The 67,203-nt window shown below is 43.1% G+C and overlaps 2 protein-coding genes across 2 annotated transcripts; both read left to right on the forward strand.

Annotated features, from left to right (window-relative positions):
- Window positions 1-12,717: 12,717 nt before the first annotated feature.
- On the forward strand, window positions 12,718-57,718 carry TACC2 (transforming, acidic coiled-coil containing protein 2; the record flags this gene model as incomplete). The annotated part of the gene is made up of 16 exons (XM_008946485.1): window positions 12,718-12,869; window positions 19,993-21,313; window positions 25,546-25,594; window positions 26,630-26,837; window positions 30,805-30,866; window positions 31,692-31,807; window positions 32,511-32,682; window positions 34,109-34,249; window positions 42,354-42,497; window positions 43,291-43,367; window positions 47,201-47,244; window positions 50,502-50,510; window positions 53,517-53,677; window positions 54,225-54,331; window positions 55,574-55,694; window positions 57,162-57,718. Coding segments are annotated over 16 exons (2,950 nt in total), but the record flags the coding sequence as incomplete, so codon positions are not given.
- Window positions 57,719-59,032: 1,314 nt separating this feature from the next.
- LOC103778868 (ly-6/neurotoxin-like protein 1) lies at window positions 59,033-60,702 on the forward strand. Its single transcript, XM_008946484.1, has 3 exons — window positions 59,033-59,087; window positions 59,865-59,981; window positions 60,497-60,702. The coding sequence occupies exons 1-3, from the start codon at window positions 59,033-59,035 to the stop codon at window positions 60,700-60,702; spliced, it is 378 nt and encodes a 125-aa protein (XP_008944732.1).
- Window positions 60,703-67,203: the final 6,501 nt, after the last annotated feature.

A 67,203-nucleotide genomic window follows, 5' to 3' on the forward strand; every position in this document is an offset into this window, starting at 1 on the left:
CTACAGCACGTTAAAAAGGGGTTCTGTTGTAAACACATTTCTTTTGTTTCAAGTGCTTACACCTACAGAGAGTTTTTGCATTTGCTAATGGCTTAAATACAGTTTCCTTAAGGATCTGGCTATGTAACAAACTTCTTGTTTGGTCCAGGTGAGCAGAAGCTTTGGTGGCAAAAGGCAGAGTTTTAATTATAGCTAGAATTGCAGTGCAGTTTCTTTGAAAAAAATAGGTGTTTGCTGTAAGAAACAAACAAACGTGTATTTTTTGCTATGAAAAAAAGGTCTCATTTCTCTTCAGATCCTTAAATGCTTTGAAGCAACCATCTGAATTTAGTAGGTGACTGTGGCTATCATGTATTATATTCCTGTTAGCACTAAAGAGTCAAGCTGAATGGGAAAAAAATTGAATATATTTCCTTTTTCCACCACAGTCTGAGGTTTACAAAGGTTTCTTTTAAGGCATGTTTTGGCCTGAGAGCCTTCACTGGTGGTGATACTGGACAAGATAGTGAGATGCCTCCTCAGCTCTAGAAACCAAAGTGGGGTTTGCAACCCAGGCTGTAAACATACAACATGTGAACTGAACTTTGGCTTAAGCAGCTCTAGGTATCCCTGAGACAGACCTCAGGGACATTGTAGAGCTCTGTTTTGTTGGTTGCTTCCTCACAGTAGTTTGCTGCAGCTCCTCTGCTACGAGGAGTGGTTAAGGAGGTGACTGGGAGCCTGGGGAGCCTCTTGCTTTCCAGAGGAAGAATTTGGGCCTTTGCTTCTATAGGGATGAAAAGTAAACTTTGGGAAAATCTGGAGTGTTCCATTTCAAGTTTATTTGATTTTGATTAAACAGGATCCTTAGAATGATGTTCAAATTTACAAGATAGAATTTTCCTAAACAAAAGAATCTTGTTTCTAGGGCTAAATATAGACCAGATTGTATCTGAAACCTAGTAGTAGTTAGCAGCATATAAGCTCCTACTTTAGAGTTTTGATTTCCTTCAGCAGATAAACCTGCATTTGCTGATCTTGTTCGTTGCTCTCATTAGGAACAAGTCCAGTGTTGTGCTGAGAAAAGGGTTTGGTTGCTAAAGGAGGGAGAGGATGAGCAAGGAATTTGAATCCTTTGTTTAACTTCCTGAGTGCAGGACTGTCCCCATCCAAAGCTGGATCCTGGGAAGGGGAACGTTTAGTGCCCTGGTTCCTCAGCTGGGAAAGCTGTGGGCAGCAGAGCTGGGTGCCAGCTGGGGAGGTGTCACCCTGGCACATCAGGGCTGGCTCTTCCCAGCAGGCTGCTGTGCTGAGTCAGCATTCCCTGAGCAGGGCCTTCACCCAGCACCCCACAGGAGGGAGGGGTTTATTGTGCCAGAGCTGGAGCAGCACAGAGTGTGCCCACAGGAGAGGTGAAGCTGCAGCTCTGCTGAAGCCAGGGAGAAACCTCCCAGAGCTGCTCCGGGCTGGAGTGGCACCAGAAGGATCACACCCAGCCCTGAGCCTGGAGGTCAAATCATTGTAGCCTGATGAGAGATGTTTTTAATTCTTGGCCATGCTTCTGTCTGTGCAGCTGCTTCATGTGTTGAAGGGGAGGACTAAGTGTTGGTGAGGATCTTGACAAAGGCTGTGCAGGGGTAAAATAGGCACAATATGGGGCAGGCTGGGGGCAGAGGAGCTCTTCTCTCCCCTCTTTGCCTTTTAGCAAAGAGACTCTGCCTGCCTTCTCCACCCTCCATGTAGTCATCGTCTCCTTTCTGAATGGAAAGACCATTTCTGAGTGGTTTTATTTCCACATCTCACTCTTTTCAGGAATCTCCATGCCTCTCAAGAGAAGCTGGTCCCCCAGGGCTTACAGATATCATATATTCATCTTTGCACTCTACAGTTGCTGTTTTGTCCCCACATCTTGCTTTTGAGCAGCGTGGCAGAGCAGAGATGTGGCTCTGGAAAGCCTTGTTGCATTTAAAAGGTAATTCTACTAAACATAGCAATTTCAAACCTCTGGCTCCTGAGGAATTCTTGGTGGTTTTCCCTTGAAGCCATTTCATGGTGCTGTATAGCAGTGGGCACAGGCACCTGGATGCTTTCTGAGGAGAGGCAGCTGGACTGAATGTTGTTTCCTGGCTTAAAACTTCAGAGCTCAGTACTAAAGGAGAAGGAAAAATACTTGCCATGGGTATTAAATACTTAAAACATCAACTAGTGATTCAAATACCAATCCCTAACCTATTAGGGTGAACAAAGTGCAGCACTGACTGGGGTTATCATGTATTAACTGGTTATAACTGTATTTGTGGTAAGCATTTTCTACCTTGGATATTGGGGTATCCAGCATCTTTAGTTTCTTTTTACCTTATAGGAGATTTATGTGTTGAATATTTATCAGCCTCTGGTGATTTAGAGACATATTAGTAGATTTGCTGTTGTGACTTCTGAAGATGAGTGCCTTTAACTAAATGGTGTTTTTCTGTTGTTCCTCTTAGAATGAAGCAGCTGCCTGAAAAGAGCATAGGGATTAAAACAAAATCTTCAGCTCTGAGTCCTGTTTCAGTAACGTTGATGTTTTCATTATTCAGACTGAGGGCAGTAAAAGGGAAAGCAGGCTGGTCAGAAAGGATGACAGTTTGTTTCATTATTCATTTATATCAGTATTGTTGAAAAATACACCCTGTTAGGTCTCAGGAAAAGCAATAAAAAGGAAAAATTCAGCATGATTGAAAGCAATATGGGGAATTTCTTGCTAATCAGTTAGAAAAATGATGTAAGTAGTTTGAAGTGCTGCTGTAAGTGTGCCATGTTATATCCCTGAGTCTTTTTTCCTTCAGATGTGGCTTCCCACAGCTTGAGACATTTCTCCTCTGGTTGCTGTGTGAAAGCAGGAAATGGCTTTTGTCAGGGGAGTGTGAGTTTGGCTTCTGCACAAAATGCTCTCAAAATTGCTGAACAAACAAGCAGAAAAAGCAGGAAAAAATAATTCCTTCTTCCCCTATGGTAGGAAGATTACTTATAATCCAATAGGTTGAAAACTGAAAATCAACATCATTTTTAAGGTGATTATGCCCTTTTAATTCTCTTCCACTGCAGTTCTAATCCTGTTTTCTACATGTGAGGAAAAATTGGCCTTTTTATAGTAAGTGATTAATGTTTAAGGGGTTCTGTAAGTTTCTTTCTGCAATCTGTTCTGGAAGATGTATTTCCAAACTGATCTCTGTGGTTTGGATAACACACTAGGTATTGTTTTCCACTGCTGAAGTCCCACATAATGATCTGAAAAGGGAAGCCATAGTGTTTTATTTCTGTTACCTCACCTATGTAAAAAAAGAAAGTCCAGATTCTTGCAGCTCAGCTCAGGCACTAAGCTGTCCAAGGACTTGACATTGGAGGTTGGGTGTTCTGAGAGCAGTGAAGCTGCTGTAAGTGAGCCATATTTCCCTTTCACACTGCATTTACAGGGCTGGAAACACTTCAGCTGAACCTCCCTGAGGTGTGCTGGGGCAGCAGAGAGCCTTGCACCCATGGGCTCATGGCGTGGAGGAGGAGCAGGAAGCTGCATAGAGCAGGGCAGCATCTCTGGCTGCTTTTGTGCATGCTGTACCATGATCTGCCTCCCTTGTGTCCCTAAATCAAACCTTTTGCCTGCCCTGACACATCACTGGTGGGCCAGGAAGTGTCACCTTTGATGTAGTAGTGATTGTTTTTCTGGAGAGCCATGTTTTCTGTGGGTCTTGTAGGAATAGCCATGCTGAAAGAATATTAAAACCCTTCTCTGGAGAGGAGTGCCTGCCCTGCTTTCTGCACACTTCAGTGTCAATATGAGGTCTTGTGTAATTGCATTGCATAAAGCAGGTCTTTGTCGTTCCAGTGAAATGGGATTTATTTGATAAAAGCTTTATTCCTGAGTGAGAACTGCAAAGGATGCTCCTCTGCTGTGTGGTAGCTCAGGCTGTAACATGAACACGTGACATTTATCCTGCTCTTGTGTTGGGCAGAAGATCTCTGCTGAGGAGGAAACTGTGGATGTTTTTGTGCAGCATTACTTCTGCTGCAGAAACCCCTGAATTTAAAATGTAATTCCTGTCTAAACCTCCCAACTTGGAATGTGTGTGTTCTTTCGCTAAAACCTTTTTAAAAAACCTGCTGGCTTTCTGTCCTACAATATTGTTTTTAGTAGGGTTTTCATGCATCAGAAGGACAGCAGGATAAAGAATGAAGATACCCAGGACATTAACTTCATCCCAGTTCAGGGATTTCTTCTATAAATTTTTTTTCAATTGGTAGGTACAACTCCAGCTTCTTTGATCATATTTTTCATTGAGCTATATTCAGTTTTAAAGTAAAAAATAGAGAATATAGGCCAGCAATGAGGAGTGTTATAAAGTGTAACTAAAATTACTTTCCAGCAGTATTGTTTAAGCTGAAGTAATCCTGTGATGAAATGATGGGTTTGTTTTGATGATCAGACTTGGCAAATGGGAAAGCTATCTATCAAGTATGGTGCTGATGTTGCAATCCAAGCGAGTAGCACAAGGCAGAATTGCCTTTTCTGGTGCTCCTGTGATCCATACTCTATACATATGGCATAGATACATCAGATAGCTGATGAAAGTATTCCCCTATAAGGTGTTGTGCTGGCTTAGCACAGGCTCAGCACCAGCAAGCTGTGAATTCCCACTGACTTCTGGCACAGTCTGGGGCATTTGGCATTTCACTGGAGCAGACCCTCAGACCAATACACTCTGGCTTTCCCCTGGCTGCACTGGAGGTACCAAGCATTACTTGATTTTATTTGCAAGGCTGGATTCTTATCTTGTGTCCACAAATCAGTGGCAACATTCCAGTGGGACGACAGAATTGTGCCAGTAGGAGCAGGGTGTGAGCTGAAGACAAGGTTGGTGATCTGCTTCCCTCTCAGCATCCCCTTCTTGTGACCTGTTACGTGGTTTGTCTCCTCACAGTTAAGGTTTTTTGTGAATTTATTTAATCCTAGGCTAGATGAGCTGGTCACTGAATACCCATACAACAGTGTGAGTCCATTGATAGTTGGTAGAAGGCCATTAATAATTAATGGTCAGAAACATGTCCCTGAAGGAACTGTCTTGTAAATGCAGTCTGGTGACATGTAAGTGACATGTTTATACCTCCCCCAGTTCCTTACTCAATATAAGCATCAGATCCAGCACTGAGAACAATCCCCATGGGGGGGAGAGGCAGCAAGGCAGATGGCTTTTAGTGGTGCCTGAAAAGTCACCCACCCTTGAGCTTTGGCAGGCCAGGCTACTGTCACGGGTTTTGCTCTGCTCTGGGCAAAATGTTTCCAGAGCTTTCTGTACTGTTGGATTCTTTCAAGAAGTTCTGTCATTTCAATGGTGTGTCCTGTTAGAGAGAAGGGAAATATTGTTTGTGAAGGTTTATGGCTATCAGCATTTGTATTTGTGTTGGGTTTTAATTAATTGTACATTTTACAGCTCCTTGGATGCTAGGTTTGATAGGTAGACTAATTCAGACACCAAATATTAATATTTAATATGTAAAATAAATGTACCATTGTATCAAGGTTTTCTGTAAGTTGCTATCCAAATTCAATATTTAAATTTAGAATCTGTGGAGATGCTTTATATTTAAAACATGTAGATGAACAATGGCATAGCTAAAAACCATCATGTTAAAAAGCTAATTATTGTGTAGTGCCATGTTAACTGGAAGTCACTGAGTAGCAAGTGCTGTACAAAGTTGACACATCTTTAATATTTTCCTAACCTAGTGCTGAGATAAAAAAAAAAACCCAACCTTTTGTTGTAGCTGTAGAATATTCTTGGTCCCTGTGAATAGACCCTTGGGTCAGCTCATGGCTGCTGGCCTGAATTTTTAACTTGATCTCCAGGAAAGGAGTCACCATTTGGGCTCTCTTGGTGATTTTGAGTTATGATCCAGAGCTATATTTGTAAGAGTCTGAAGAAAAAAAGAAAGGAATAAGAGAAAGGAAAGACTGTATATATCTCTGTTTTACAGGGTTGTGTAACTGCAGCATGACTGATGCAACAAGATGAAGTGTGAGAGATTGTCAGTTACTGAATTTTATACTAAGAGAAGGAAAAACCCCTCAAATGTGACGTGTACTGAGCAGTCCTCTTCCCCCCTCTGGACTCTGCATGCATTCACAGCAGGAAGCTGCTCGTGCCATGAGGAGGTCCCAGCCTGAGGTGGATGCAGGAGTGAGCTGACCCCAGACCATGTTTGTGCAGCAGCTCAGTGGCAGAGCTGGGAGTAGGACTGATCTTTGAACTGCTGAACATCCTGCCTCAGTGTTCTTTTCTTGGTGGTTGGTTATTCATCTTTGGTGTTTTTTAGGACTGTATGGAAGAATCATTGAAAGTGGTCCTGGGAAATCTGAAGAGGTTTTATCAGTGCTTACAGTGAAAGAGCTTTGACTGAAATCAATGTGCACCTCTGAGTGCCTTGCCTCTCTGGCTTTAGAAACTGAGTACTGAGTCTCTTTTCAAATCTGTGTGGCTCTTGCCAGTGTATAGACCTGCTTCAGTAACTTGCAAACCAGTTGACCTCAGAAGTATACAGCCAGTCCTGCATCCTTGGTTCTGATCTCATCAGTAAACCAGACCTCAGTTATTCCTGCAGGTTTTATGAGGATCATCTCTGAAGATGATTGATGGAGGTGAGACTACAGAATGTATTCTTCCTTTTTATTTGCTGTTCATCTCCCAGTGGGATTTACAGGAATGAAAGACGAAATTCATCTTCAGTACTATATTGATCCTTGTGACAAGCTGTGGGTTTTTAGGTTTTGCTCTGGTTTAGAGTCCTCTCACAGCATAGGATAAATTGCTGAGTAAATATTCACGTGAAACTCATACCTTAACTCTATGATAGAGCAGCTACAGGTGTTTGAGAGGACCAGGTCTGGTGGAATATGCATGTTGCCTTTAGGTGTTGCCAAAAGTAGTGTGAGCACTGCAGTGTTTGCTCATTTGGGTCCTTTCATCACGTGGCTTTGGTCTCCTTGTTCATCTGGGGGTCCTACTAGTACCTCTGGGGCACAGAAATCTCAGTGTGGGAGCCAAGCGTTGCCTCGTGTCCTTCTAGTAGCACGTGTCTTGTGCCCTCTTATTTGTCATCTGATCCTCAAGGCCCAGGGAAACAGATCTGCAGATAACTGGTGTGGTTTTATGTGTCCCAGAGGTGTTGGATGTACTTGGGCAGCCTTTTCCCTCTTCAGCCGCAGCTCTAGCCAGTGGTAAAGAGCATGTGAATCTAAAGGTGAGATGGGAGAAAAAGGAAGGTATCCATTTCTGTCTCATCCCCTGAGGGAGTACAGCTCTATCTCAGGAAAAGCCTCCAGAAGTTACTGCCAGTTAAAATCAATCAGGTGGGAATTGCTTATTGTCCAAGACACTTCTCAATTTCTCTGTACGTTTTCAGACATCTTCTACACTATAATCAGAGTGCAGTCTGTAAACAACAGGTCTCCCATAAAGCTTTGAAGCCCTTGCTTTTGTTTCCTTGCCCTCCTGGCACTCTTGGGTGGCTCTGGAGCACAGTTGGGTTTTGTTGTTGTGGGTGTGTTGTAAGATTAACTGACTTTTTTCCTCTCTCTGTCATGTTGCCAAAATATACCATGAGAATGAAGTTGTCACCTCTGGTTTGATGTTGATAAAAAAGGTACCTACAGATAAAACAACTGGCAGATAGAGAGGTTTTTGGGTACCAGCAAGAAGGATGAGTACTAGCTGGGCCTCAGTGATATCACTGACAGGTATGAGACATCTCAGGTTATCTGGGACTTGTTCCACTAATGAGACAAATTTAACATACTTTTTCCTAAGTGTAAAGCCTGGAAGATAATGTACAGATTTTTAATATAGGTGGATAGAGACTGTTCACCTTAGCTCTGATAGAGCAGGTCCCTCTGAAGCTGGTCTTGATGTTGTCACTGTGGTTCCACAACCCTGGGTGGTGGACAGAAGTTCCTTTGGCTCCATCTCCCTGCTCCCAGCACAGGCAGTGCTTCTCAGTAGTGCAACTCCAGCTCCTGGCTTCAGGGCTTCAAAATACCACACCCCTGTTCCTCTCTAGACTGTCCTTACTGCACAGCAATAGATCAGTGCTCCAGGAAGCAGTTAGGTGTGGGGTTGGTTTTTTTATTTACTTTTTTTTTCTGAAGCAGGCTCTATGCTAAATAAGAATTCTCTGTAGATTTGGCTGTAAGTGAAGTAACTCTACAAAAGCCCACGGACCTCCCTCAGCACATACTAGCTCCAGACTTGCTCCCTTGTGTCCCTCTGTAGGAAGTGATGCTGCTGACCTCAGCCCTTGTCAAAGCCCTGCTTCCAAATAAAACCAGAAATAAAATCAGAGCACACACTTGCATTGGTTGTGCTGCTGCAGCACAAGTACTGGAGGAACCCAAGACAGATGGCAGGGTTCCTGATGTGGCTGAAGGCTCTGCTGCAAACTACTTTTTAATGAGTTGAGTTTCCAAGGGACACCTGGGATGACCTCCTCCAGTGGCTGTTGTGCCTGAAGAGGGCAAACAGTGGGGAGAGGCAGTGGAACAAAGGAATCTCATTCTTGCTTACCGAGGGCTTTCCAGCTACAGTGACAAAAAGGCAATTTTTCATTCTGAAGTTGTGGAGAAGTTGAAATTGTAAGCATCTGTGGCTTACAAAAAAAGATAATGTAACTTATGAGCCTGGATTTCCACGAGGCCAAAGGGGAAGAAGAGAAGTCAACCCTAGTGACTCACTTCAGTATTTCTGCTGGAGATTTATGTCACAGGCTGGGCAAGACCTCAGAGTTTCCAGATGAGAGTGGGAGTGCTCCTGCTCCACCAGCTGATGCAGTGTTACCAGATTTGTAGTCATCTAGCACGAATCTTGCATTTCTCAGTGCTCCCCTGCTTCTCAACTCTGTCTGTGTGTGTTATATTTACTGTTTACTGGCTATCTGTTGAGAAGGAAGATGAAAGAGATGGAATGAAAGAATATTTCCAAGCATTTTGTATTCTGTTACTATCACCTAATCATTTCATAGCTTCTACAGTCTTTTTTGCCTGTTACATACAAACCCCAAAGGGTACAGCTAGAAAGATATGACATGTTACAAAGGCAAGCTCCCACTGATTTCACAGCCTGGCTAAGTGGATGCACAGATCTGTGTTCCTCCATGTAGCTTTTGCTTCACTGCTGCCCCACAGACTAGTCCTGCAGACTCACTCTGCACTTGCACCCCAGCTCCATCACGTTACCAGCTGGGGCCAGCAGGTGAGTTCTCCATCTAAAACCCATACGTCCCACCTCGTCCTGCATCACCCTTGGCTGCTGCTTCAGAAATATCTTCTAGATGATATCAGAGGCTCTTCCTTTCGTGAGAGGCTGCCCACAGCTGGATCCGTGGGGGCTGCTCTGGGTCGGTGCCGAGTCTCACGGCATATCACCACTTGGCAATCTGTGGTGCACCACGAGCTGCACAGCAGCAGTAGTTCTTCTCGTGCCATGTATTCCCTGCATTTCTCAGAGAAAAGACATTGTGAATAGGACTGCCTGAAATATGTAATTTCCTTTTCACAGGAAATCCTGTTGTTCTGGGAAAATCGTTTCTTACGGTTTGAAAGTAGGACTGTAGGCTTTAAAAAAATATCCCAGCAAGAGAGACCATCCGTGTTTTCACTGAGGAAAACTGAACACAGGGTTGAATTTTTCCAGGATATGTGTAATGTCAACCTTGGACTCTAGTCCTGGTGTGTGCTTCCAGGCTTTATCCTCTCTCCCATATCCCAGGCTATCAAAGAACCCTTTTCTAGTATTGAGATTCCCTTCATATTTCTTTGTTAAATACCATATTTTGCCAGCATTATTGCTTCTCCTAGCAAACTTGGCAACATTGGAGTTAAAATGGCTCCTACTGGATTGTACTGTACTGCATGGAGAGACCAACTAAACAAAGGTTGCTCGTTTGGAAGGGAGAAAAACACACACAGGCTTTCCATCCTTTAAATACAGCAAGACACAAAACTGCTCCATCAAGCCAGTTTTAAGAAAGCAGTTACAAATAGTAGTAGGACATGAAAATAGAGATTTTTCCAGTTTCAGGTATATAACATATTTGTATATTTACTGTATGTGTAAGGTGCTATACAGACAGTTTAGAAAAAAGGAGTCTAAACATTATTGTTTCAGTATTGCAGGGCAATGCTGAGTTCAAAACAGAGTGAAACATTAACTAAGTGCTGTATAATCAGGGATGTGAAATCCTGGGAGATCGGAATTGCCTTTCCTATTGTTGGTTTAGATGCTAACTTTGTAGGTTTGTTTTTATGACACAAGAAACATTTCTCTACTGGGGGAATACCACACACCTGTTTCTCTTTTATTCCTCAACTTAAAAGTTTCCTGAACAAGCTCCGTGGAAGGAGAGAGCATTATTTTGTTGGATACCTATGGAACAGCTTTATTTACAGAAGCTCTTTGTTTGCAGCTGATCTTAAGCTTAAAATAGTTTGAACTTAAAAGGTGGTGCATCTTTGAAGGGATATAATTTAAAGTGCTGCAGCCTGCCTCTTCCAGTGTGTCTGCTCTGTGGCCTGATGGAGTGTTTTGAGCCATGTGGTTTAAACCATGACACAAAGAAGGTGTTTTGGGGAGGTGCAGCAGTGGATATAATCGAAAGCCAAGCATGCTATTTTTGAGCAGTTCCTCAGGCAGTGACATAAGTTTGGGCAGAAAAAAATATCTCCAAAAATCTCCAAGTAAGGCAAACATCCCAAACTGTCTCGTAGCAGAAATCCTCTTGCTTTGCTGGGGAGCAGAGGGGACGAGAAGGGGCTGGGCACTGGGCCGTGGTGTGCGCCCCCAGGGCGTGTGGGGAGGGGGCACCTCTCATTGGGATTCTGTGGAGGCAGTGAGGACAATGGGCTCTGCTCTGCCCCTCGGGGTGACAATGGGCTCTGCTCTGCCCCTCGGGGTGACAATGGGCTCTGCTCTGCTCCTCGGGGTGACAATGGGCTCTGCTCTGCTCCTCGGGCTGTCGGGGTGACACCAGGGTCCTTTCTTCCCCGTGGGGAGGGGGCACCTCTCATTGGGATTCTGTGGAGGCAGTGAGGACAATGGGCTCTGCTCTGCTCCTCGGGGTGACAATGGGCTCTGCTCTGCTCCTCGGGCTGTCGGGGTGACACCGGGGTCCTTTCTTCCCCAGCTTGCCAAGGGCTTCCTACTGCGACTGATTTAGGCAAATGTAATCGAATGCAAATCCTGTGCTTGTCCTTCTCCTGACATCGAGCTGCTTAAAATAATCAGGAGCTTTGGGAAGCCAGGCAGAATTTGGCAGCTCAGAGTTGTCTTTTAACCTGAACGAGATGGGAAGAGCTCTCAGTTCAGGCTGGCTTGTAGAGTGCTTCTGGGGGATGAAATAGCTTTTCATTCCATGGCAAATTTTGTCCCCGTGGCACAGGCAGGCATGAAGGGGAGTGGAGACTACAGCTATGCACAGAATTGCTGAAAGTAGGCAAATGTGTCCTGCCCTTTAGGAAACTTGTATTTGATTCACTTTGTTACAGACCAGCAGTAAAAACCTGCATCTGACCAGCAGAAATGCTTATTGAACATATGCTTAGTGCACACTGAATGTGACACCATTATTGGTGCATCCCTTGCTCCTCCTGAAAAATAGACTTCAGAGAGAAATATTTAAAACCAAAATTTGGTCTCAGTTTTGTTTAACAAGTAAGGTCTGTAGCTTTCAGGTCTAGAAGGAATTATTGGTGCATCCCTTGCTCCTCCTGAAAAAAAAAAACTTCAGAGAGAAATATTTAAAACCAAAATTTGATCTCAGTTTTGTTTAACAAGTAAGGTCTGTAGCTTTCAGGTCTAGAAGGACAGCTTTCTAAGGCTGTACTCCTGTAAGAGCAAATGGTGTGTCCTTGTGTGGTGTAGACCTTTACTTAATGTTCAGGTGACACATTGTTTTGTACAGTTGCTGCCTTGTAAGCCTGTGTTTCATTTTAATAGCTCCACTTTGGGTGCTGCTGTGTTCTTGCTGGGCTGGCACCAGTCCATTGTGGCCCCTGTGGTTTTTGTGTCTGTGTGAGCATAATGGTGCTACAAAGGGATTGTTGGCCATACCAGGGCTGGGTGCCTTTTACAGGTTGTCTTACCTTGTGTTACAAAGCCATATGCTTACTGTTTGAAAAGGGCTACAGTAAAATTCTGCCCAAACCAGAACCTTGGAGCAGGATGCCCAAGGATTTGCTGCATCTCAAGTATCTCTGTGCCTGTCTGTAGGAGCAAACACACACAACTCGATGGTATTTTAGGTTTTTTTTGATGAAGATATGAAATCTCTTCAGAAGATCCTTTTAATTTTGTTTTTTAGTTGATTTAGGTACACTTCTGCTGAAGAGAGTTTTAGAAAGTAGCACAGGATGGTCAGTGGTGGTGTCCGTGTGGTTGAGCCTCCTTAACATTGGAAAGCAGGCTTTGCAGGATGGATTGATTTCCAAGTGTGCCTCCACATTTGTAACACAAAGAAGTCTTAAATGACATAACTCCTGTGTGGAGAAGAGCATAGCCTTGCATTCTGCTCTGGAAACCAGACTGCCCTGGGAAATCTCCTGTGGGAGACGCAGAAGTCTGTGCCACCAGCTTAGAAAGCCCTGTGCTTCCAAATAAGACCTGTAAACAACGTGCACCTTCACTTGACTCACTAATCTCTCTTGATTTTCACCAGGAGCTCTGACTCTGAAGAAGCATTTGAGACCCCAGAGTCCACTACACCAGTAAAGGCACCACCTTCACCTCCACAGCCACCCCCCGAGGCAGCGGCCGTAGCAGACCTAGCAGAACAAGAGAAAAAAAACCAGCTGCCCTCGGAAGACACAGGTAATGGGTGTGTGATGGGTGGGGTACTGGGGAAGGTGAAGCTGCAGGGAGGTGTTTCTGTAAGCACAGGTGAGGAATTGCTGCTAATAAAATGTCTTCTTGAAGATTAGTTAGTGCATGCTGAAAAGAAGAACCCTGTTGCCTCTTGGGATGAAGTATTGGAGAACCTGTCCATAATACTTCATAAATATTAAGGAAAAAAAAGAAGCTTTCTAGAAAAAACTTACTTCCTTTTCAATCAGACTTCGTTCTGGAGGATCTTTGCAGAGTCAGATGAGTAGAAAAAGGAGGCAGGAGAAACAGATGCTGGTAGCTCAGGGAGTGCTGTTAACAACTGTGACAATTAACAAAATGTTATTTCCAGTGTATTGTCACCTGAAACAGAAAGTGAACAAAAAGTCCATTAGAACAACAGAAATATTGATATTCACTTTATAGGAGGAGCATGGGAGTATGTGTGAATGTATGTGCCATACACATACATACAGATTGGTACATACCAGGAAAAATAACCTTTAAAAAGGGAATATTATATTTAAAATAAATAAAGAAATTCTTTCCCCCCCAAAAAGTGTTCTTTGTTCTCCAACTGAGTAATGGAATATGAGGGAGTAGAAAGCACTCTATTAGCCCAAAATAGCTTTGTTTGGACTGTCAGATGACAGCTCAACAGTTGAAGACTGAATCCCTCATTATGCTGTCTTTTTTCCCATCCGAAAGTCTAGTCATCTTGATCACCTGGCTAAACTGAATAAAGGTAATTGTACTCTCAGCAGACTAAAGCTCTCTTGTGCTTTGTGTGGAAAGATGTATAGCATGGCCAGGGAGGGCTCAGAGCTTCCATTTCCACTCTAGAAGTGGTGGCTGTGTTTGGCAGTGGGCACAGCAGTGTCCGTGGCTGGTGTGTGTATTACAGGGGCTGTCCAGCAGGAAAGTGACAAATCTTGCAAATGTCTCGAGCCACCTAATGCATTTCTGGGAGTTACACACTAAGGAATGCTCTTTAAGATCATGATTTATTATTCCAGTTTCTAAGAAGCTGGAAAGATGTTTAACATACTGATTCCACAAAATAAAAAAGAAATAGTGAGGCATCCTGATGCTGCTTCTTTTCTGCTGTTACAGTTCCCTCTTCATTGTAGCAAACAACATTACTCGTTCTCCATCTTTCTATTTTCTAATCTTTTGTAATCTAATGATTACAAAATAAGAGCTGAGAGAACAAAAGAACACATATGCTGAACAGGGTTGGAGTGTGGTTTTAATTATTGCAGTAGATTATCTTCAAACCTTTGATTACACATGTGCTTCCCTGGCACATGTGATTCTTTCTCCCTGCATCCCAGATCTCCTCCTCCTTTCTTTCAGACATTTCTGAGGAAAAGTAGGAAACTGAATATGTCTATTCACATCCAGTGTGAAGTATATTGAAGGCCGTTGGATAGCAGAGATGAAAACATTTCATTTGCAAATAAGATTTCTCCTTGGGAGGCAAGTTGCCAACAGTCTGTGTTATACTGAAGTTACACAACAGGGTAATTCACGTGAGGGAAGGGAGATGTGTAATGTGGAAAAGCTTCAAATGTAGGAGGGCAACCCAAAGCATTCATTTCTTTTGGAAATCTTTAGAAGAAATGAACAATAGTCAGACCATAGCTTAGGTGTTTGCATGCTGCTTCTGAAATGCAAGCAGTTAAATGTTTTGTACTTTCTAAACCCCTGGAGTAACAGCTTGTAGTTTGCTTATCTCATGGGTTATACATGTGGCTGCACACAAAATGAATGAGTCCCTTCCTGGGGGATATGGTCAGTTAAAGCAGAGTTCTTCATGGCTGCCATACAGCTAAAGAAATAGGTTTCAGGAGAAGAGGAGTGGGGAATAGGGGCAACCTGGGAGCCTGGCACACACAGGGAGAGGCAGCGACCTGCAGCTGGGTTCCTGGTTCACCAGCTGCATGGCTTTGTCTTCTGCATGAGGCTGGTGACAGAGCCTGTGCTTGCATGGAAGGAGGGAGCACAGTAAGTGTTTAAAGGATTATTTCATCTCTGACAGTCACTCCTGCTGCAGATGGCTGCAGTTGTGCTGCTGCCTGGTGTCATCAGCACAGCAGCTGGACCCCACTGCTGGAGAGCCAAGAAGAAGAGGGTTTAATTAGGTTGACTTCAACACTAACTTAATAAATAGGATGGAAGTGAAATATAGCTGGGCTTGTCCTGGGGTTGTGCCAGCTCCTGGTGGGGTAAAACCTGCTGCATGGCTCCAGTCCATCAGCAGCAGAGCAGAAGAGGGGAGTCAGTCTGCAGGCGAGTCTGGAGGGGAAGGGGAGTAACAGAGCATGTGGAGAAACCACCTCTGAACCCCAGAAAGAGTCACTAATGAGCCCTTCCATTCCTCCATCAGTACTTTGTTTGTTGTGGGGAACATGGGTTGTACTGTCCAGGAAAAAGTCTTTGAGAGTGCTTTTGATTTGTTTTTATTTTGGTAGCATTTCAAGTTATCGTTGCCTGTCTCATCAGCTTCTGAGAGCAGTGTCCCCTTGTCCCTTGCTCCAGCCATCTGAGCCCCAGAGAGTGCCCCAAGATCTTTTTCAGAAATACCCCCTGTTTCTGGCCAGGAATTCCTGCCTGGACGAGGGCATTTCTTCTGTCCCCCCACTGCCTTCCTCAGTGAATGCAGGAACTAGACTCACAGGGAGACGTGAGAGCTGGAGTCCCCTCTGTGCATTACAGCCCACCCATCAGGCTAGGGGAGACCTATATTCAGGTCCTTCTTGTGCCAGGGAAATTGAGGTCAGGCTTTCCAGTAGAGAGATGATGACCCAGACAGAAACAAACCTAATTTTTGCAATGGAAAACATTCTTCTTCAGTTTTCTTTTTTTCCTCTTGAAGCTTGCCTCAGAAAATTGAAAAGAAACTTTGTATCCAAAGTTTTCTCTGAGAATAAATAGCAGAAATATTTTTACAGTAATTTATAAGATAGCATTACTAATTGATTTTGTAACTTCAAAAGCTTCTCATAACAAGCAGGGACTTCAAATAAAGTGTGTTTCATGTTTTCTGGTGTTAGGTAATTCCAATTCCTGTGTCCTATAGGCAAAGTGTTCTTGTCTTCCCAGTTATTTCATTATAATGGAGTACATGAGTGCTGACTGCGTGCGTTTTCCAAGGGTTTCTCTTTGTTTATTTTTCTCTAGAAAACACAACTAGAATTTAATTTCTCCCATATTTGCTTCATTGGAACTGGTTGAGTTTTGTTTCTAAGCCTTTCAAAACAGCACTTCATTCTGTTTCCAGCTCAGCAGTGTTAAGCTCTTCTATTTTCAGCTTATTTGGTTTCCCCTTGTTCTAGAGATATGTCAACAAAGGAAAAATACTCAGCTGGCTAGTGCACAGTGCAGCTCCAACTCTAGAAAAGTTTATTGTACTTTAAACAGAATAATATTTAAAAATACTTAAGAGGTACCTTATGTTCTAACTCCTTAATATGTTTTTGTTATTCATGAAGAAATAGTTCAGGTTTAGGTTCAATAAGCTCATAGGTGGTGCAGATATTTCATTTTCTTCTTTAAAATATTTTTTGAAAACAAATCTGAAGTTCCAAAGCTTTGGAAATGTGTCTTTTTATGACACATCCCTGAAGAGCACACAGGCTGAGCTGTGGTAGGGGCTGCCCTGGGGTGCTGCTTGTACTGCAGTGCTCAGAATCACGGAATGGTTCTGCTTGGAAGAGACCTTTCAGATCATTGTGTCCAGCCCTTCCCCCAGCACTGCCAAGTCCACACTGACCCGTGTCCCTCAGCACCACATCTCCATGGCTTTTCAGTCCCTCCAGGGATGGGGACTCCACCACTGCCCTGGCCTTGACAGACCTTTCAGGGAAGAAATTTTTCCTCATGTCCAACCTAAACTTCCCCTGGTGCAACCTGGGGCCATTTCATCTTGTCCTGTTTCTTGTTACTTGAGAGAAGAGAGTGACCCCCACCTGGCTCTAGTCTCCTTTCAGGAAGAAGGTGTGAAGGTTTTGCTACTGCCATAATAGGTGACAATTGGAAACACCAGGCATTCAATGCCATGCAGCTCTCATTTAGGAGGGGTTCATCACCTGGATACAAGAAGTCAGGGGGAGGGGGCTTCTTGTTGCTTTTGGTTTTAAGGATTGGTTTTGTTTTTCATACTTGATCCAGGCAAAAATTCTCTGATATCAGAAATTCCCTTGTGGGAGGAGCAGAACTTGAATCTTCTTTTTTAATGAATGAAATGGAAGGTTTCTTTTAGGGATTGCCTGTTTTTCATGGCAGAATAAGCTCCCCTGCTATTGCTTATGTTCTTGAAATGCTTTATAAAACTTAATGTCTACCTTTGTGTAATTTGTGGGTGACAGTCAGTGCCTATAAAAATCATAAATCCTATTTTAAACCTTGTGCTGGCCTCTCACTACAGCAAGTCCTGCCTTAATTTCCAAAGCTTCCATTGTAGTGTGTTCCTTTGTGACCAAATTGCATTTTAATAACACACCATAATGAGTAATCCTGGTTTGCTGAATTCTGTGGTGTGAAAGGAGAAATGGCACTGCTCTCTGGATATCCTGTTAGTGGCTGCAGAGCATGCTCTTCATATTTTTTCATAGTAATAAAGATTTGTGATAGTGTTACTGCTCATATCTCCTGCTCTGGGATTTCTGCTGTTCCTAGGACAGAGCCAATTCTGTTGGAATGCCAGAAGAGTCTAACAGCAGCATTTTGACCTACCAAAACCCATGTTTTCTGAGACAGTTTCACATATTGCTTCTTAAGGAAGCAACAAAAATACCCCAGTAGTGAGTTGAGTGACACTCTGCAAAAATCTGTACTCTTAAGTAAAGGATTTGATTAGGAGGAGGTTGTGAAATCGGCAATTAAAGAAGATTAAAGCTCTGCACTAGATGGAGCACAGCAAATGTGAGTGCTGGTTTGCTCTGAGGCTGGAAAGCCTTGTACACTCTCTTTGCAGCTCTGCTGCATCCCCAGCCTCAGCTCTGCCACGCCTGTCATTTACAGTCCCAGCCCTGCAGGGCATTGGCTTTCTGTTATTTTCTTTTATTTTGTTTAAATGCGTGTTTGAGCTGACTTTGAACAAGGGGCCTCAATCCTGTGAGGCCTTTGGCACAGGCTGGAATGCAAACAGCCCCTAATTGCAGACGACTTCTCCTGCAGATGCCCCTTTTATTTCATGCTGACCTACATTTGTACTCAGCTGACGTGCTGGAGCTATGTGAGTGTTTGTTGTAATGCATTCCCCTTAAGTGTCTTTCAGTCCTGTTCCAGTGTAAAACTTGCAGTTCAACCTAATGCTGGAGTTTTGTGGCACTCTTTGAGCCCCCTTTGCAGAATTCCCATCAGTGTCAGAAGGTGACGTGTGTGTGTGAAGTGGGCACCAGCTCAGCTCACAAATCAACTCTAATTAATGACCTCGCAGCCAAGCTGACACCCAGCCCAACCCAGTGGAGGTTAAGGAGAAAAATCTGAAGTGCTGCCACGTTATTAGCATTCATTTATCAGGAAAACACATTGAAATATTATTTTAATTGATGTAACTTAGTCTAAGTAAATTAGTGCAGTTTCCACGGTCTTTAAAGAGGAACCATGTAGCTGTCATTCCTTTGACAATCTCTGGAAATATGTGGTGCCATTCTATGGCACTGCTTTGGGAATTGCATCCAATTTCCTTAAATCTTCTCTGTCATCTACATCCATAAATAATAATTCTTGTTATCTCTATGCAGACATAAAATTTCCTCTGAAACAAAGGAAAAATGTTTTTTTTCTCTTCTTAATCCATTCATAGCTTCTAACTAAAAGTACTTTTTGTTTGTCTGTGTGGCTTCTAGGAACAATGTTAATGAATGTAGCTGAGCAAAGTGGGAATTATTTTGCAAAACTTGTCAGGATTGGGATGAAGAAGATGTGTAGAAATTCCTCTGAAATCATTTAAGGATGAACAAAGCATTCATTTTTGTTTGACTGTTTTTTCTTTATAATTGCACTACTTAAAAAATTGACAACATGAAGAATGCTGCATTGCTTGGCTGGGAAACTCTGGGGTGTTCTGCTCCAGTACATACCAGTGAGAGCTCAGAGCTGAGTTAGCCCAGCTTGAACTGGGAGCTGGAGAGATTCCCCAGGTCTCCAGTCCCCTGACTGGGACACACACACACATAGACAGAGGTGTCTGTGTTACATTCAGGTGGGGAGCAGTACCATGACTGCAGGAACAGACCATATTTTCTGTAAATCACTTTAGTAGTGAACTTCCATGAGCTGGGGGGCAGAAATGACCATCCCCTTAATCCTTTCCTACCTATATATTTTCTTTTTTTTCATGACATAGTGTATTTTTTCCTACTCTTCCCAATATAGTTGTTACGATCCCAAGTCAAGAGACTAGAAATCTTTTTAGTATTCCATTAAATAAGCAAATCTTTAATTACAATGAAAAATGGAAAACTTCTGGGTTTCACAGTTTTAGCATATCAATCTCCCTAGAAAATTCTCATTGAGTTAGAAGTATACTTTCAGAAATCTTTTAAAAATAATTTGTAGGGAGCTTCTAACGGCTTTTCCTGAGGAAGATGTTCAGCTGAGAATATTTGTATGGTATTCTAATTGACTAATTTTCTTACTTTTACCATAATTTATTTCTTATGAAATTCTCAGTGATTCATGTCTAATTACAAGCTTGGAATTAGGAGGTCAGAGTGGAGTGTATTGACTGCTTGGGGCAGACAGAGAAGCAGCACTGATGGGTTGTGGAGAGGAAGCCTTGTTCCTCTGGGAATTGGTAAAAATAGCACATGGGTAACAAAACTTAAGTTCAACATGTAATTGCTGAAGCACCAGTCAATTTACAGGGAACTCACTCTATAAAAGCAGTGACACAATTCAGTGAACTCATTGTATAATAGTAGCAAATGTGAGTAATAAAGTGCTTGATGTTCAGACTTTCTGGTGTTTGGCATACTTAGCATGGTATAGCAATGATTATATTTTTTTTTTTTTAACTTGTAGTAATATAGATTATAGTAAACCTTACTGAGCTCCAGTTTCCAAACTGCATTTACAATTCATTTTCTGTTTCTTCCCCCAGGGCCATGTCCAGAAACTGTACCCGTCACTGATGTGTCACACAGCGAGTCGGCTGAGGAGAGCCCCTTCCGTCCCCCGTCCCATTCCTTCTCCACCGTCTTCGATGAGGACAAGCCCATAGCCAGCAGTGGAACTTACAACTTGGACTTTGATAACATTGAGTTGGTCGATTCTCTCCATGCCTTAGGACCGAGCTCTCCAGAGCTGAAGAGCCGTGACCCCAAAGCGAATGTTCGAAGGAAATCCACGGATTCAGTCCCCGTTTCCAAATCCACCTTGTCTCGATCTCTCAGCCTGCAAGCCAGTGATTTTGATGGGGCATCTTACCTGGGCACCAGTGAGACGTTAGCACCGGCAGCAGATGTGTATGGTACTGGGTCAAGTAGTGCTTCTAGTACCCTTAAAAGAACAAAGAAATCCAGACCGGCTTCCTTAAAAAAGAAGCAGACGGCAAAAAAATCTCTGGATGCTCCACCAGTGAAGGAGACACCACAAGAACCATCTGACCTTGGCCAAGCAGCTTGTGCCCTGGGTGAGGATAAAACAGTATCTGAAGCAAAGGCTGATCCAGTGAAGCCTGAATGTACAGAACCTTCTAAAACCTCTGCTGAGAAACAGGAGGCCCCACCTGTGCCTGAGGGATCCTACCCTTCAGATCCAGACAGTTTTGAAGGGATTAGTGCATTTAGCACTGGAGGCAGCAAAGTGCAAAACTCTCCCCCTGCCACTAAGAAAACACTACCTCTTACCAAGGCACCAGAGGCTGTGGAGGTGACTCCCCCTGACACGGGAGGACAAGAGGACCCCCCGGTCAAAGGCATTGCCGTGAGGCTGGAGTTTGATTATTCTGAAGAAAAAGGGGTGAGTGAAGACCAGCAGGAGAGCACTCCTCCTCCCAAAAAAGCAGGTAAAAAGCCCGGTGCTAAGATGCCACTAAGGAGGCCAAAGACTAAAAAATCAGTGGAAAAGCTTGACAATGCTCCAACCACACCGACCAAGTCACCGCCTGATCCAAACGAAATCCCCATCACAAAAGGCTCTTACACATTTGACATTGACAAGTGGGATGATCCCAATTTTAACCCCTTCTCATCTAGTACAAAAATGCAAGAATCGCCCAAACTGCCTCAACAAACGTACAGTTTTGAGCCAGACATGTGTGAGGACTCTATTGACCCTTTCAAGTCGTCTTCTAAGATAGCCAGCTCACCCTCTAAATCTCCAGCTTCCTTTGAGATACCAGCCAGTGCCAATGAAACAAATGGAACTGAAGGAGACAACCTGAACAAACCTGCCAAAAAGAAGAAGACGCCACTAAAAACGTAAGTTAAAGGGCACACACGTTCCTGCTCTTGAGCACAGTTAAACCCCCTTTATATTGGAACAGAGGAATGAAGATGAGTGTTGGGTGTCCAGCCACACAACTGGACTCATGCTCCTTCTGTTTTTCAGTAGCTTGATGTTTCCAGACCAAAGGGGAGAACCAGAGCTACCTCAAGCCAGATTAGGCCACTAGTCTGAAAATTGGCTTTTTGAAGTCTTGGGGCTCAGTGCAGCTTTGAGTCAGATTAAGTCCAAATTTTATCAGTTATATGCAAAATTTTTCTGTGACCTCATCTTGGGAATTTGGTACTGTTTAAGACAATCAAAGTATTCACATTAGTAAAGTCTATTTTATGAATCAGTTTTTGAGAGTGGGAAGTCAAACAGGAGATTTGTTATTGTCTCGCTGTTAAATGCAGCAGGAAGATGGTTTTATCCAGTGACTTATGGTATTTAAAAGAACCTGAAAGAGAAGAGTGCCATGTTGAAATATATATATTTTTTTTTAAATTCAAGACCAAAAAAGGTGAAAAATTTTCTTTCTCTAAAAAGTTTACAATCCTGCAGACGGGTTTCAGTCTTTAAAAGAAAAGAACCTGAAAGAGAAGAGTGCAATGTTGAAAAATACATATATTTTTTTTAAATTCAAGACCAAAAAAGGTGAAAAATTTCCTTTCTCTAAAAAGTTTACAATCCTGCAGACGGGTTTCAGTCTCCAAGGCATTAAGGAAATATCCAACTTCTAGATGACAAATTGGAGGATATATTTTCTAGCTTGTTGCATTTAGGTTCTTGGTTAAAACCCTGGTTGGTGAGTTGCATTCATTCCATGGTGAACTCGCTGCTGTGCATGTTACCTTATCTGTTCAGACTTGGTTAATTTGGGTTGGTAATCAGTCAGTTTATCCCATTCATCTGAAATCGATATCCTGTGTGGATCTACAAGAAAGTTTCTCAGGGCATGTCCTTTTATGGTTTAAATGTTTCAGCTAGCTAACAAAAACATGGCTAAAAATTTTTAAAAGCCTGGTAATTTGTAGATAACGTTCTGGATGTAGAACAGTACAAATGATGAGCCCCCCTCTTTATGGAGTGAAATGGAGATTATTAATTTTTTTTTCTGAGCAGCCTGCTGCTCTCCAGGTTTCTGATTCACATCTTGTGCCAGATTCGGGGAAGCTTGTGCCATATTTTTTTTCTTTTTAGGGGCACTTCTGACTTATGGAAGGTCTAGACCACTGTATAGTTGAGTTGTTTTTTGAGGGAGGAGCTTGTTTTATCTGATGTTGCTTCTTTTTGAGATATACCTGAAATTTGGTGGAAATGAAGGTGTATGCTAAGCTGCCATGTTTTTCAAGCCTGCAGTCCAAACTGGCTTGACTCAGCATGACTCCTCCATGGGGTCCAGTGCAGGAGAACTCCTGGCTGGGCAGGGAGATGGGGTCTAGGACCCTCCTTGAGAATGCTCCCATGGTGGCACAGGAGAGAGAAGCCAGTGCAGAATGCTTCGACTCCGAGGGGCAGGAAGGGAGGATGTTTGAGTTAGGAAGTAATACCATGATATACCAGGACTTCTAAAACCTAATTAATGGACAATTTTACAAAGCCAGGAGTTTTTATTAGTACTGTTGAGGGGTGCAGAAAGAAAACTATGAACCAGTTTGAAACTGTGTTCCTGAAATGGAATGACAATGATTTCTAGGTTAGACCAGTGGGAGGGGAAGAAGCCAGACATGAGTTTAAGCTATTGCTAAACAAGCACTACTTTGAATCTGGGCTGTATGCTAGGTCTTAGCTGTGCTAAATCAATAAAAATCAGTTTTTATTTTGGAATGAAACCTGCAGCAGTCTAAGTGTTGAGACATCCCTGTGAAGAGATGAGGTTTTGAGAAGAGATGTCAGCTTGATGCAAGTTACTCTGTGATTTTATACCTAAGTGCTTTTTTTTGAGACAGATCATGTTGTTCAGGTGATCCTGAACAAAGAGCAGCTGATGCTTTCCAAGTGCCTCTTTAGAGTGATGAGTAAAAGTAGGTGGCTCTAGAGGCATTGCACTTGAAGCTGTTGGATGGTTGGAGGCTGCGTTTAGAAGCACCAGCTTTCAAGAGCACTGCACAGGAGAAGAGCGGAGCGGAAGCTGCCAACCTTATATGAGTAGATGAAAACTTTTCTTAACTCCAAACTTTTCTGCATTTGGGGCATTTGGTTTGTTCTGTTAGAACACAAAGTGAAATTTGTGTGAGAGGTGAACCAGATGAGATTTACAGAAATGTCGTTTTCTTTCTTGATTTAGGTAAATGGTTTGAAATGGTCAAGCAGCTTTTTCTGTACTGTCGTAACAAATCAGCAGGCATGAAAAACCCTTGTGTAACTGCTCTTTCCTTAAGCTGAGCTGCCACTGAAGAGCAGTTTTACATCCTCTGTGATAACAAATACTGTGTTTTGTAAAGTGAGCGGGTGACTACCACCAGGGGAGGCAAGGATGGTTCGTGTGTTGGAAGGAACTTGGAGGCATCAGCTTTGAAAAATGTTTTGTGAGATGAAAGTGTGTCAGAAGTGTAACACTGAATTTGAAAACATTGAAGGACTTGAATATTTTTTTTTCTCCCCATGTATTTCACAATAAAAAGTAGAGGTTGAGATTGTACAGGTAGAAAATATGCATGATCAGATTGCCTTAACACATTAACATTAACAGATTATTTGTAGGTTTATCTTTTTTGTCAGTTCCTTCTGTCTGTCTCTCTTTTCTTTGTCTTCTTTGTCTTAGGATGGTAGAAGATGTGATGTCTGTATGTTCTCTGTTGTAAGTAATTCTAAGCTAACAATTTCCTCTTTGATTTATGGGCTTTTTAATTTCACTTATTTTGCAGCATGATCAGTTATTGCTCAGCATGAAGCTTTTATGTTAACTAGTTCACTTCACTGGCACGTATGGAAACTATTTAAGATGCTTTGCTGTGAATGAGTTTGAGGAATCTCTTGCCTTATTATCTCTTTGCCTATCAAAGAAAAGTCTCCTTGAAAAATGATACAGATTTTGTATCCTTGAGCTAAAATATGAAAGTTCTACCATGGTACAACAATGTTGTCCAGTCTCTCCTAAATACTGCATGGTGGTTTTCCTTAAAGGAATAGTTATCCTGATTACTTCTAGCACCATAACTAGATAATGAGTAGCACTGAACACAGCAGTATTCAGCTGTACAATTTATTTTCCCCTCTAGATGTGGTATTGATTTACCCTCAAGTGATTGAAACCCACCATTGTAATTGCTGGTGTTGATTGACCAGGGATGAGCTGGTGGGCAGTAATTTTTGCTGCTGCCTCTCAAACATTAAATCTTGAGCAGTGAGTTTGCTGTGATATTCTTCTCCCTCTTTTAGTTAGTAACGTAATTATGTTTGAATAACTGGCAATATGCATCAAGAAAACAGGTAAATAATTGGTTAGAAAATATTTTTAAGCAATCATTAATAAGCATAAAGGCAACATTTGTAATCATACACCAAGACATGGCGTATGCTCTTCATTCCTTTTGCCTGATGGAAACCTGTGGGATTTTGGAGGGCTGCAGTGTCTGTGCTCCCAGTCTGCACCGTGTCAGGGGAACTGGAAGCAGAATTGCCATGTTTGCTGTTGTGCCCAAAGGATCCTCTTTAAAACACATACATCTGTTCTGGCAGAGCTTTGTTCTGGTGTCTTGGGAACAGCATCTGCCTCGGCTGTTTTGTTGTAGATCATCCAAAGCATACCAGGTCTTTTCTTAATGATTTATGGAGCTTAATGATTGGAGCTTACTGCCCAAATTGATCTGTTTTAATTCTCAGGTAAAGATGTGGCTTAGAACTAATTTTCAGATGGGAAATTGAAGCAGGCAGAAGCTAAATAATTTGCTTACGGCCATTGAGGATGTCTGTGGTGAGCAGGGATTTAAACTGCAATAGAGCAGCAACTCTGCTCTAGATGTGTCAGTCCTTAGCATGAAAAATATGGCAATCCTGCTTTTCTCAGCTTCTGGGGACTCGAGGCCAATCCAAGTGCATGACAAGAACACACCTATGGCATGTTTCTCTGTGGTGCTGCTGCCTAATGGATGGGATTTTAAAGCAGAAGGGCTTACAGAGGTTGCATTGTCTGTGGCCATCTATTGCTCAGTGTGAAATGACCTGATTCTTGCTGATATTACCCTATTAACTGCTTTAACTTTCTTTTCAGTGATACATTTAGGGTGAAAAAATCACCAAAAAGATCCCCACTCTCTGATCCTCCTTCTCAGGTAAAGTACTGCCTTATTTTGATGTGTGTTGTTTGTGTTCCTGTAGGGGCAAAAAAGGGAAATTTGATTTTATTTAATTGTAGAATTGTATATTTAGTGACAGAAGAGGTTTCTGTAAAGAATATGAGGATATTGGTGTCTAAGTACAGCACATTGGGCAGTGATCTTAAAGTACTCACTTTTTGGTCTCTAGAAGCATGTATACAGTGTACATTAGAGCTAGTATTTGCTCTGGGAATTCCAGTTAGACTACAAGTAATTTGGAAAGTCCTGTGATACAGTGGAACAGTGATGTGAATAAATATCTTTAATCAGTTGTCTGATAAACTAGACGTAACTATCCACCTGGGAATTTTTAGATTAGAAGGTAAAAAACTAAATGCATCAAATTGGTGGGCTGGAGGGGAAGCAGACATGAAACAAGTGGGCTGATCTACCAGGAGCAAGTGCTTGGAAGGTTTCATTCCTTGTTGTAAACTGCTGGCAGGTGGTTTCCTTGGAAGAGAAGTTAACGAGAGCTGTTCTGCCTACAAAGGCCTAACTGCTTTGACGTGGCACAGCTCTTTCCATGCTGCTGTTCATCTTCCTGGTATCCAGCCCACCCTTTTATTTCTGCTGCTTGACAGCACAGAAGTGAAGAAAGGGTTCATGACCTCGCAGACCTGTGAAGGTTTGTTGCTGTGAGGAAAGCCTAAAAACTCAGTTTTGGTAGTCAATTACTTCAGTCATGGGTGATGTGTGCCACTTATGTCAAGTGCCTCACAGATTTAAATGGCTTCTTTTTTCCTTGCTATCCAGGCAGCTTTGCAGTGTGAGTGTTTATTATCAAAGAGTTTAGCAACACTGGGAAAACCTGCTGCTTGTAGAGCTCTAAATTAAGTACCTCAATATTTTTTGTGAAGTATTTCATAAAGAGCTGCAGCAAAGTGTGCAGAATTAAAAAGATTACTGTGGTCATGCAAACGAATTCAGACAGTTAATTATTCAACATGTTGATGAAAGATAATAGAATTAATTGGCAGTTGTCTTCTGCAGGATCCCACTCCACTGCCTACTCCAGAAACACCTCCTGTCATATCCACAGTGGTTCATGCCACAGATGAGGAGAAACTGGCATCTTCAGTGACCAGCCAGAAATGGACCTGCATGACTGTGGACCTGAACACAGATAAACAGGATTACCCACAACCATCTGACCTGTCTACGTTTGTAAATGAGACTAAGTTCAGCTCTCCTACAGAGGGTATGCTTCAGAAAGGACTGTCTGCTTCCAGCTTATGTTGTGTTTATTGAGAGAGGGGGTTTGGTTTGTTCCAGGATATTGGTGTGCACTTTGCTGAATGCAAACTGTGTTATTTGGGAACTAAAAAATTATACTCTTTGGACCAGTCTGGAGAACTTGGCACTTACAGGGAGCTGATGGAAGACCCTAACAGTATGACCATGAATTTTGAAGAAAGAGCAGAGAGGAAGCTTAAAGGGAGATGGAAGGGACCTTAGGAGAAAGGCTTTTGCTCCCTTTGTACAGTTAATTGTAGACGTGCTCTGTTCTTCTGGGCATGCTCCCTGTTCTCTCTGTGCCTTCGTGGGAGTCTGGGGGCTGATACTGCTCTTGGTTAGTGCTCTTGGATCCAGAGTCACTCAGCTACTGATTTTGCCTGAGCCTGTTTCTCTAACTTGCATGAGAGAAGGTCCCAGGCTGAAATTCTGCTCCTGGTTTGCGTGTTGCGTTACGACCCTTAATGCTCCAGGTTCCTAGGATCTGAGTACTACTGATTTTGCCTGAGCCTGTTCCTCTAACTTGGATGAGAGAAGGTCCCAGGCTGAAACTCTGCTCCTAGTTTGCGTGTTGCATTACGACCCCTAATGCTCCAGGTTCCTAGGATCTGAGTATCTTTATGCATAAAAATGTCCAGGATACCCCCAATGTAAATAATTGTCATTCATGTGCCAGATAAAATTTCCTTCTAGATCAGCGTGCTAAGATTTTTACTGTCGTGCCTTCCTAGAAGCAGCTGGGAGCTAAAGCTGGAAGTGTCTGTTAAGAGAACTGTCATTCCAGGTCTGTGAAATGTGGAAGAGACAGGATTTGGAAGATTGGTGTGTGGCCTTCCTTGGGGTTACCAGAGGGAATACTGCTTTGCAACATCTGCTCCAAGGGCAGATTTTCAGCTTTGTGGGTGGGAAGAATGTATGAATTTAACTTGGCTTAAACTTTTAATTCTTGATCAGAATTTATTTTTTCCCCCCCCTAACCTTTCAACCCACGTCCTGACCTACCATTAAAGCCACTTTAGGCCATTTTAAATGGGGTCTGAGGAATTTTGGCCTCGTTAAGAACTGCTGAGCTTTTAGGTCAAATGTATTTGACATTCAAAGGCAAGAATAATCAGAGTTGTTTTAATGGGGCTGCACATGTGCCTGTGCTTGTGTGGCTGCATGGCCTGGGCTTTTGGGGAATCTGTTGAGTCCTCTGTAGAGATAAGTATTTCAGTCTGTGTAAATCCATTTGGCTTTATTGTCAAATTATAAATTTTAGACATCAATTGCCACTTCATTTGTATAAAAAAAAGGCAAAAAAAAAAAGGTAAAAAAAAAAAGCCAACTTAAGAAATACTTTTTGGAAAATAAGTCCCACCATCTGGAAAAATGGAAATTACATGGAAGGAAATGGAACAAAAGAATAGTGAGAAAGACTTTAAGGCAATCATTTTAGCTATCAAAGTGAGTAGAAGAAAGTGAGCAAGGCTCCTAATTAAATGCTAATTGTCTTGTCTCCTGTGTGCTGCATGGCAGAGCTGAGTTTCAGATTACATGCTAATTAGAATCAACAATGCTTCCACTTCTCAGGTCTCTGAAAAATAATAATTTTTTTTCCCTTGATATTCTTGCTCCTGCAGCATTGAGAAATTTTTTTAGTAATTCCAGAGCTGCTCCTCAGAGCAAATATTTTTACCCCTCCCAGACACTCGTAGGAGTGTTGTCCTGTAACCTAACACAGGTTTAGTGCAGCCTGAGCCAGCCAGTGCTCCCAGCTCTCATCTGTTGCATGTGCTGCTTAGCACTGCTGCCTTTTTTGTGTGGCACAGACCAGAAATAAGCAGTAATTATTAGCAGAAAATTCTGATGCCATCTTGCAGCTATTTCTAGGAGGAGCTGGAGGACATCACTTAGTAAGTCTGTTGTATCTATTCATAAAAGATAATTATCTGACTTCATGGGTTATCCTGGGTGTTTGTCACTTTGAATGTATAGAGATGAGCAGAGCCCAAGGTTTTGGAAGGGAGATGATGTCTTAGACCCTACCTCCTCTCCCAGGTATCTCTTCTAATGGTGTTGGAAACTTCTGAGAGCAATGAGATGAGGCAAACTGCATCTAGCAAGCTGAGCTCCTCCTTTTCTTTCTGCCTGAAATATTTCCATCTGTGTCCTGCTTTTTTTTTAAATCAGGAAAGTTAAATATGTATTGTCCCAAAAGTCAGTTTGGGTTGGAGCTGCAAAGCTGCTACCAGCAGCCCTGCAGGCAGATGGAAGATCTGTGCTGGCACAGCCAGCAGAGGACAGTGCTGGAGCATCTCCTGCCCAGGAGCACACAGGCTGTTCTCTGGGGTTGTAAAGCTGCCCCAGAAGGGTTCATGATGCACCTCACTGGGCAATGTGTAGGTAAAGGAAACTCAGGCAGTTACTGGACACTGGATGCTGTTGTCTGGCGTTTCATGCTTCATCCTGCAGCTCTGCATCCAGTGGGTGGTTTGAATCTCATCGTTTTGGGTTTGCTTTCACTAGGAGCAAGCTTGTATCTGATACCAGGAGGTTGTCCCTCTTGCCTGGCACCTGCTGCCATTGAAAACATGCAGTGCTAGGAACTTAAACGTGAGGAGCCTGCTGTTGTTACAGCTTTCTCTTCACCTCAGCCTTCTATTGGTATCTCCCACATGTCAGGTTCTGAGAGTTTGTGACTGTTCCTCTTTAGTGCTTGTTTGACAAAAAACATTGACTTATATGGAATTATATAAGTACCCTACAGTGCTTTTTATTATCAAAAATTTTGAGCACCATAAATGCACATTGGACTCTTTGAAGCTTTTTTTTTTTTTTTGAACAAAACAGGTAAGAGATTGTCTTTAGGGTTGGTTTATTTTTAAAGAACAAAATTATTAATGATAGTTCCTGTCTTCCTGATACAGGCCCTACTTTTCCAAAGCTGCTCAAATCTGGAATGATTTTAGCACGTACTTTTATCATAATTTAAATGCTACTGTGCCATTCATTAGAACTTATCTATAATGGAAATGAAATTACACAGTTGGGTTATTGAATGAACTCATGGGAACAGAGTAAAATGCAGCATTACAACAAATTAATTATGCTTTTAATTTTTAAATTGAGGTGTCATTGAACAAAGCCTTTGCTTTTATTTGGGTGCAGGAAGGTGTGCTCTCTTTTCCATTTTGCTGTGTTTTATCTGTCTGCCTCTGTATCAGCTACTGAGGGGCCATGGATTGGAAAGAAATGCTGGTTATTCCCTCCAGTGTAATTAGGAGATCAGAAGTAGGGAAGCAGTAAAGATTTGCATTTTTAGTAGGGTTTAGATTTAGGGTTCTCTGTAAATCTTCTTGCCTTAGACTTGGCATCTGAACCTAAAATATGAAGACAGCCCAGTAAGCTGGGCTGTTGTCTCACCCCTTGTGCAGTGGGCATACAGGTATTCTATGTATCTTTTTATCTTAAGTGATACCACAGTATTCTTTCTTAATGAAAAATTGTGTAATAAACATTAAGAAATAGAAATTACTTCATTTCTCAACACCTTTTAAAATCTATATGCATGTGTTAAAGGAAACTGGTATCAGCATTACCAGTTACTGAAAATATGTTTTCTGTGATAAGATAACATGATAGAGGAAAGTTACCTGTGCTCTGCAAGCACTCTGAAACTTTCTTCATATTCTGATCCCTGGGCCAGAATCTTCAGCAAATTGATAAAGCTGAAATTTTTCAGCCAAATAAATTTGCCTGAAATGTGCCATTGGTTCACTGGTGAAAAACAGTGCACCTTCTGCTTTCTCTCTGTATATTCTATTTGTAATGCCTCATAGAAAGTATTGAGCAGACTGGGAGAGGCCCTTGTAAATGAGGAGAGATCTCATTTACTTCTGCAAAAGTCATTTCATGGCATGCAGTTAACAACTCTTTTGTTTCTGTTGCAGAATTGGAATATGGCAACTCATATGAAATAGAATATATGGAGAAAATAGGTTCCTCTGTGCCTGTAAGTCCTCACTTCCACTTCCATTCATTTGCATTCCCCTGTCATAATATACTATCCTGATAATGCCATCAGCCTCACTGTCCCTGAAATTAATTATTATGTGCCTGCAGCAGATTTGCAGAACCAGTTCCTTTAAATTGGCATAACGGGGGTAAATTAGGTGTGCTTTGTTGTCCTATACCCTGTAGAGCTTGTTCTATTTATTTTATTTTTAAGCTAGCATCGTAGTGATTCCTTCTGGAGATGAAAAGCAGATCAGTATTTACAGCAGTGTAGAGTACAGAGCTGTCTACAGCAGCTGTTCAACTCCTTTAAGAAACTGAGAGTAAACCTTTCCAGAAGATGGAGGGAATCAGGAGAGAATACAGAATGAATGTGAAATAGGAATGCAGTACTGTAGGTTATCAGTTGTTTTGCCTTACTTTTACTCCATTCATGGATTTGATGGCTTGACTAGATCCAATGGGAGTATATCCACAGGGGAAGTTAGAAAAATCAGGCATGTCAGGTGCTTAAACTGATGGGAGGTTTCAGTGACTATTTTAGCAAGACTTTCAGTCAAGGGATGCTCTCCAGGACCATAAATCTGATTAAGCCTGAAGTGGGAGAAGAGCTGTTGCAAAGAGTGAAGCATTTAAGTTTTGTTCTTTAATGGCTTCTTCCTTAAAGGGCTTATCTGAGTATCAGTTAGCATGGGCTGTATTACAGTCCTCTGTTATTAGTTGTCTGTCAAGTCATTTGGTCACTTACAGCTTCAGTGACCTGAATGAGCTTTCATGGCAAATGGTTGAGTTGCTTAATGAGTCTTTCTTTTCCTGTTGCCAGCAGGATGACAGCACCCCGAAGAAACAATCTTTATACCTAGTGTTTGATGCACAGCAGGAGAGCCCAGTCAAATCCCCTCCCCTCAGACTGTCTGATTCCACCACACCGTGCTCAGGGTACGTGACTACGAGCCAGTGCAGCACTGCAGAAGGGTGCCAGGGAAATGGGTTCCCATCAGAGCAGTTCTTCCTCTCTCTGCCTCCTGTGGTTGAGTTGTTTGTTTAAAAATAGATTCCCATCTGTGTACACATATGATAGAGAATAGAGGGCAATAAGGACATATATTTCTCCTTCATATTCTTAGTAGAGTCACAGTGGCAACTGTTTCACTAGACAATGACTTCCCACTACAGTTTTTTTCCCTCAGCTGCTGAGGTGATTTTTATGTCAATCTAGAAATCTCTGAATTGCAGCTTTTCACTTGGCCTTTCCTAGATACATTTGCTGAACAAGGAGTCTAGTTCATAAGAACAGGATGTGGGGGTTGTAGTTACTTCCAAAAATCCTGCTTCTTAAGGACATCTGGTCTTGTTAGTAAGAGCTGTTTGTTGGGAGCAGTGTAGGTCACAGTGAGAAAGGGGTAAAAAGGCAAGTGAGAAATATTTAAGGAATGTGCCTAACATTTGTGGTGGACCTGGTTTTATCTAGATGACTCTGGTGCATTGCTTTGAAAGGATATTGCAAAGTGTTATGAGATCTAATGATATCAAGTTGAGTTGAAACAATGAATGTAATGAAGAGGACTTGCTTAGTTATGGGAAGCAGAACTGTAATGGCCTCGTGCTCCACCCTGGAAGCATGCACACAATCTTTTTCCAGGTCAAGCTTTGAAGACCCTGAATCCCAGCAGTCCTCTGGAATGAAAATACAACATCCAGCTTCCCGAGTCCTAGCTGCCAGCCAAGAGGCACACTTACAGTCTCCTGACAAGGCAAAGCAGAAAGACCTGGAGCCCATGACCCTAGGAACAACTCCAGAGGCTATTGAAATAGTAAGTAGTTTGTGATAAGAGATTGGGAATCATTTTCCTGCAAAAATTTCTCATGTCATAGAACTAGCAGCACAGGTGGATCCTGAAAGTGAAACTCAACCTGATCTATCTTGCTAGCAGCATGTGGTGGGACCCAAAAGAGGGAGGTAGGTTGATGGAACTGCTGGAATTCAGAAGAATTTTCTAAACTCTTACTGTAGCTTAACGTGTGCTTGTGATAACTTCTTCCAAGTTGACACTTTAAAGTGCTTTTATTCTCACACAAGCCTTTTTACATGTGTAAAGCCTTTTTACTTTGTGCTTTAACACAGTATTTAAAGAAATAATTTTGATATAAAAAAAGGGGTTTTATAGAACAACTCATGTCTCTGTTTAAGTTGTGTGTACTGTGAAATTTCAAAATTTATTTGGTAAAGAACAGGTGCCCTTTCACAGTTTCATATAAACTGTTAACTGTGTTGTTGTCACCTGATACTGATAATGTACAGTTCACTTTTTTGATGACTGGAATTCATTCCAGCTTCCAGTTAAATCACTTTTTTTTCAGTGGCTTCTCTGGGTTGGACTGGAATTGGTGGTGAGCCCTTCTGTGCTTCCAGCCTGTGCTACTTACAGACTTTAGAGCACTGGTTCTCAAATTCATGAAGGTTCCTTCAAGGCCTCCACTTTTCCAGGCAGACTTGTTTCACAAATGCCCTAGGCATGCTAAGATGTATGAGTATTTACTGAGTATATTTACTGAGGAGTCTAAACAAGGAGTAACTTACTTTTATACTGTGATTAATTTTTATTAATGATCCTGTTGATACCATGTCACAAAACATTTTCTTATGAGCTTGAATACTTTTCTCACTGCAGGGAGTCTTGGGTACTCAAATCCCAGTGATCTTGGTTTTGTCATTCCAGTTCTGTCAACCCTCATATTGTGTGTTTATCCTGATGATGTTTTAATTGTGAACATAACTTAGTTTATCCCCAGTAAGCAGCAAAAGACTTTGTAAAGACTGCAAAAAGAGTCTTGCTGAGGTTCCCCTCAGTTCTGGTGGTCTTCAGAGGTTTTGGACTGCCTCAGAGGTGCCTGAACTGAACATTAACTATTGTATGAACAAAACCTATAGTAACTGTTTGAAAACTATAGTAGAAGTACTGAGAGTGGGCTGTGGTCCATGATTGAGACCAGTTGCTTTAGAGGTCCTAACTTTATTAACTTCATTGTTAGTCTTGGAATATTTACTCAGCTTTTAAATTAGGTATAATGACTCTTGATGTTTATCTGTTAGACCTATGAACAGTATATTTCAAAGTAATCTCCAGTGGGGCATGACACTACTAGGAATCAAAGATTCACAGACACATGTGTTGCTTTTGGCCTGATCTACTTGGGCAAAATCTCTATTGCTTATTCTATATCCTCCTTACCCTTTAGACATCTCCTGAAGACTCCTTTGTCTCTGCTGATGCTCTTCTCAATAGGATATCTAAGAAAACCTCAATATGTGATCAGCCTGAATATCTAGATCCTGACTTAGCTGAAAAGAATCCCCCAGTATTTGCTCAGAAACTTCAGGTTTGTAGCAGAAATATAAATGTCACTTTTCTTTGAGTTTGGCTCTACACAGGTAGAGGAATGCTTTGCCTCATCTGAAAGGGGTGTGGGGAGGCTTGAAGGGGAGGTGGAAAAGAAGCAAAATAATTATTTGATCCTTTCCAAAGTAACTTGGGCCTCTCAGGAACATAAGGAACAGAGATACTTTAAGTTATATAATACCATAAACTTATATTTCATCAACACTTTCTGCTATCCTATACTACTGATGTATATATATATTTTGCAGAGGTCTTTATAAAGCAGATCTTTTAAGCTTGAACACAGGACTTGTGTGGAGAGTTGTCTTGGCACCTGGCTGTAGTAGGTCTGTATGCATAGATTGATTTTCAGAGATTTAGGCCCTAATTCTGCTGAAATGAAAACTGGGCTTTGTTTTTCTAGTAGTCTAGCTAATGCAGAGTTTGGCATGGCTTCTTTTGGGAAAAGTAAAGTGATCTGCCGACCAGTGCTCTATGTCAGGACAGGTTTTGTAGAATATTTATAGTGAAACTTTAAAACAGCAAAGGTTGAATTGAGACTGACAGCTGGTGTAAGTCCAGATAAAATGAAAATGAAAGGAGAAGAATCCGTGAGAAACAGTTTTAACTTTGGGAAACATTTCTTTTACCCAAAGCATCGTTCCTACATACTCCTTAAAAATTGTCTGTTCAGCTAAAAAAACTGAACAAAACTTGGAGTTGTGTATCAATGATACAGGATGTGTTTGTCACCCAGGGTTTGCCAGAATTACACATTAAAATATTAACATTCCATTTCTGAATGTCTCAAGCATTTCTGCTGTGTTCTTAATACATTTTTTCCCGTGGATTGCTCACAACCAAACACATGACAGGAGGAGTTAGAGTTTGCTGCAATGAGGATAGAAGCCCTGAAGTTAGCCAGGCAGATTGCCCTGTCTTCTTTCTACTCCGAGGTACCCGTTTTGTGCCTGCTCTGTGTGTGTGTGTGTGTGCACAGACTAAGAAACAGAGTGCTGCTTTTTCTTTAACAAGGTAACTGAGGCTCTGGGAGTGCAGTGTGAAGCTGTGTGCACCTCGGGGTGACACCAAAGAGCATGCTGAAAGCAGCACTGCACACAGAAACCCTGTCACTGCTCCACTCACAGAGTGCTGCTGTGTCCAGCTTAACACGAGGTGAATCTGAAGGCAAGAAGCAGCATGTGCCTTTAACAGGAGACTGCTTCTGCAGTCCAGGTGGCTTTTTGTCTGTGGCAAGATTTGTCCTAAAATGTTTGATGGCAAAGCAATACCAAGCCTGTTTCTTACAAGGCTATTTTAGGTTTTGACCATAGGGACTTTTTGCCTTTTGTTGGTGTTTTCAGCTTGAAATGAGACACCTTGACCCTCAGAGTTTAGAAGTGAGAAATGAAATCAACCCTGCCTTCAGGCATCTGAAGAAAGGGACTGTGGCAGGTTTGGAAGGGCTATAAAACTGCCAAGGAAAAGAACATCTCTTTATTCTTGGAGATCTAAAAGGGTTTTTTCAGTGCTACTTCCAGGTTCCTGTGGCTAGTTCCACCTCAGAGCAATGCTTTGCATTGCCCTAGAGATGCATGTGGTCCCTGTGTGCTTGAAGTGAGATGGAAAAGCTTGCTCTGATGAGCTGAGGTTGGTGGTTAGCAGTGGCACAGCCACTGTACAATGCCCTTTGTGGTACTTTTAACAACAAAGTCAAGTCAGAAAGGCTAGCAGCTTTCTTGGGAGGTGGTGTCAGTTGAAAGGGCTGCTGGCAGGATGGCAGTGAGACATTTTATTCCAAATGAGGAGAATGTGCTTCTGACATGTCCTTCTCTAGTGACCTTTCTCTTCTGCTGTCCAGTAACAAGTCAGTGGGAAGTGTTTTGCCTGACCCTGTATCATCTGGAGTTCATTGCATCATAACATTTGAGGCTGGTTATAGGGTAGAATTTCTTGGTGCTTTAAATTAACAAAGTCATAAAGTAGCAGGTGATCATAAAGTAGCAAGGTTTTTTTTAGATAAACTGTACTTTTATGAAAAAATACTGATTTTATTTGATTTATTTTGCTTATCTTAAATAGCCCATGAGCCAGCTGTTTCCATGGTGCACATATACTTACTGAAGGAAACTCATTCCCTGCAGATTTATGGGTGTGTTAAAGTAGGAGGCTATCATCTTTTATTTAATCAGGAAAAACTCACTGTTGTCTTCATTAGAAAACAAGCTTAACCTTCTAATTAGGAGCAGAAAGAACAAAGGAAAAAATAAATACCACTTTCTTGCATGGGTACTGGGCTGTGTGTGGCTGTGTCCCCTTGCTTCATTGCCTTGAGTGGCAGGGGTCAGGAGAGGGTGAGCTGGCATCCTCTGTAGATCCTGTCTACCCCTTTGTCCTCTCCAGCACCACAAAACCCTCAAGATAAAACATGTAATAATACCTAGATGCTCATCACAGGTTATACAAAATACTTCTGTAGGCATCTGCATTTTTGCTACTAGCCAGCAGTTGAGGAACTCACAGATTGCCCCTTTTTAGACTGAAGAGAACAGTTGTATGTTTGTGAATTCTTGTGAGCTACCCAGGAATGATTCTGAGCTGCACAAGTGTTGTAGTGTGTATTGGATTATTTGGAGTTGTATTTTAAAGATGCTTTTCTAACATCATCACAGCATTTTCTTTTATCGAGAGTGAGTTTATGAACTCCTTAGAACTTGGAAAGAGGGAGTGGATTCCATGTAACTTCAGAAAATGCCATTAATCTTATGGCAAAGATAGCACAAATGATAAGCAGAGATAAGGAGAGAAAAATCAGCAGAACTCCACCCTCTGACAGAGAACCAGTAACATTTTGACAGCCACAAAGCCCTGTGTTGGTCCAGTCATAGGAATGCTTTAAGGTGAACACGGTGGGTGTCATGTCAGGCTGGGGAGGACTTTTATCCTTGCATGACTTCACTATTTGAGTGAGAGGTTGTAGCCTTAAATTAGCCTGTGATGAGAACCCTTGTGACCTACAGTGACTGATGGCCTGGATTAACTATAATAGGATCCACCAGACAACTGCAGTGACTTAAATTCAGATGCTAACGGGCAGAATTCCCCACTGGCTGACTGGCCTCACTTCTTTTCTTAACGTTGAATAATTACATTTAACATTTGCTAAACCATTACAGAATGGGTAATAAGAACAGGGTGCTAAATCAAGACACACATCACTTGTTCTGGTAAGTTAGGTCACCTGAAAAAGGTTCAATACAAACATTTTCTGCTAGCACTAGGACTGAGAATGAGGGTGTGCAGTTTGTTGTTCTCAGACAGAGGGAAGTTATTTGACCACTCCCAAAACATCTTGTCACAGACTTTTAACAACAGCAGGACTAGTCATCTACTTTTACATTGCCAAAGATTTCAGTTTTCCAGTGTTGAGATGAATTAATCTTCTGTGTTAAACAGTCTCCATTAGGATGTCCTCTGGCCATTTTTTTTATAGGTCCAACAAAAAGCTGGTAGGGTTTGTGTCCACCACCCTACACATGCTGAGGGAATGTAGAATTGAGTGTTGAAATAAGATCCAAGGAAGGGGGAGAAACTAAAAAGAACAGCATCAGGAGCAAATGGGGTTAGTGCATCATGGCTCCGGGGGGGTCTCATGGTAGTGAAGGAAGAATGTTTCCTTCAAACAGGGATACCATTTTTCTAGTAGAACTCCAAGCAGAGAACTTAAGCTTGGCTTTTACATGCTTTTCAGTATATTTGCAAGCACAAATAGGTCTTGCTTTGCCTCCATTGACCTGTCTGCACACACATCAATTAGTTAAGAGTAGGTCATTTGATACACCCACAAGCAGTATTTGAGTGCTTGTGAAGGGGAAGCAAATTTTCAGCAGGGCTAAAAAAAATACTCCACTGAACAGTATGAAAAAAAACTAGTTTTCATTTTCCTTCCAGTCTTTCTCTGTTTTCTTTCACCTTGATCTTCTTGAAGCGTGGTAACTGCAGCTGATTAATTGATGTTCATTTATTCTCTTTCTGGTCAAATATCTGGTTTCTGTGAAAAATGCTGGGAATAGAAGAGGCAATGCATTGGGCTCTCAAATATTTACACTAAGATTGCAGTGACCTACATTTAGTAGTAATTCCCATGCAGAATCTAATCTTTCTGTGCAAGGTTCAGTGGCTTACAAATCCCTATGCTTATTATTATCCCAATTAACTCCTTACCTTCTCAGCAATTAGGTGCTGAACTTAAAGCATTGACAGGGTTATTTTGGGCAATACCATCATCCTGTTGGTCAGGTTTTGTTATTTTCTCAGAATAGGAATATTTGGAGGCAACAAATAAACCTTAATAAAATGTGCATCAGTTTGGAGCTGTGTAAAATTGGCTCTTGAAGTAAAGCCAGGAGGACTTCTACTGGTTGCTCCTGCCAAAGAGCCCAGTTGTGATACCTGTGAGGTGTTTCCAGAGTTAGGAAAATACTGGTTGAACCACTACCACAAGCATTTCTGCTCAGTGGCTGAATTCTAAGAGTTTTTACAGTCATCTGTGGAAATTTTAAGTTGTTTTGCATGTCATTATTACTATTCTTTTGTACTATTTTCTCAAGTGCAAGAGAGAACTAAAGACATAACTATATTCATGAGGTGTTGAGCACTATATAAAAAATATGCACAAGTATGTAGCAAGTGCTTTAAATGTTCTTTTTTCTTTAAAAATTTTAATCATCCTGGCAGTTCATTTGACACGTTTTTATATGAGCTTGAGGAAATTTGTGTTTCTTCTGCCACAATTAATATTTTCCAGCAATCTCTCTCTGAGTTCCAGCAAATGAAGCTGCAGGAGGCTTTTGAAATAGGATACATACAGTTCAACAGATAAATCTTCAGGCTGGCCTTTCTTTTGAGGACTGCTTTGATGATCTAATGGCTCTTTTTTATCTCTCAATTATTCTTCCCTTGTGTCTGAGGAGGAACTAAAGTATGAGTGTTTTCAGTTGGGATACTGAGTGGAGCCAGCAGTAGTCTAATTTATTGCCTGTTTTACCTTTGCTCCCATCTGTGGACAGCACCATATGGTTTTGTATTTATGCATTTACATAAATGTCTGAGCTTGTGTCCCAGATGTATTTTTGCCCTGCATGGTTGTTTTACATTGGGAGATACTTTCAGGAATACAGACTATGGAATTTTGACAGATCTTGCAATGCGTTTTGCCCAGGTAGGAAAATCCACCAGATTCCAGCATGCACCTCCTAACTATATTGGAATTTATCACTATTTTGTGTGTTCGTGGTTAAATGTAGCAAAAAAAAAAAAAGGAAGGGATGGTCTGCTCCTGAAATGCTAGAAGTGATAGTCAACTGACTCCATGTTTAGAATGAACTAAAAATAGAAAGGAAATCAGTGAGAGTCTCTTTGACACATAAAGAAGCAGGAATGTGCTTTGTAAGTACTGCTTACCTTATTCTTGGTCTAATTCAATTTTCTTGCCTGCTCCTTTAATGTTCCTGGTGTGAGTTCTTCATATTGTCTACAGATGTGATATGCAGAACATCTAGTCCTCTGAGTGAGCATCATATGTCATTTTTCATACAGCTCCTTGAATAAGGTGTGATGTGAGAACTCAGAAAGGATTGCAAAAAACAACAGTGGGTTTGGATCCTTTCTGTTATTCTAGGCTGCAGGAGAAGAACCATGAACAAGGGAATGATTTATGGAATAGCACCTGTCAAAAGTTCCTTTAACTGTGTTGAAAGAAGCACGTGGTGTTGAAATTAATGAGGTCTGTCTGTGTGCACGTTGTGAGAGGAAGACTGAGCCTTGACTTGGACATTATCTACTCACCTTCACATTCCAGCACTTCAAGCAGTAGAATGTGACTGTTTTATTTAAAAAACAAGTAAACAAACAAAAACAAAACAACAAAACACCCAAAGCCCCAATCCTCTTTTCCAACAAAATAAAACATTTTTCTCTCTTTTATGTAAAAATCATAAAAACCCCTCTTGATCACTACTCTTAATTATTGCAGATAAAGCCTAAAGACTCAAGTACTGTGTCAGTGAACTTGAAGGAGCAGAATCTGTTGCTTTATGCACAGAGATGACAACTGGAAAAATGTGTTAGCCCCTTTTCAGCAGCTAGGAAGTGCTGCACCAGAAAAGCTGTAGGTGAATATCCATTCCCATCAGTGGGTGGAAAAAGGCACTGATCAACCTGACTTCCCACCCACACAAGCTGTGGGCTGTGGTCCAGCCCTCTCAGTGGCTACGTGTAGCCTCATCATAGAGACAATTTTAGTTGTCATGAGACCCACTGAAAATGTCTGCTACTGAATCTGCAGGTTAAATTAAAAACAAAATAAAAATAATTCTGTAATTGAAACTGTAGTTTTGTGTCACTTGGTTTAGCAAGTGACATGAGAGGAATTTCTAGGCATGTGTCCCCTCCCTGCTGAGGTCAGTGCATTTGAATGTTCTGTACCACGTGAGGTATCTTTTTAGGTCACAGAAATTCAAGGAATTCCAGCCATACTCAGAGACAAGAGCTTTTGTATGAAACTTCTTTTGGTGGAAGTATTTCATAAGAGAAAGGAAAATACTGAAGTGGAAGAGCACACCCCTGGCCAGGGCTAAGCCTGTCTTCCCCCACGGTGCTACCCAGGGTGAGGTGCTGCCTGGGGCAGTGTGGGGACCAGAGTGGCTCCTCAGCCTGTGGAGATGCTCTGGCTCCCAGGACTGTCCCAGGGGTGACATAGCCTCTGCCTGTGCAGTGTAGTCATGGGGGTCTCAGCAGTGCATGGGCAGAGGAGATCCCCTTTGTCTGCTCAGAGCCTGGAAAAAAAAGATCTCATTGAGATGCTTCTTACCAGTAACTTGCTATGTTGTTTGGTTTCTATGAAGATTTCATCTTGTCACAATTTTTTTTTTTTTTTTAATTTAGATTCTGCAGCCTGTTTAGCTCCAGTGTTGTAAGGGAGCAGTGTTCTGGTGATGGCCATGGTGTCTGTACTGTCAGCCCCTCTCCTCGCTGTCCCCAGCAACACTGAGTCCTTTCACCAGTTTCATGCATATTTAGCAGAGAAGTGGAACATTAAACAGGGCTATGGTCACCTCCACCCCCAGAATTATTTTGTCACCCACCAGCAGCTGAGAGAAAGAGCATTTTGTTTCCCAGACCACCAGAGGCAATACCCAGCTGGGTGGTCAGCACGTACATCTTAGCTGGTTGATGGTGAGATGCAAACCATAGGTGGGGGACACAGGGACACATCTGCTGCAGAGGAGCCTGCTCTCAGGGCATTGCTTCAGATGGTATCTAAAAATGTGGGTTTTGATTAGTGTCTTCTGCCCTGTCTTTTATAATCTTGGATTTGATGTGCTGTAGCTTGGACTGTCTGTAGCCAGTGTGGTTTGCAGGACACCCTGTGTGTCTTGGTGTCACAGCTCTTCTCTGCTCTCTTCCTCATGTCACAGGCTGCTCCCCTCCCTTGATAATCTGGGCTGCTGGCATGAGCAAAATTGACAGCTACAAATAAAACCTCATTTAACTTACTAATGGCATGCTAAATACCAGTGGGGCAGGAACTTCACTAACACGTTCACATCTTTTATGTGATGCTGTTTATGGCAGGGGTGCTGTATTGGCAGGTCAGACTAAGAGAGTGAGCAGTCCTCTTCCTTCTGGTTTCTTGATCTGTTTTTATGGAAGCAGAATTCCCCTTAACAAGCTCTCTGCCTCCAACTCTAATTTCCTTTGCTGATCTGCATTTCTTCTGGATGTTTTGATGAAATTTCTCCATCAGAAAGTAGTAAATTTTCTCACATAGGACCTTAAAATATTGATGGCAAAGTGCTGTCTTTATTTTCTCTATAGAAGGATAATATGGCTCTCTTGGTGCTTACTATGGATCTTAAATGGATATTTTATGATTGCTAAATTCAGATTTCCCTGTCACTTTTATGGCTGTTATAATTTAGTAGTACACAGGATTCTAGGCCTAGCTGAGGACCCAGGTGATCTAGCACTACACCCAGAAAACAGATGAGCTAAACACACATTTAATGCCTCGTTTCTTTGTATTTAAAAAACCAAACACACAGAGAGAACCTGCTATCCCAGCAGATGTGTCCATCTCCAAAAGCACACTCTACTCCCGGCTGGGCGCCTCGGATGCAGAAAGCCCCACGGGACTCCTCTACCCCCAGCAGGACCTGGACTCTGCACTGCGACTGGCCAGAGCAGAGGTAATTTGCTTCAGAACTTGGAAGAGGAAATGTCTGCCACTGGGGGCTTCCTTTTTGCCTGTTTTCCCCCGAGTGCTTCATATTACAAACCCTTGACCTTCACTGTTTCTAACTGTAGATGTACTCTGTGCATCTTTACATTACTGTATAATTCCATAAAAATTGTAAGATGCTAGAAACAGGAATAAAGTTATGTATTTTACAAAGCTACATATAAGGTAATCATAGCTAATAATAATTAGAATATGGGTACAGTCTAGTGTTATTCTGAACTGTATAATAGATTGTGTGAGCAAACGCAGCACAAAAGAGCAAAATCCTTTGGGTATTAAATGCCATGGACAGTCAGCTCTAGGTACACCTGCAGCAGCAGTAGGAGCCCCTTAGGGGACAAATCAGGGGACCATGCTCCAAACCCCTGTACAGAGGTATTTCAGGTTTGCCCCAGGTCACATCAGACATGGTGTAATGTAACATAGTACTTCTTGAGAAGGGTCCTTGTTACAGTCAGGGATGAAACAAGAACGTTGCATCTACTTTACTAAGTTAGTTTTTCAGAACGTGAGTATGGTTTCACATATGAACATTTTTAATTGCACCTTGCAGTCTGAAAAAGAAAAATTAATCACTGGGGATGCTTATATGTGAACCCCTTATGCACTTGAAAACTATACCTCTGTTAATTAGGCTTTGATGTTAAATCAAATCATGCAGTTACTTAATTTCCTGTTTAATGGATCATTTGGATTCCCTTTTTGAAGTTTTTTTTTCCCCTTTTCTTCTTTTGTTCCAGATTGTGGCCAAGGAAAGAGAAGTATCTGAGTGGAAAGAGAAATATGAAGAAAGCAGAAGGGAAGTGATGGAAATGAGGTGGGTTAATAACTTGTCACTAATTACACTGACAGAGTGTGGTTTCAGCCTGTACCAGCATAGAACAACTGGTTTGGTTAACTGAGTTTTTTTCATTATTTTTTAACTGGAGGCTTTGGATTGATCCTAAACTGACACTTTGTCTTTGCTCTGCATGGTGGGGCACCCTTGTTCAGGGTAGTCATTGAAAACTTCTATATAGCTGATCTGATTTACATCCTCAAAATACCAAGATAAGAGTTGTCTTTAATATAGGTAATGTGAGGGAAGAACTTCCTCCAGATTGTGCTGTGAATTCCCACATGGACTGGCATAGTGTTGTTTCTGTTGCCTGACTGAATGAGTCTGCCCACAGAGCTGGCAGAGGTAGGCACATGCTGGTCTAAAATTCACTCTCCATTAATAGTTTTGCCAACAGAGGGAAGAATGTGGAAGTTTGCAGATAGGTATGAGTAGTACAGGCTCCCTCCACTGTAAAAAGTTCCCTTTAATAAGGAAAAAAGCCCAGCTGCCAGTAGAAAAACATCTCTTGCAAAGGAACTATTCTAGCCTCTGGGTATTGATGTTCAAGGAGATTCTACACCCTTTTCTTTGAGCTGAGCTGACTTTTTATAGTTAGTGCTCATACTAAGCTTGGTTTTAGTTAAGCAATGGTTATCTTGGATTTTGCTTCTCTGAGAGCTGACAAGATCCCTGAGCTTTTCAGTTTGTTGTAGTTGTATCTGTTCTATTTCTCCTTGCTAAACCTGCCTCTTTTACACTAAGTATCTGTATCCTGGAACATAACAGGACCTTCCTTCCCAGCCCAGGTCACTTGGAAGGGTGACAACAAAATCACTGTAGTGGATGAGGTGAGCAGTGTTGCTCAAAGGATCACTATTCCTTCCCATTTCATCAGTTGAAAGTTTTAGCCTTTCTTTTTTTACAGGGGTAATTAATACCATAAGAGTGACACATCAGTGAGCTCAACCTGCTCATCAGTCTGACTCTGAGTAGGTCATTGATGGTAAAAGAGAATGTAAAAATATTTCATGGAGTCTTTAAAAAGCCTATTTTCTAGCTTCAAACAGAAAAAAATCATCCCCTCCCTTAACTCATAAATAAAATTAAAGTATGCCAGATTATTTTAGCATCCTTCTTTTAAATAATAATTTCTGCAAATTAATTCAAAATCACTTCTGTTCTAGCACCAGCTTCTTCCCAAAATCAAGTATCTCAGTGGTTTAAAGCTAAAGCCAATGAGCTGTATGAAGTGATGATCTGCATATGCAATTCCTGCTTATACCCAGGAAGCCTGTACTTAGGGAGTAGGGGTGGAAGGGGAAATTGTGCTGCAGAACTCAGCAAATGCCAGCCTGGATGCCAGGAGTCACACGTGGCAGCCTTGCAGAGCAGCAGCACAGGGCTTTGAGCCAAAGCATCTTGAGAGAAGCATCTGCAAAAGGCAAGGGCAGCAGCTTTATTTCTTTCAGAAAACCATCTCCTGGCACCCAGCTGAGTTCTGCCACCTCTCTTGTGCTCTGCCTGGGAGAGGAAATCCTGGCGTAGCCCTCAAAGGCATAGTGAGGCAAAAGGAAAGGGAGCTGCTACAGGCAGAGCAAGGAAGAACAAAATCAGGGATTGTGAGAGGAACGTTTCAGTGTTCAGCACTCTCTGAAGAGCAGCACTTGATCCATTCTCGAGCAGCTGCCTGGGTGCATGTGTCTGCCAGCTGCAAATGAGCACTGACAGGGGTTGGTTATTCCTTAGGGAAAGGAGAGCAGGGGGTGACACAGAGCAGCTGGCAGCCTGTAGATCTGCACCTTCATCTTCCTCACAATTATTTGATTGCATGTCTACACCCTCAGTAAAATTTGATTTGTAAAAAATGCATTCTCTTAGCCCAGTGCCTCACATACCCATCCCTAGAACACGAGGGTGAAGAAAAAAAATCTGCCTAATTTCATCACAAAATGATAAAATATGCACACGTGCACAGAGAAAGAGGTCTCTTGGAAGATTAAATGTTGAAAGACTCCATGTGTGGTAAATTAGAGATGCAGCAATTAGACATGACATAATGATAAGCAGGGAGGTAAGGGATTATCTAAAATTGCAAGTACAAAAGCATCAGTTTCCACAGGAGAAGCAGTGCTCCTTTACTCGAGTCCTGCCTGCTCTAACTGGAATATCCTGAGTTCAGCTGAGTTTCCAGAAAAACATCTGGCTGGAGGAAATTCCACCCCAGAGAACAATAGCCAAGAGAAGTTATCATAACGTAATAACTACTGAAGAGCCAACCCAGGGTGGGCTGTACCATCATCCAACAACCACAACCAGAGGCAGGCAAGAAATATTGAAATATGGTTATTGGGAGGTCTAATTGATTTTGTCTCAATAAGAGGAGTCAAGTAGATGACCTCTGAGATCCTCTGTAGCCCTGGGTTTTGGTGGGTTTATGACTTAGGAAATTGCAGGAAGTCAATAAATAGACTGAATGTCTGAAATAGCAAAAGTTGAGCCTAGGCAGGATGTCAAGCTGGGGTTAGGATGTGCCATCCCAGAGGAATTGTGTAGCCAGCATCCTTTGGTCATGCTCATTGCCCTCAGTCCTCAGCATCATTTTCTGGGATAATAAAATGTCCTAAAGGTGCCTGGTGTTAGGAGGGTATGACATGGCTTTAAAGTCCTTATTGCTTACAGCAGGCCCTTGAGGTAATCTTCTTTGGACATGAAACCAATCCCTTCCTTTTAGGGGAACAACTCTTGTCACTATCTTTGCTCTGAAAAGTGCTGTGTGTAGGTTTGGAGCAGGCAGTGCTGGAGTCACCACGTTTGCTTTTCAGGAGCTATGCACGTTCCTCTGTTCCTTACTGACCTTTTTGTCTCAGGATTTTCCCACATCCTTTCTGTAAATCACCAACTGCAGCAGGATTCTCTAAAATGGAGCAAGTGGAAGCAAGCTAAGACTTCAAAAGAGATGTACTCATTTTGATTATCCACTTCAGATGAAGTGCAGGCTGATTTTAGTTTTCGTAGACAGTCCTACGTGGCTCATGAATCAAAGCACAGATCAAGCTAGTCTCATTTTATTAGCTTTATTTGGCTCTGGGAATGGATGGATCATCTTTCTAAAGCACATTTAATCTGCTTATTTTGGCTAACCTCTTTTCAAGAAGGAAATTCAAAGCCTACCGTGAGTATATGAAATAAAACAGTCTTAAAAGTAACTTTTGGCCACCTCGGTTTCAAAAACAATTTGGGGAAATAGGACACAATGGATTTTGTGCTGAACAATTGAATATCTTGGTCTTGTTCTCTAAAGTGCTAATGGATTATTTAGCCACATTTGGAGAGTGGAAGATTAGATATCTTTTGGGTGAGAGCCAGCTATGCTCCTGTTAGGTTTACTTGGTACCATTTACAGCTTTATTTAATGTTTATATTAAAAACAAGCAAACACAAGCATGGAGAAGAGAGGAGAAAGTAATGGAAAAATCAGATTCTTTTGTAACTCTTGAACTAGATCAGTGTGGTTATCCTTATAGTTAAAACCATGATTGGTTATGTATTTTAGGCATGTTTCAATTAACAGAATTTGTTTCAGAGGAAGCCATTTTTCCTCCCCCCCACCTATACTGATTTTCCATGGAGAAGCAGAAGTCTTGTGCAGTGTTTAAACTGACAGTTTTATTTGTTACCAAGGTAATCAGGAGCATATAAAAGTGTGAAGGGGTTCTGTATCTCTTTTAAAATACCATAGTCCAGTTACTGAGTAGCATTATTTTCTAAATAAGCATTAGCAATTATGATTGCCAAAAGCTTTTCCTTTTTTTTTTCTTCCCCTCTAACAGGAAAATCGTGTCAGAATATGAGAAGACGATTGCTCAGATGATAGGTAGGTGTTTCTACTCTGACAGATGCTGTCCTCCACTCTGATTTCCTGAATCATGGTTGAAGTCTGTGGGCTTCTTTTTGATGCCAGCCACATGTGCTGATGCTGCTGGGCATTGTGGATGCATCTGAGGACACCAGTGTGTGCTGCCAGGGCTCCATTTTACAGAAAGTAGCCTCCAAAGCAGTGCAGGTAATACAGTAGGGTCAGGGCTTTTCCTTCTGCATCAGTGCAGACTGTCCCATAGGGAACAGGTTCAAATGCCTTACCCAGAGTTCATGGATATCTCTGGGAGAGGTTTTTAATGACCTAAAAACCCTTCGGTCTCAGCTCCCAGCTGTTTAATGGGAGATACCAAACTTAGCTCTTTACAACAACAGGGATTATCTGTGCTAAGTACATCGGTCAGATCAAAACCTAGATTAACTCCAATCCCAGTTGAGAGATTAGGAGTGGCCAATCCACCTCCCCAGTTATTTACTGGCAGAGGGGTCTCCTTTAAGGTCTACATCATGACATGTTTTGCCTCACAAGAGTTAGAGAAGGCCTTTAACAGAATGCCCCACGAATGAATGACACCATGTTCAGCAGCAGTTCAAAAGCTGCAGGACTCACGTGGTTCCTTGGCATGGGAGATCTGGCCCTAAGGTGTGATTTTAAAGCCCCTTCATAAGATTTCCAAAGCTTGCTCTCTTAGGCTGGCTGTAGAAACCACCAGTGGCTTGTGCTGCTTCAGCTTGAGCTCTTTCCCAGAAGGGCAAATGGCTGAGCAGGGTCTTGGGTTCTCCATGGCTAAAATTGCTGGGGAGAGGAGGAGAAGCAGCAGTGCCTGATGAGAAAGCAGGACTGAGCTCACCTGGACAAGCTCAAGTGAAGCAGCAGAGAACTGTGGAATACTGTTAAAAGCCATTAGGAGCAGCCTCAGAGTTCAGTCTGGGCTGTGAGATGCTTGTGAGAGGCTAGCCTAGGTAAGGACACCTGCACTGCTGGGAATCCAGCCTGTTTGCATGGTGTTCAGGCAGCAAACAAGAGAAATTCTTCTTACTCCCCTGGAGAGAAATGTCAGAGAGCACAGCAGGCATACCTCCACCTTTCCAGCAGGTTTTAACAGGGAAGGATCTTTATTACAGCTATCCACATATAGTGTTTTACCCCTTTTAAAACTGACAGTCCCCTCATACACACTTTGTGTTCTGTGAGCCCCATATTTTGGTAATTAATGCTTAAGTTGTGTTTACATAGATTTGTAGTGAATTTGCTTATTTTTACCCAAAGAGAGTGGAGGAAAGCAGTTCAATGGCTGGTTCTCCTACATTTCTCAGCTGTTGGGAGACACCCCAGCCCCCTTTCAAGTGAAAGGGAAAATGGACTGGTTTATTATATAACATAACATAATATCTAAAGTCTACAATAACAGAGAATATGAAATAATAGTATGCCTGGCTTCATTCTGTCTGGTGTTATGCCTCTGTTGCCTTCTGTATGTCCAGCTGAGCAAATCTGCCTGCCCTCTGACATTACATCTGTCATTCTCATCATGCAAGTGTTAAAACAGGAGTGGTGAGAGTGTGAGAAGAACTGAGAGCATGCAAAGAACAGAATTCATTGTGGTTTACACTAAACCTACTCTGGTGATGCTTCATCCATGAGCCTGGCCATGGATGAACACAAGACCTGTCCTTTTTTTTCCTTAAGCATGTGCATATAGTGAGCAACAGGAGGTTCCTTTTCATAACAAATTAAATTTTATTTTTGAGAAACAGATGTAAAAAATCATTCCAGTTGTGAGACCTGAGTGCAACAAGAAGGTATTGGGTAGGGGTCCTAAGGCCAAGGCACAGCCATGGCACACACAGTAACCTCTACAATTGCCATTTCCTCTTGCTGCAAAGAAATCAAGGGTAATTAAAGCATCGGGCCATTGACCACTGAGGAAACAGATCCTTAAACTTCAGGTTCAGAGTATCAGAGTCTTTCAAATGATGTATGGCAAGTTTCTGAGAGCTGTGGCTATAAATAATGTAATTTGCTGCCCATTTGCAAAGGAGCTGAAGCAACAGCAGTGACAGAAAGCACGTGTTCATTAGGGCACAGTGTGCAGCGTGGTGATACGTTAAACGCAAGGCTTCCTCCCCCAGCCTTTGATGGGAATTTGAGATCTAATTGTCCCACTTTCTCTTGTCGTTGGTCGTAAATTAATGTCCCTTTTGATAAAGGAGTTCACTCATCCAAATGCCACGCCGTGGAGGAAAATGATTGTCTGTGTGCTGTTTGCCTAGACTTCCCTGACCTGTTATCACAGCACTGCTGAGGCAGAGTCCCCATTCCCCCCGAAGACATGCCTGTGCTCTCTGCTCCTCACTTAACCCTTCAGAGCTGTTCACACAGCCCTGGCAGGAGGGCACTGCACTCAATAGCCAGTGTGGTTGTTAGGTCCTGCTCAGCTTCTCAGGGGTTGTCGTGTCTATGTGTAATGAATATTGCAAGTGTTCCACACTGACAGTGTGTCATTGTGTGCGTTTGCTTACAGAGGCACTGAAAACATGCATCACAAACAGCAACTGCCTTTGATTTCAGGGGCTGTGGCAGCTCTAGTATTTGCTGCCCTATACATACAGAACCCAGCATTACCCAATTTACCTTATGCAATTAGTTTCATGCCACACTCTGTACAGCCAGAGCTTCCAAGCTGGCAGTGTATAGATCCCTGCTAGTGTCTCTTTGTGTATTTTTTTACTGATGCTTTACCTTTTTTCCCTATTTTCTTACACTTCCTTCAGCCCCTAACACATTCTTGTTTATACTGAGGAGGGGGCAGAAAGAAAGAACAGGCTTTCCAGGGCAGCCTGCTGCTTGTGCTGCTGCTCTGCTGACTGCTGCCCAGGCTCTGCAGCTCACGGCTGTGTGGCACTGAGAGCTGTATGGAAAGCAGCCTGGGGAACCCCAACATGTGCTGCACCCCACCTTGACACCCCTTGATCACAGCCACCCACAGCTCCCTTCTGAAATCCCTCTCCTGAATTCCTTTTTCTTGTCGGATTTGTCATGTTGGGTTGGATTTTCTTTTTCTGTTCCAAATGTATCCTGCTAGTTGTATGTTTAAACTCACAATTAAATTTGCATTAGGAAAACCAGATGTTATGCTTTGTGCCTTACAGGTTGTTGCATTACTTATTTTCTGCTTTCCTAACAATTCCTGATTTTTTCTATTTTGCTTCCGTTTTTGTTGCTTCTTGCTATTTGCTTGCAAAAACAAACAGGCAAGCCTGGTAAGTAAAGCTTTTCACCAACTTTCACACCAGCATTTTGCATTTTGAGTTTCTTTTGCTTTTGTTCTCTGTTTGCTGCATTCCCATTAAGTAATGTGAGTAATACTGAGCTGAGCCCGAAAGCGGATCTGCCGTGGTGCTGCTCTGATTCTGTCAGTTTGGATGGTGTTAGTCCTGAGCATACTGTTGGTGGTGGTGAGCTGTGGACAGTGTGTGTTGCAGACGTGGAAGCCAATTAATTAAAATATTTGAATTGCATAACCTGAAAAATACCTTTAGAAATAAGTATCTGTAACTGTTTAACCAAGATAGGACTGGCAGGCTGGTATCAGCACAGTTCTGCTAAGCATCTGTTTCATTAAAGCTCAGTCATAACTGTAGAAAATATCACATAAGTCTTCCAGTCCCCCTCCAGCCAGATGCCAGTTGCTGTTTTCTGTGGTGTTTCACCATTTTGTGATTAGAGGTATCTTAACTGTTACCTGGTATTATCAGTTGCCCCTGTCCTAAAGCTGAGTGGAGACTTTCCCTCTTTTCAGTTTGTGTCACTCCCTTCCCCAGTATGAAGTCTTGGTTTCCCCTTGGAGTTTAGTGAGGCTTCAGCTCACTGCCTGGTCTGTGGACACCTCTAGCATGAAGTGGAAGGGACAGGACAGAGGGGACATCAGCCTTCCAGTCTTTAAAGGGAGCCTACAAGAAAGATGGGGACAATGTTTTTAGCAGGGCCTGTTGTGACAGGACAAGGGGTGATGGTTTAAAGCTAAAAAGGGGAGATTTAGACTAAATACAAGGAAGAAATTGTTCACAGTGAGAGAGGTGAGATCCTGGCTCAGGTTGCCCAGAGAGGTGGTTGATGCTTCATCCCTGGAACCATCCCAGGTGAGGTTGGCTGGGGCTCTGAGCAACCTGCTCTAGCTGCAGATGTCCCTGCTCAGTGCAGGGGGGTTGGACTAGATGGCCTTTAAAGGTCCCTTTCCACCCAAACCAGTCTGTGATTCTGCATCACTTGCCCCTAATTCCCATGTGCCAGCTGAAGTCAGGCTGGGGGTGAGTGAGGAGCTGGTCCAGCTGAGGAGACAGGAGGGCACCATGGTGCTCAGGGAGGAACACGAAGAGCTCACTGGCTGTGAGGGAACAAGTCCTGAATTACTAACTTTATAGACTGCCCTAGAAACAAATGAGAAGGGAGCTGCTAAAATACCACAGGCAGCAGTCTCAGAAGAAGTAAAGTTGTGATATTAAGTACATGCTGATACATTATATGATCATGCAGATGGATCCCTTCCCCTGGCTGCAGCTGAGACCACAGAGGTATTGCCAAAGGACAGGATCCTGCCACTAAGTGTTTGGGAATTAAGCTGCACAGTGTGTAATCTCCAACGTGATTAAACAAAGCTTGTGCTGGAACACCAGGTGACAGCTTCTCAGATTTAGACAAATAAATGAAGGATCACAAACAGCTTTCTCATTTTACCTGAGAATACATTCATTTGGACTTTGCAGATGGTCAGAGTGTCTCTAAGATGGCAAAATAGACAAGAGTGTTTCATTTTTATGAAACATGAAGTGCCAAATTGATGTGGCATCACAGGGCTCTGGGTTTCTCAGTTCTGCCATACAAAAAGGTGTTCATTCACCAGTGAAATAAAGGTGTTAAAACTTCCAGTGCTGCAAACCCAGTGTGGTTCCTGAGAGCTGCTCTGGTTCATCTGACCTTCTGCATCAGAGAGAGCAAAATAACTGTAGGTCAGGCTCTGTCCCAGCAAGATGCTGTCGGGGGCAGACAGAGCAGCATGGAACACAGCCAACGTGAGCTGACGTGTGGCGTGGCATCACTGCTGCTCTGGGCTTAGGCTGGCAAAAAAGTCTATAAAAGGACTATATAAATATGCAAAAGGAGGAGATTAATGCTAGTTTGGGAACTGACAGTATCAACTTTGACATTTCAGAGCTGCCCAGCACTATGAAATTCTTCATTCAGATGAAAACTTCTATTCAAATAAAAAAATAAACTCTTAGTTCTCCATATTTCAAAATATAAAGGCTTGAATTGAGAGTTGTAGATTCTGAAATGCCCCTTGCTTTTACTTGTGAAAACTTCTTACCTTATTTTAGTTTCCATCATAGACAAAGGAAAACTCTAATATAAAACTGCTATGTCTTGGGTGCTGGCTTTCAGTATCTTTTTAAGGAGCCATTAAAACACAGACACCAGAATGATGTTTTTAGGATATGAAGCAAACAATGAAGCTTTTTGGAAGACAGTGACCTTTTCTTCCCGTGTTACATGGGTGTTCCAATTCATTGCTAGGTCAACTCCTTTGGAAAGTTCTCTTCCATATGCTTTTGGATTCCTGTTGTTCTTCCCACCATCCCTGTCTCTAATTTAACTATACACAGGAGAAGCTTGGAAGATGTTTTCTGCAGACCAGAATTTAGAAAGCCTTTCTAGTGTTAGATTTCCTTTCTGGCACTTCCCACAGTAATCCTGAGAATGAGGGTTTGCAAAACACTGGTTTTCCAAGGGAAGAATTGGAGTTGAGTTCCATTAAACAAAGTGCCTCGTTTGTACAGCATTAGAGGAGATGCCAGGAGATGACAAGCATATATCAGCAGTGCCAAAGAATTTATTGCCAGTCTAGTAATGTGCATAAATGTCCTTTCCTTCAGCTAGTGCATCTTCAGGCAAACAGGGGAAATCCAGCAGCTGCCTTTTGCAGGGAACAGCTGAGTTCATAGTGAAACAAATCATCATTACAGAGATATAGTCACATTTTTCCCCCACACATCAAAATATTTAAATACCACTGTATTTAGTGACCTTTTTCCAAAACAGGATTGTGTCTTTATATGAAAATGTTTTTTCTGGGTCTCTTAAACTTACTGATACACAATATTAGAGCACAGTGTAGTAGAAACTGTAGATGCTAGTGCAATCAGTGTTCTGAACACTGCTGCCTTTCTGAAAATAATTTCTTTTCCCTCCTCCTCTCTTTTTTCTAACAGAGGATGAGCAGAGAGAGAAATCTGTCTCCCATCACACCGTTCAGCAGCTCATCGTGGAGAAGGAACAAGCTTTGGCAGATCTGAACTCAGTGGAGAAGTCACTGGCAGATCTTTTCAGGAGATATGAAAAAATGAAAGAGGTGTTGGAGGGGTTTCGGAAGGTGAGTGCAGAGCTCCTTCTCCTGTCCACCAGTGCCACCCAGCAGAAGGCACAGCTTTGGTCCCTGCCAGATCTGATGTGCTCCATCCGACTGCAGAGTGCTGGGGGAGGGAGAACACGAACGGTCAGTTGTGCTTTTGTTTGGGAATAGCCTTAAAAAGGTGAAGATGTTGCACAAGAGTAACTTGCTGCTGTCTGTGACATTGCAGTTTCAACAGATGTCACATACCTGCAGGACTTGGGTGCATGTCAGGGCTGGCTTCTGGACTGCGCGTCCTGTTAAGACCTAGGACACGAGTCCCAGTCAGAGGTGGTGTCTAAAGCACCTGACGTAACTTAATCCTCAGATGAAGGGCTGCAGCCACCCACCAGATGCAAACAGAAGAATTGTAAAGCTTTTTGCAGTGTGTAATTGCTTCAGACAGCCTTGGAGGGGGGGTGTGAGTGTTACAATGCCCTTAAAACACCTGAATGTGACTCCTGGAAATAAATGCTTGTCCTGCACTTCAACCTCTTGGATTAAATTTTATGTAATCTTCTCATTTCAGAATGAAGAAGTGCTAAAGAAATGTGCACAGGAATATTTATCACGAGTAAAGAAGGAAGAGCAGAGGTATCAAGCACTCAAAATTCATGCTGAGGAAAAACTGGACAGGTAATTGAATGTGCACGTCTCTCTTCAGGAGCTGGTGCTGCAGGAGGATTCCTGTGGCTGGACCTTGCATCCCAAACCTGCTCCTTCAATATGCCAAGGGCAGGCTGCTCTGTCATCCTGGAGGGTGGAATGAAATGCCATGATTGTAGAGTCACAGAATGAATTTGGTTGGAAGGGACCTGAAAGATTATGTAGTTTCAACACCTCTGCCATGGGCAGGGACACCTCCCACTAGAGCAGGTTGCTCAGAGCACCATACAGCCTGGCCTAGAACACTTAGGGGGAGGGGGCATCCACAACTTCCCTGGGCAACCTGTGCCAGTGTCTCACCAGCCTCACAGGGAAGAATTTCTTACTAATATCTAATCTAAATCCCCACTTTTCCAGTTTGAAACTGTTACCTCTCATCCTGTCACTACACTCCCTGCTAAAGAGCCCCTCCCCATCTCTTACAGGCCCCATTTTAAGTACTGGAAGGCTGCTATAAGGTCTCCTTGGAGCCTGCTCCAAGCTGAACAACCTCAACTCTCTCAGCTTGTCCTAAGGGGAGGTTCTCCAGTCCCTATCATGGCCTTAATGAGAATTTCTGTGATGTGCTGGTGTTTCTTCCAGCTCCTGACCATATAGAGCACCTTAAATTTCTGTCTTTATCAAACACCTTCATGCTTCTTTATCATATTTTCCAGGGCAAATAAGAAAGCAGCCCTTAGCTAGGTCTGTGCAGCCATGGAGGGCTCTGCTCAGCTATTTGCATATGCAGCCAGTAATTATTTTTAATTATGCTTCCATGTAATGACCAGTTAAGCATTTCTAGGCAGTATATTCAAGATTCATATTATAATCCCCTAGACCCAGGAGGTGTTTCCAAATTGTCATTAAGATTGATCAGTGCCTAAACAAAGTAAGACTTGGATTTGCTTTCCAGCTGTTGTCCCAGCTGTGAGTCTAGTCATTAAGAACTGGAAATGAGGTTTAGAAGCTGCCATGAAACACTTCTAAGTGCTACACCTGAGAGAAGCAGGAAAGGAATGACACAGACTTTAAGGGAATACTTTGCAGGCTCTGCTGAACAAGAGAGGGAGTCATGAGAAGTCTCTAGGGACAAGTCTCAGAATACTTACAAAGACATGCAGAAAGTAGCCCTGCCCTCACCACCCACCTGTTCAGATGCAGGCCATCCTTTGGTACCCACTGTCCTTTGCTCTAGAGAACCTGACAGGACCAAAATCTGTGTTTTCCTAGAGCCAATGCTGAAATTGCACAAGTGAGAGGCAAGGCCCAGCAGGAGCAAGCAGCCTATCAGGCCAGCCTTCGGAAGGAGCAGCTCAAAGTGGACGCGTTGGAACGAACACTGGAACAGAAGGTGAGTGGCAATTCAGCTCTTAAATGCAGAAATCAACAGGGTGACCCAAGCAAAGTGGAATTTTCCCCAGGGTGGAGCTCAGGGTCTGCCCAAGGACCTGTTTGGGGAGGTGGACCCATGTGCCAGGCTTTGACCTCAGCCACAGGCCAGCGCTCGGGGCTGGTCCAGGCTCTGTCAAAGCTCCGTGGGCACCTCTGTAGCAGGCAGAGCCCTGGGTTTGCTTTGCTTCTTGGGTTTGAGGTCTTCTTGTTTCATGCTTTGATTTTTTGTTTCCATGTTTAGTTCTAGCTGTAATTCCAGTGGTAGCTCACATCCCTCCCATGTTAGCAGGGACAGTGCTGAGGAGCAGATCTGTGTGGCTTAGGGCAAGAGGGACTGGAGGAAACCCCAAAGGATATCTCATGTTCTTTACCTGGGCTTGTCCTCATTCAGAGCCCAGGGTGAAAATAATGCTGTAGGAGTGCAGCCCAGAAACAGCCCTACACTATGTATTGTAGTGAGTGCTAGGAATGGCTGCTCTGAAGCTGTCTGCTTTGGGGCTAAATTGTACTGATTGAAGTTGGAGGAGCTGTATGTGGAAAGAATCCTGGGATGGTTTGGGTTGGAAAGGACCTTAAAGATTATTGAGTTCCAACCCCCCTGCCATGGGCAGGGACACCTCCCACTAGAGCAGGTTGCTCAAAGCCCCATCCAGCCTGGCCTTGAACATCTCCAGGGATGGAGCATCCAAAACATCCCTGGGCAAACTGTGCCAGTGTCTCACCACCCTCAGAGTGAAGAACTTCTTCCTCCCATCTGATTCACATCTCCCCTCTTCCAGTTTGAACCCATTAGGAAAGGAGTGAGTGTGTTGTTGCATGCACTGCAGGTAGCTGTGCTGTTTGTAGGTGCTCTGTTCTCAGTCTTGGAGGAAACTTAATTGTCCCACACGTCTCCCAAAGGTTGAATAATTTAAAAACAAACAAACAACATAAAACAAGCCTTAATGCTACAATATTTTTCAGAATACTTTATCATAGAATCATTTAGGTTGGAAAAGACCTTTAAGATCATCAAGCCAAATTGTTAGCCCGGCACTGCCAGGTCCCCACTGCCCCATGTCCCTCAACACCACATCTACATGGGCTGGAAACCCCTCCAGGGATGGGGACTCCACCACTGCCCTGGGCAGCCTGGCACAGCCCTGGGCAACCCTTTTCAGGAAGTTTTTCCTAATATCCAACCTAAACCTCCTCTGGTGCAACTTGAGGCCATTTCCTCCTGTCCTATCACTTGTTCCTTAGATGAGCCTGACCCCCACCTGGCTCCAGGCTCCTGTCAGGAGCTGTGCAGAGCCAGAAGGTCTCCCCTGAGCCTCCTTTGCTCCAGGCTCAACAATCTCAATTCCCTCAGCTGCCCTTCTATTTATTTATGATACAGTGTGATATGATTACCATATGACATGATCGATTGCCTTTTATTTTCCAGAATAAAGAGATAGAAGAATTAACAAAGATTTGTGACGAACTGATTGCCAAAATGGGGAAAAGCTAACTTTGAACCAAATTTCTGGACTTCGATCCCGAGTGCAATATGACCATTGGCACACTGATGTCCATACATTTATGTGGACAGGTTATATTTTCACTTTTTCGTATGCACTACTGTATTTTCTTTCTAAATAAAGTTGATTTAATTGTATGCAGTACTAAGACGACTATCAGAATTTCTTGCTATTGTTTGCATTTTCATAGTATAATTCATAGCAAGTTGATCTCAAAGTTCCTGTATCAGGGAGATTGTCAAGTTCTCTAAGAAATTACAAATTGCTGATCCTAGCCTTCCCTTTGTACATGAGTTCCCATGTTGGATGTCTTTTGGATTTAATATAAACATGTATTACTTGCATGGGGACTCTTGCCTTAAGGAGTGTAAACTTTATCTGCATTTGCTGATTTGTAAAATAAAATTTAAAATGAAAAAAAAAAAATGCATGTCACAAATGAAATTCTCTATTGTAAATAAATTTTTTCGTTGGAAGTTGAAGATAAGTATGACTCCATTTTATGTACTTCACTTGCTTACCTCATGTGCAGCACTAGATAGAGTAGCTCTTACTAATTAATCCCTTCACAGAAAGCACTTCAGGGGTTGTTGCTTGGAGCACTCTGGGTCACAAGAGTATGCTACTTATGCACATATATCTCTGTCTCTTTCTCTCTATAATTCTGTGACCAGGGTAAATTTGGAACACTCAAGTCTCAGACATAGGCTTAATCCTCTGAAATGTTTAATACTCTGGCCCTGATCCAGCAAATCATAGAATGGGTTGGATTGGAAGGGACCTTAAAGATCATCTAGTTCCAACCCCCCCTGCCTTGGGCAGGGACACCTCCCCCTAGAGCAGGTTGCTCAAAGCCCCATCCAGCCTGGCCTTGAACACCTCCAGGGATGGAGCATCCACAGCTTCCCTGGGCAACCTGTGCCAGTGTCCCACCACCCTCACAGTGAAGAACTTCTTCCTTACATCTAGATCTCCCCTCATTCAGCATGGAGCCATTGCCCCTTGTCCTGTCCCACAGTCAGATGTAATGAGACTTTGCAGGAGCTGGAGGCTGTGGCATGCCACGGTGGGATGGTGCCTTTTAAGCAGATCTGTCACTGACTGGTGAATACATTCTCATCTCTTGGGAGGACTTGCCTGCAGGGTTTGTGAAGGTGAGGTTCTGGGGGTTAGAAGCAGGACCAGAACAAGCGAGATAAGCAGCGTTGTGGGTGGGGACCAGCTGGAAGCTGAACAAACAGTTCCTGTGTAAGCCCTGGAAGAAAAGGGCTGTTTGCTCAGGAGGGGGCAGAGCAGGGCGGGGTGGGCAGGGCAGTGCCGCAGCCTTTCCAGGGAAGGGTGGGAAAGCCCCTTGAACCGAAACCGGCAGCTCTGCCTGGCACCGGAGCGCAGAGGGGCGGGCACCGAGGAGAAGGCAGGAGCCACGGGGTGGGACTTCCCGGGGTGGGACTGCCCCACCAGCGCTCCTGCAGACCCGAGACCCGCTGGCTGGAGCAGCACTAGAGCCCCGTGCTCCCCTTTTTCTCTCTCCTTGTTCCCTGTCTCCTCGTGGTGCCGGGCAGCCCAAGCCCCACACCCGTGGGGAGCGCTGGGCAGGCCCGTGTCCTCCTCGGGGCCCAGCTCTGGAGCGGGGCTGTGCCCCCAGCCGCCTGCCCCTCCCTGGGCGGGCCCTGGCCCCCACCCCCTGAGCCCATAAACCATCCCCTGCGGAGGATTAGCTATGTAAGAGAAGCATTAAGGCTTTAATAGCAAACAAACTGCTTTCTTTGTCTAATGGTGCATCTCTTGTATCTCCATGATGTGGACAGTCTGCGGCCTGGTGCTTGTCAGCTCCCTTTTTGTACTCCAAAGTAAGTCACCTCCCTTTTCTTTCCTTTTTTCTCTCTTTTTTGTTCCCTCCTTCAGGCGTTGCTGGGCCTCTCTGCTGGCCTGGGCTTCTGGCTTGGTTTGCTCTCACATTATTTTGGGTGTGTGGCTAGCAGCACAGAATTGCACCTCTGCTGTGCAAGAGGAATATCAGTCTGCTAACAAATCCCACTGCACGGTGCCCCATGGACAGCAAGCGTGCCTTCTGCTCAGCGAGTCTCCACTGCAGCATTTGAAATATACTTTAAATTCACCCTTGCCTTTGAAAATACCCCCTCTGAAGGTACTCTGCTGTGCCTTCCAGCTGAATTGGTACTTGAGAAGAAAATAAAATAGGGATCATAGTAAGATTTTGTGTCTTTATAATGGACTTTTTCATGGTACTGTGGACCAAAGATCATGATGGAGGGGGGGGAAGCAAAATACTCCAACTTCTTCCAGTGGATTCTGCTCTGAAAATCTTATGGGAAGGTGTGGCTGCAAATCCAGAATATCAGATGTTTTCTGGTTATTTCAACTGCAAGTTGTAACTACTAAATACTAGATGGCTGATTTGTTTTTATGTCTAAAATCAGCATCTGGACCACTTTTAAAAAATTGATAGGACTTGCAGAACCTTCAGTTTGTTTCTTTCAAAACCTTTTTGCAATGTTTGGAATGCACTTCAAACCAAATGAGGAGGACGGTGTGGGTGATATTTTAAAATATCTGGTGTAAACTCTGACCACTGCTGTTGTAAGTGGCTTTTCTCCCCGTGCCAGGCGAAGCCCTGCAGTGTTACACCTGTGTAGGGTCCAACGACGAGGAGTGTAACAGAGAAGGGACTCAGCAGTGCCCGGGGCGCACAGACGAGTGTGCCATCATCAGAGGACAAGCAAGTGAGTACTCACAAACGGGCCAGGCTCACTGAATTCTTAATAATAGAAATAAATAATCAGTGTTGGAAAGAGAAGAGAATAGAGGAAGCTAAGGAGAAAAACAAAGGTGAATGTTTCCTCTCAAAATAAACCCTATGAATAAACCTCAGTCCCTGTTTTTATTGGTTTAGCAGCAATCTGATACAAAAGCCCACTAAGGTTTGTCAGTATGCTGTGATCAGCTGTATCCACACTATCTGCAAACCATAAAAAAGCATTTAAATATTGCTCACTTCTTCCTCACATCTGTCCTTTTGAAGTTAAATGACTTACCTGGGAACTGGGAAGGAGAAGAAGCTGATGAGGCGCTGCACTTGAGCAGCTTCAGCAGAAGCTTGGTAGTGTTCTGTGCTCTGATGCAGTGCTGTGAAGGAATGGCCCAGCCTGACGTTGGTGTTCACCATGAGATGGTCGGGTTCATGCTGAGGGGGTGTCCATGTCCATGTCCCTCAGGGTTCACTGTGGCTCTGTTCCAGGTGGTGTCACAAAGTCCTGCGTGTCCCGATCCTTCTGCGACCGGGCGAGGAGGGATGGGTCCAGGGCACGTGGGCTCAGCGTCTCCTGCTGCTCCTCAAACAACTGCAATGAAAGAGGCCTGGCCTCCAGGCTCACCACCTCCACGGGCTACATTGCTCTCCTCACCTTCACCTTGCTGTGTCACCCGCTGCTGAAGCTGACATGAAGGGGGAAACGAGTACCCTAGAGCAACAAGTCTGCCTTCCTAGAAAGAGATGATTGTATTTCCTCACCACACCACTCCATGTACCCTGTTTCTTGGTAGGTAAGAAAGCTGCAGGCAGACTTGAGAGATGTTCAGATCAAAATTGTTCCATCTGCTAAATATGTCTTCACCTCTATGTATAAAGAAACTGCCCTCTTCTTCTTTATCACAAAGGGTTGATTGTGCAAATATCTAACAATTTCCTACAATGAATATGCAACATTTTCCTGCAATTTAGGTAATAAATGTAAAAAGAAAGAGAAATCTTAGCTGCACGTAGCCTTACAGTAGGGTAAAGGACCAGTATCTTCCAAATGCTGTTTACTGTTGGCAGACATTCAAAAGCAAGCTAAAATTTTCAAGCACAAAGTGACTGAATATTCTAGCAAGCAAATTAGTCTTTCAGAGAACATTTGTGAAGTGGACAAAGCCAGAACACTTGCAATAAAGATTTAGTATTAATAGAACCTGGTAAAAGGAGGTCATTAAGAGGACAATGCATGGAGGTTATGTTGTGTTATATATATTTCCTGGGGAAAAAAACCCTTCCAGTCTTCTCTTTTCTGATCCTTTGAGAATCTTACCACAACATTGGAATAAAAAAGGGGGAAAAAGATAATTTGGAAGTTGTTTTGAACTTGTAAGGTCCCTCCAAAAGACCAGCTTGTTTTACCTTTAACTGCTTGTTTTGAGAGCAAGTGGGTAATCCCTGTCTTGGAGGCAAATTGTAACATTTTCCTTTATCCAAATTCTTCTTGTGGTTTCAACTATGTAGTTAATTCTTTGCTGTCCTAAACTTCATTCTCTGAGAGTAAAAGCACATGTCTCCCCCTCCAGTGATGTGTCTGAGTTGATCTGGTGTGGTTTACATATTCTATAAAAGTCAATTAAATGGCTTGGAAATCTTTAGAGATGTAAGGAACTAAATCAACATGGTCAATAATCTCCATTGCAGTGTCACCAGGGAAATGATCCAGGATGGGCCACATTGTAGAAGGCACCATGTGGTTTATATATTCTTTTAATTTTGAAAAGTCAATTAAATGGCTTGGAAATCTTTAGAGATGTAAGGAACTAAATCAACATGGTCAATAATCTCCATTGCAGTGTCACCAGGGAAATGATCCAGGATGGGCCACATTGTAGAAGGCACCATGTATCACTAACTAGTAGGCAGATGGTCTTTTGAAGTGGTTGTGTTGAAACTAGGCAAGACAAGAAGTGATGTAACACATGATGTGGTAGCACTAAGCAAGGTCTTGGGTCTGTGATAGAGGGTGGCACCTCCTCTGAGTCAAAACTCAGAGGTGCAGCCAAGCAGATGGGTGATATTTGTAGATTTTCATGTCCAGCTGTAATGATCTGGTCTAACCTCTGGCACACAGAACTGGCTTAAAGTCCAACTGAACCGAGGTTGAGGTGGTCTTTCAAGTTCTAGTTTTGTTTGCCAGTTTGGAAGAAGATTTAGTCATCAAGTTTATGGAACTCACAAAATACGTGGCAAAGTAGTTGTTCCACTGGCTTTATGTTGTGACATTTTTTTTTTCAGTATAATTCTTTGAAAAAAATCAACTCCAGGCACTGTGTCATAGAACTCTGCAAACCTGCAAAAGGATTGTTAAGGTTGCAAATTCTAGAGGGCTTCTTCAAGTGAAATCAGTGGGGCCTCCATGTAGAGTGTGACTGTAGCCTGCCTTGTAGCTGTTGCCTGTCACCCAGACCAAACTGTCCCTTGTTTTATTGTTCTCTTTGCATGGATCAGTTCATCATCTCAGGTAGATTGTGGCTTCAGACTGGGACTGTTCTTCTGGGGCTTTGTTAAGTGGTGGTTCTGGTCTGTGCTTAGCTGCTAGGCACGAGCCTGCTAAAGCTGTTGGATATAAAGATTGCAACAATGCAGCAGATCTTGGCTGAGAATGTTGATTTAGACTTAAACATCTCATCTGTGTAAAAATCCCTTCAGTGGAGGTATTTTTCATTTCATTCTCAGCTCGAATTGGTTCCTTCAGTCCCTTCTGCTGCAGGGAGTGAGTATGGAGAGTATCTTTATTTTGTGATTGTTCTGTAATGATAAATCTGTCTTGAATGTAATCTCTGTATCTGCTCAGTGCATTTCCTTAATGAGATAATAAAACACATGCAACGCCTGACAGTGTCTCCTGGTAAAGCTGCATCTTCCCACTGGGATTATCCGAGTGCATCCCACGCTCTGTTTTCCAGCAGGGATTCTTGTTTTCTGGGGGATGTATTAAATCTGTTAGATAGAATAGGGAATGTTGGTAGTTTTCTTACCGTGGTATTTCCATGATAAAATAAGAAGGTAAGGCTCTATGCTCTTGACAAACACCATCTGTCACTCCTGACGACAGCCAGGACTCAGAGCCTCAGGCAGCTCAGAGCTCAGTTTGATTCTGCCACCCAGCACGTGGCAGGCTGGGGTTTGGGGCTTATGGGTCTGATGTTTTTGTTGCCTCACTGTGAGCCTGAAGCATGTGTGCATGTGTTTGTCTGGGACTGACAACCCACACTGATGGGTCCATGGCACCGCTGGCACTTCACTGTTCTTGGTGTGAACACGAACAGGAAGGCAAGCACAGAAAAAAAATGGAACAAAATAGAAGGGATAGTTTTTATACCCTACTAAAAATACAGAAAATATTTTAAAGTTTCCGTTGCCATGACTGTGCCAGAGCTGTTCCCAGCCAGATGTAAACCAGAAAGTGACTCTGTAGTTTGGTGGCTCTGCAGACTGGTCACTCCTGGCAGGGTGGGTACTCTTGCTTAGCTGACAGACAGTTGGGACAAAAGAAGCAGAAAGTGATAATGAAATGCCTTCTGCTGCAACTAAAAATGATGGGACTTCATCTTGTGTATTAGTTGGATCTGTGTAGTGCATCAGCTGGGGAAGTGCTGGGTTGGAGTTTAATGCTAGCCTCTCACCTTCAGGAAAGGATCTCCAAAGCAAGAGGTTTGTGATTTCTGAGCAAGAGAAACTCTCAGTTACAATTGCAGCTTGTAGGACTTACAGCCCCAAGTCACAATTTCCCAGCCAGCAAGAGCCTCTGGAACCTACCAGGAGGGCACATCTGGTCTGAGCTGCCCTGCACCTCCTCAAAGTGCAAATGTACAACTTCCTTTGTGTCTACTCATCCACACCTGAGTTCTCCCACAGTGAGAGCGAGGTTCCAAGTTGTCTTTTGTTCTTGGTAAGGAATAAGCAATTCTGGAAGCTTGTGAGCTTCAAACTCTAGATGGGAGAAGACTACATCTGCTATCTGATGAGAGGAGTTTTAAGTACATCTCGGTGTCACAGAACACAGATTCTTTTTTAACTTCTTTTTCACATGAAAGGTCAGACATGGGGCTCTGTTCAGTAGGGATTAAAACAAAAAAAAAAGCCCTTGTACCTTCTGTTATCATGTTTTGGTGTGCAACAACAGCCCAGCTGTGACCAGTCTCATTGGGAGCATCACTCCAGAGGGTCTCAACCTTTCTGGACCCTATAGATGTTTAGGACATAGCCCAGAGCTGTGGCTGTGGCTGGTGACTGCACTTGAGGGAGGACTTTGAGGCTTTTGAGATCAGAATTCCTGACTGCAGTTCCTGGAGCTCCAGGTTATCACCCTGTACACACACACTGCCTCTTATCATCCAAAGCCTGCAATGCACTGAGTACTTTTAATTGGTAACTTCATGACGTGCTTAAATGTAGCACATTCACTCCCAGCTTTCACTCCCAACATTTACCAAGTGGGAAAGACTGATAACAGCATTAACACAAGGAACAGGGTGCACGAAGAGTGTAGGCAGAAATTCATCGTGCTAAGTGGTGTAGATACAAGTAAATTTTGTCTGAACAAAACAAGGGAAGATCCAATGCGGGATTCGGGTCAGAAAGCGCCACAACAGCACCGATGGTCCTTGGCAGTGAGGCTGTATGGAAAGTAGGTCTTGTCAGAAACATCCCATCTGAGGTTGAGGATTTTTGCTGATAAAGGCAAAGACGTGGATTTGGCAACACGCTTCAGATGAAACTGCAGCCGTGATATGCAGGCTGAGAGTCCAAGAGCTGGAAGAGTGAAAGACTGCAAAAACTAGTTCTCAGTGGGAAATGATCCAAACGGTATCTTGGACACAGGAGATGTCATCTCCCTGACAATCTCAGGATGTTACACAAGTGTCACAAAGAGAAGGAGCTGTCTAAGTGCTACCATGTCTGCATCAAGGCAGTGCTTTATGTCACCCTGCATGTTGCCACAGGGACAGGATTCCAAGGGAGAGGAGTAATGCCCTTTCCTGGAGCAGAACTGGAGAGTGGGAGGATGGGGATGAGCATTTTGTAGCCACCCAACTCTCCCCTGCTTCACACTGAGCACCCCTGATCTGTGAAGGAGAACACTGTTACCAAGATTGCCTACACCTTTCCTAGCAACCTGATTTGGCTCAGCAGGCAATATTTATCTCAAAAACTACCCTTTTAGCTGCAAGACCTGTACGAGATAATGTCTGAAAGCTGAAGGGGAATTCCTCATTCAAAGTCATCTCCCTGTTCTGAAGGCTCCTGCCTTCCATCCTCACCAAAACATTTTCCATCTTTTGCTTTAAACACTCAAGGGAGGAGGTGTTTGAGCACCAGCAGAGACTTGGCCAAAAACTTGAAGGCTGGTGTTCAAATGCAGTCACTGATTCCCACCACCCTCACTTGGGACATCTGTCATTTATTTTAAGCAATGCTGGTCACCCTCAGTTTCTGATTTTCAGTGCAGAAAGGTCAGTGCAGACCTGCCCTGGAGCTCGGCGTGGCTGGCATCTCTTCAGCCAGGGCAGAGCCTGGTCGTGCTCAAAGGCAAATGTCTGGTGCATGGTTTTGCTCACGGGCTCTCCCAGCCTTCCCAGAGCTTTTGCAGCCTCAAGGGTCTTCTTTGACAGCTTGTTCTCAGGCCCCTCTGCAGCTGTCCTGGGTTTGGCCAGGGTGGGGTTGATGTTCACAAGTGGCTGCAGCTGGGGGAGGCTGCAGTGGGGTAAACAACCAAAGCAGCCCATGGGGTGTTGAGTACCACACCCACGGCATGCCCTCTGCATAAGGGGAGGGGCTGGCCCACCGAGTGAGTGTTTGCTTTCTAGGGGTGGTTTTAGCTCCTGGCTGGAGCAGGGAGAGCTGAGTCTCAGGTAGGGTTTTTTTTATGGCTTGCTTTTATATTATTTCACTGATATTATTGTTGTCTCTCCCCTCTTTGTGGTGCTCTGTTAAACTGTTCTTATCTCAACCCATGGGGTTTTTGTTTTCTCTTCCCCTTGATTCTTCTCCTCTAGCCCATGGCTAACAGCAGGCAGTGGTTGCAGGGGTTTAGCTCCCAGCTGGGGCTAAACTACCACAGCAGCTCTTTGGGGAACTTTCATCAAATGAAAAGAAAGTATCTGAAAGTGTGTATTTATTAATTGCAAGTTCTCATACGTATGTGTCAATGGAATTCAATTTCTAAGAGCATAATCATTCTGAAATTGCATCTCCCAGCTCTGTGATGGTTCCTAATTTCAGTCTTTATCAGCACGATAGGTTTTGCTCTATTTTATTTTGAGTGCATGGAGAATTAATGGCTCAGGTCTGTACATTCCTAATTTCAGTCTTTATGAGCATGATAGGTTTTGCTCTATTTTATTTATGTTGAGTGTATGGAGAATTAATGGCTCAGGTCTGTACGAACCAGCTCTGGAGGAAAGCTCCTGCCCCACTGCCAGGAACCCAGAAGGTGCATTTAAAAGCAGGATCCATTTAAATCACAGTGGTGAGCACTGAGCCTTGCTGGGGCTGCAGAACAGGGGTGAGGACATGTTTCTAAAGCAATCCTCTGTCCCAGGACAATAGCAAGCTCCTTTGCATATCAGATGGGGTTGGTGTTTTCCCTTCTCAGCCCTGTTTCAGTCCCCCTGTGGAAGCTGCCCTCCCAGCTGTATGTCAGTGGGCAGGAGAGGCTGGCACCACAGAACACTAGTGGGAGGTGACACCAGTGATATCTGGTCCAACCTTTCTCAGCAGATGCCCAGTCTAGACAAGATGGCTCAGCATCCTCTCCAGCTGACAGCCCCTCTCTTCATCTCTCCCTTTGTTCAGTCCTCCCAAGGGTTAAGCTCTACTTTTGGGAGCTGTCTTTTGGGACGTGCCTTTTGCACTGTTCTGCCATCAGTGCTTATGGGCGTTTGGCAGTCTCTGCTGCTGAAGTTCCCACATTGTCCCAGCCTAATGTCCTCGTGTTGGATAAACGTGTCTGGCTGTGTTAAGCCTTCAGTTTTGATGCATTTGGCTCTGGAAAGAGCAAAGCAGTTACCAGAATGGAGTGAATCCATGAGTGGGGCAGTTAACATCTATGGCTCTATGAACCTGGGCCAGGAAAATGTCCCTGGGGAAGCCACCCGAGCAGGGCTGTGCCCAGGGGCATTGGCAGTGGGTTTATTGGCATTCCT

This window comes from Merops nubicus, unplaced genomic scaffold (assembly GCF_000691845.1).
Source record: "Merops nubicus isolate BGI_N331 unplaced genomic scaffold, ASM69184v1 scaffold14758, whole genome shotgun sequence".
Lineage (NCBI taxonomy): Eukaryota > Metazoa > Chordata > Aves > Coraciiformes > Meropidae > Merops > Merops nubicus.

What these genes read in the sequence shown, in the direction of transcription:
- LOC103778868 (XM_008946484.1), top strand. Translation starts at nt 59,033, where the DNA reads ATGATGTGGACAGTCTGCGGCCTGGTGCTTGTCAGCTCCCTTTTTGTA. An exon ending in CTCCCTTTTTGTACTCCAAA is followed by an intron (nt 59,088 to 59,864) that starts GTAAGTCACCTC and finishes TCCCCGTGCCAG; the next exon opens with GCGAAGCCCTGCAGTGTTAC. An exon ending in CATCATCAGAGGACAAGCAA is followed by an intron (nt 59,982 to 60,496) that starts GTGAGTACTCAC and finishes GCTCTGTTCCAG; the next exon opens with GTGGTGTCACAAAGTCCTGC.